The sequence below is a fragment of the Dendropsophus ebraccatus genome, chromosome 1 (genome assembly GCF_027789765.1).
Source record: "Dendropsophus ebraccatus isolate aDenEbr1 chromosome 1, aDenEbr1.pat, whole genome shotgun sequence".
NCBI lineage: Eukaryota > Metazoa > Chordata > Amphibia > Anura > Hylidae > Dendropsophus > Dendropsophus ebraccatus.
The window spans coordinates 229,634,684-229,690,335 of NC_091454.1; the positions used below are offsets into that span (position 1 = coordinate 229,634,684).

The following is a 55,652-nucleotide window of genomic DNA, read 5'->3' on the forward strand; positions in this document are numbered from 1 at the left end:
TGTGTGTACGCTCCAGCCGGGATCCCTTTGCACATAAGGCTGTGTTACACACCGCAAAACTACGGCCGTAGTTCGGCGGCGACAACTACGGCCGTAGTTTTACGTAGTGTGAACATAGCCTTACACTGAACGATTAATGAACGAATGCACAATTACAGCGAACAATTAGTGAACGAATGCGGAATTACACTGAACGATTAGTGAACGAATGCGGAATCATGCATGAGTCTTGCTGTGTTCATGGACCTAAAGGGCTTCAGGCCGGGCCTGGTCATCAAAAGTGGCTAAAGTAGCTACAACCGTCTGTCTGTACTCCCGCAGTCAGGTATTGTAGCGCATCTGGTGAACTATAAGTAACAGGAGGACCCACTGTGAGCCAATCAGAGCCCAGCCTGTGCCCCTTGGATAAGAATAACTTTTGAATCTACAGAACTTTTGACCCTTTGTGTGACAGAAGAGGAGAAACTTAGGGACCCCCTCCCCCCAACAAAGAAACCTCAGGGTATCCCCTTGCTAGCTTAGCAAATTGGGGATTGTGTTTGTCTCTCTAAAAGAAAGACTGTTTTTTAAGTTACCCCATGTGGGCGTTGTTATTACTATACTGGGGCAGAAAGGAGGTGTTTGTAAGAATAAAGCCCCAAACAATAATAACAACCCCAATAAAAATCCCCAATTTTATGTCCCATAACAGGTAATAAGGACCCTTTTTGACACACAAAAAACTTTACCTCCTCATTTTGAGGACAGAGGAAGCCGAGGCCACTTTCAGTCTGTGAAGTCAGCAGCTCCTTGAAGGCGGAACAAGGCAGTGATGTCATTGCCCCGCCCATGCTGAGCTGCTGAAGTCAATGCAGTGGCTTTATGTCCTGTAGCCCAAAGGTCCGTGGTCTTACAGAGATAGATTGGTCGTGCATAGAGCCTAAGGTTTTCTTGTCTATAATAGGTACCGGGCCAATGGCTTCCTTTTTGGCCACTATGGCAATAAATATGCGCAGACGGACAGATATTATATCTGTAAAAGTGGATTTTATTCTTTATTTCGATAACACATTCTTCTTTTTTTTTGCTCTTAACAGTACAATTATTTTCCTTCTAGAGAAACAGAAGATCATGAGAGAAAAAAATATACCGATAAAAAAAGAAAAATATTTCTGTTAAATTTACCAACAGAGTAATTTACCACAGACACAAATATATATATATTCAGCTCTAAGAATATAAAAAGTCAAAGAAACACAAACTTATATGGATAATACCCAAAGATTCATGAAAATGTAGAAAAAACAGGAAAAAGAAAAGGCAAATTACATTCAGAATTCAGGACTTTCTGCATTAATCCAAGGTGCTTAACCCGAAATACATTCAAGAAATAGAGAAACAGAAAAACACAAAAAAACTGGCATTTCTACAATTTTGTAAAACGTAAAATTTGGAGAAAAATAAATAAATAAAAACCAATAAAATACATAAAAATATTGATGAATAATAAATATTTCTACCAATTTGTCAAACATAAAATTAAAATAAAATGCAAAATTCTAAAAAGTTTTAAATAAATAAAATGAAAATAAATAAAAACAAAAATGTCTGTCTAATTTGATAAATATAAAATAAAATGACTGAAAAGAAATAATAAATAAAACGGACATTTCAGATAATCTGAAAAAACCACAAAAATGAATAAAAGTAAATAAAGATAAAAATGAGCCACGATTTTATATGGATATTTCCTCTAATTTGATAGTTGTAAGGCTACGTTCACACAGTTTTTATTGGACAGCCGCCATTTAACGCCCAATAATGGCCGTTATTTTATAACAACGGCTGCCAAATAAAAACAGTGTGTGAACATAAAATTGATACAATAGAAAATAATCCCCAAAAATGATGCCAATTTGTTAATTACAAAATAAAAATATAACTAAAATGAATATGTTTAAGGGGTATTCCACTCCAATAAAATACACGTTAAATCAACCCCCGTCCTGGAGACTAACACTTCCTTCCATACTTGTTATTATCTATTCAGTCTCCTTCCCCCAGTTCTCAGCTGCTGCTTTCTGCTGAAGACCCAGAAATCTGTGAGTTGTTCTCTCCATCTCAGCCTCCTCCCCCCTTCCTTCCCAGACGGCTGATGTAATCAGTGTCTCTGGCCGGCTGTCTCTGGCCGGCCAGGAAGGAGCTGTCTTGGAAGAGAGGAGGGAGGAGGTTGACATGGAGAGAACAGCTCACACACAGTATTCTGTGTCTTCAGCACAAATCAGCAACCTCAGAACTGAGGGAAGGAGGCAGAACAGATTATGACAAGTATGGAACGAACTGTAAGTCTCCAGCAGCGGGGATGATTTCATCCATATTTTACCTAAGGGAAAAACCCCTTTAAGGCGATCATTTCTGTAAACAAAGGAAGAAAAAAATAAATTAAAATATAAAATATATTATAAAATGTTCCGTAACAAATATTTGGTATAAATAAAAACAAATAAAATAAATAATTAAACAGCTGTTTCACTTACATTTCTAATGACTTAAAGTGGACATTTAAGTATTTCTTTTTAATGTACATATAATAAAATAAAACTCTTACACCAGAAGGTAGTCTAGAATATTCCGCCGGAAACGATAAAATAATCATGAAGGATAAATTAATTTCCAGCTATTTTAACCTCTGTTCACGAGAACAAATAAAAACATTTAAAATAATTGAAAAGAATTAAAAAAAAAAAATGTAAAAAAAATAATAATGTAGAAGAAATAATTTAGGAATAAAAATAAATAAATAAATAAATAATTTAACACTTTTTTAGTTAAATGAGAAGCAAACCATATTCTATAATGCACTTGATTTCCTTGTTCGGTAAAATGGCGCCTAAATCAATAAATCATGAAAATAATCCCCCCCCCCCCCCACGAGATGAAGTGTTAAATACGTGAATGACACCGAAGCTACAATCATTACGATCTCTTATGCCTTGCCATGTCCTCCTATATACAAAAAACTTTTATATACACGAATAAATATTTGAAATTTCATTATTACAGTTCAGAAAAATGACCCTAGAAAGTAACTGCGTTCGGCTTCTGCGGAGATTTCCGGTTCCTGTGGAGGATAAACTATTTCTATGACTGGATTTATGGACATTTCTCTGTGTCAGCTGCTCGGTTAGTACTGTGTGAACAAGAGGCGATTCCTCGTAATGCAGCCCGGTACATCAGACCTGTAACCGCACCACCCCTGCTGGATGAACTTAGGCTCATCCGCTTTGGGGAGCTGTCCATACACATTAGACTCTTTTTGGAAGATACCATTATTATTTGGGGGGGGATCTGTCACAGATTTATGCTACTCATACACATTGGATAAGCTGAACCCGATTTGGTGGGGCTGACTGACCATCTAATGTGACTGCCCCATGGTCGGTGAAGGATCGGACATGTTATATTTGACCTCACATGAGGGGGCGCGCGCACGGAAGGATTCCCCCCCCCCCTCGTATCGCACCTGTCTCATTTACATGGCCAGTTTGGACTGAGTCGTATCCATCATACGTCTTTGATGACATCATGTGATGTCATCGTGTGTGTAGCTCTGGAACATGGATGAGGTGAATACTGCATTCACCATTGAGGCGATGGTTCTCCACCATGGTGGCGGAGTGGTTCTTTATCCATAGAGGAACATTTGATATGGAGGCATGGATGGCGTCCATCGGTAAGCGGGCACCATATTTCACCTCTGGTGATCTGATGTGTACGGCCGGTTAGGAGTCACCCATATACCAGGACTTTAATGGCGTAACCTGAATCTCCTAGTGAACACTAATAAATAAAGTCGACTATAGACAGCACCAAGTTCCAAGAACACTTAAAGGGTGACTCCACCCACAAATGTCACCCCTCCCATCTACCATTAGTTTTCTCCGGGGCCACGTCCACCATGTTGACACGCTGCGATCACCTCTTCCATGTATGACTGGTGACAACCGCTCTGAGGGGGGAGGGGCATCCCCACCAGCAGCCCTTGGGCTACCGTGACTCCACTAGTGTTGAGTGGAGTTGCCGAACGGTCTCAGCAATGTCCTCCGAACATTCGTGATTTGACTTCCGCCATCTGGAGACTTTGGAGCCGCCATGGAGACAGCTTCCAATATCTCCGGACACCAAGAGTTGGGTGCTGAACATTCGGGTTTGGAGGACGTTGCGGAGCCCAGGTGCTGGCCACGCTGTGTGCTGGTGGCCCATAGATCAGCCCTCCGCAGCCGACTGCTCTTTGTCAGTTCTTGGGTTGGAGGATATTGTGCGGGACGTGTATGGGACGTGTGTGGGACATCTATAGGACGTGTATGGGACGTGTGTGGGACGTGTGTGGGACATGTATGGGACGTGTGCGGGCAGCTCTGCGCAGTTCTACCCGGTTAGCCCTTGACCTCGCTGGTGAACGGCCCTACTGCCCCAGGTGACCCTAATGCTTTGAGGGGGGGCTCCTTCTCACGGGTGGAAACTCAACCATCACCGTGAGAGGAACCCAGCTCCGGACTATCACTCCCATCATCTTTCTTTGCCCCCCACAGTGTCCACATGTAAACTACTTCTCTGCTCTTATAGCTACTCTGTCCCCCTCTGCCGCAGAAGATTGCCACCTCTTACTCTGCAGACTATCCCCTCCCCCGCCCACAGAGCTCCTCTCCTGCCCAGCTCCACCGCAGGGTTTCGGCCAGCGCCCCTGGGCATGGAGCGGGGGTGAGGATTCTCAGATGGCAGTGTCCCACAACACAGCCTGCTGCCGATGGCAAGGTGGAGTCCCCCCCTTCCGAACTTCAGACCCCCGCCTCCAGCTGGGCAGAATGGGCAGGCTTTCTTGCTTGCAGAGCCCCCTCTCCGCCCTCGGCTGCCGCGACTTGATCTCGTGGCACAGAAATCGCTTCCTCTCTATCACCTCCTGTAACTTGCCATCACGCTCCCGGCCACCAGAGGGCAATGTTGGGGTGGGGGACAAAACAGCCTGGTGGAAGGAGAGAGAGAAGATCAGGCGTGCTCAGGGTAATAAGCTGAGACGCATGCAGGAGGAATGCTCTGCAGAGTGGGGCAGCAGGTGACGTGCATGCAGGAGGAATGCTCTGCAGAGTGGGCAGCAGTTGACGTGCATGCAGGAGTAATGCTCTGCAGGATATGTGTGTAATCCTCTGCAGGGTGGTCCAGTGATATGCGTGCAGGATAAATGTTCTGCAGTGTGGTCAGCTGCTCTGCAGATCAGTAGAGAGGACATGCATGCAGTAATGCTCTGCAGACATGATAGGAGGGCAGGAGTTTTGCCCTGCAGAGTGCTGAGATAATCTGCATGCAGAAGTAACGTTCTGCAGAGACAAATAACGACCTGTGTGGGGCTGAGATTACGGCATGCAAGGGTCATGCTCTACGGAGTGGCGAGATAATCTGCACACGTGGGTGACGGTGATAACCAGCAGGCAAGACTCTGTAAGACTCGGAATGAGAATGGATCTGCAGGGACTAAGAGAATCTTAAAAGGAAATGAGGTCAGAAAACGGCATAAAACAATCGGCATGGTGGCGAATTGCTCTGCGGAGAAAGGAGATGATCACAATGCAGCAGTAATGCTCTGCAGAGAGGTGAGTGAGCTCCATTTGGGAATAATGTTCTGCAGAGAAAGAGAATGATAAAATGATGTGATGAGTTTTGCACAATGGAGAGCTGGGCACATCTGCTTGTAGTAGCAATGCTCTGCACAGAGGTGAGCTATCTGCATGCTGGAGTAATGCTCTGCAGCATCAGGATCTGACCAGCCCGCTGCAGTAATGCTCTGCAGGCTTCAGTGTCTGGGCAGAACATGCGCAGTACCTGATTCTGCCTGTGGACGGATGTCTGGCGCACCCCAGAGGTGGAGGCTGAGCGACCCAGGCGATATCCACCCCCGAAATCTGCACAAGGGAGAAAGTACAACCATTAGCCAAGAACTTCCGTCTACTGACCACCGGGGGGCAGCAGAGAGTGTTACTGATCAGACAAAAGCAGATCGATTGGCGCCATTTAATGCTGGCAGGGTTGGAGGTCGATCGGCCTCAGATTTATTGTCCTTTCTGACGGTCCAGAGAACTGGGGCAGAACCAGAGACGTCCCGGAGATGGGATTGCGGAGCGCAGGTTATGGGGAGGTGGTCCTAATGATCAGAGGATAGCCAAGGAGAAACGAGGGGGAGAGTGATCAGTGTAGTGACTGGTACAGGAGGAGGAGGAGACATCAGTGTAGTGACTGGTACAGGGGGAGGAGACATCAGTGTAGTGACTGGTACAGGAGGAGGAGACATCAGTGTAGTGACTGGTACAGGAGGAGGAGACATCAGTGTAGTGACTGGTACAGGAGGAGGAGGAGACATCAGTGTAGTGACTGGTACAGGGGGAGGAGACATCAGTGTAGTGACTGGTACAGGAGGAGGAGACATCAGTGTAGTGACTGGTACACGAGGAGTAGGAGACATCAGTGTAGTGACTGGTACAGGAGGAGGAGACATCAGTGTAGTGACTGGTACAGGGGGAGGAGACATCAGTGTAGTGACTGGTACAGGAGGAAGAGACATCAGTGTACTGACTGGTACAGGAGGAGGAGGAGACATCAGTGTTGTGACTGGTACAGGAAGAGGAGGAGACATCAGTGTAGTGACTGGTACAGAAGGAGGAGACATCAGTGTAGTGACTGGTACAGGAGGAGGAGGAGGAGACATCAGTGTAGTGACTGGTACAGGAGGAGGAGACATCAGTGTAGTGACTGGTACAGAAGGAGGAGACATCAGTGTAGTGACTGGTACAGGGGGGGGGAGACATCAGTGTAGTGACTGGTACAGGAGGAAGAGACATCAGTGTAGTGACTGGTACAGGAGGAGGAGGAGACATCAGTGTAGTGACTGGTACAGGAGGAGGAGACATCAGTGTAGTGACTGGTACAGGGGGAGGAGAAGACATCAGTGTAGTGACTGGTACAGGAGGAGGAGACATCAGTGTAGTGACTGGTACAGGGGGAGGAGGAGACATCAGTGTAGTGACTGGTACAGGAGGAGGAGACATCAGTGTAGTGACTGGTACAGGAGGAGGAGACATCAGTGTAGTGACTGGTACAGGAGGAGGAGACATCAGTGTAGTGACTGGTACAGGAGGAGGAGGAGACATCAGTGTAGTGACTGGTACAGGAGGAGTAGACATCAGTGTAGTGACTGGTACAGGGGGAGGAGGAGACATCAGTGTAGTGACTGGTACAGGGGGAGGAGGAGACATCAGTGTAGTGACTGGTACAGGAGGAGGAGACATCAGTGTAGTGACTGGTACAGGAGGAGGAGACATCAGTGTAGTGACTGGTACAGGAGGAGGAGACATCAGTGTAGTGACTGGTACAGGAGGAGGAGACATCAGTGTAGTGACTGGTACAGGAAGAGGAGACATCAGTGTAGTGACTGGTACAGGAGGAGGAGACATCAGTGTAGTGACTGGTACAGGGGGAGGAGGAGACATCAGTGTAGTGACTGGTACAGGAGGAGGAGACATCAGTGTAGTGACTGGTACAGGAAGAGGAGACATCAGTGTAGTGACTGGTACAGGAGGAGGAGACATCAGTGTAGTGACTGGTACAGGAGGAGGAGACATCAGTGTAGTGACTGGTACAGGGGGGAGACATCAGTGTAGTCACTGGTACAGGGGGGGGAGACATCAGTGTAGTGACTGGTACAGGAGGAGGAGGAGACATCAGTGTAGTCACTGGTACAGGAGGAGGAGACATCAGTGTGGTGAATGGTACAGGAGGAGGAGGAGACATCAGTGTAGTGACTGGTACAGGAGGAGGAGACATCAGTGTAGTGACTGGTACAGGAGGAGGAGGAGACATCAGTGTAGTGACTGGTACAGGAGGAGGAGACATCAGTGTAGTGACTATTACAGGAGGAGGAGACATCAGTGTAGTGACTGGTACAGGAGGAGGAGACATCAGTGTAGTGACTGGAACAGGAGGAGGAGACATCAGTGTAGTGACTGGTACAGGAGGAGGAGACATCAGTGTAGTGACTGGAACAGGAGGAGGAGGAGACATCAGTGTAGTGACTGGTACAGGAGGAGGAGGAGACATCAGTGTAGTGACTGGTACAGGAGGAGGAGACATCAGTGTAGTGATTGGTACAGGAGGAGGAGGAGACATCAGTGTAGTGACTGGTACAGGGGGAGGAGACATCAGTGTAGTGACTGGTACAGGAGGAGGAGAAGACATCAGTGTGGTGACTGGTACAGGAGGAGGAGGAGACATCAGTGTAGTGACTGGTACAGGGGGAGGAGACATCAGTGTAGTGACTGGTACAGGAGGAGGAGGAGACATCAGTGTAGTGACTGGTACAGGAGGAGACATCAGTGTAGTGACTGGTACAGGAGGAGGAGGAGACATCAGTGTAGTGACTGGTACAGGGGAAGACATCAGTGTAGTGACTGGTACAGGAGGAGGAGACATCAGTGTAGTCACTGGTACAGGAGGAGGAGACATCAGTGCAGTGACTGGTACAGGAGGAGGAGACATCAGTGTAGTGACTGGTACAGGAGGAGGAGACATCAGTGTAGTCACTGGTACAGGAGGAGGAGACATCAGTGCAGTGACTGGTACAGGAGGAGGAGACATCAGTGTAGTGACTGGTACAGGAGGAGGAGACATCAGTGTAGTGACTGGTACAGGAGGAGGAGACATCAGTGTAGTGACTGGTACAGGAGGAGGAGACCACAGTGTATTGACTGGTACAGGAGGAGGAGGAGACATCAGTGTAGTGAATGGTACAGGAGGAGGAGACATCAGTGTAGTGACTAGTACAGGAAGAGGAGGAGACATCAGTGTAGTGACTGGTACAGGAGGAGGAGACATCAGTGTAGTGACTGGTACAGGAAGAGACATCAGTGTAGTGACTGGTACAGGAGGAGGAGACATCAGTGTAGTGACTGGTACAGGAGGAGGAGACATCAGTGTATTGACTGGTACAGGAGGAGGAGGAGACATCTGTGTAGTGACTGGTACAGGAGGAGGAAGAGACATCAGTGTAGTGACTGGTACAGGAGGAGACATCAGTGTAGTGACTGGTACAGGGGGAGGAGACATCAGTGTAGTGACTGGTACAGGAGGAGGAGGAGACATCAGTGTAGTGACTGGTACAGGAGGAGACATCAGTGTAGTGACTGGTACAGGAGGAGGAGGAGACATCAGTGTAGTGACTGGTACAGGAGGAGGAGGAGACATCAGTGTAGTGACTGGTACAGGAGGAGGAGACATCAGTGTAGTGACTGGTACAGGAGGAGGAGACATCAGTGTAGTGACTGGTACAGGAGGAGGAGACATCAGTGTAGTGACTGGTACAGGAGGAGGAGACATCAGTGTAGTGACTGGTACAGGAGGAGGAGACATCAGTGTAGTGACTGGTACAGGAGGAGGAGACATCAGTGTAGTCACTGGTACAGGAGGAGACATCAGTGTAGTCACTGGTACAGGAGGAGACATCAGTTTAGTGACTGGTACAGGAGGAGGAGACATCAGTGTAATGACTGGTACAGGAGGAGGAGGAGACATCAGTGTAGTGACTGGTACAGGAGGAGGAGGAGACATCAGTGTAGTGACTGGTACAGGAGGAGGAGACATCAGTGTAGTGACTGGTACAGGAGGAGGAGACATCAGTGTAGTGACTGGTACAGGAGGAGGAGACATCAGTGTAGTGACTGGTACAGGAGGAGGAGGAGACATCAGTGTAGTGACTGGTACAGGAGGAGGAGGAGACATCAGTGTAGTGACTGGTACAGGAGGAGGAGGAGACATCAGTGTAGTGACTGGTACAGGAGGAGGAGGAGACATCAGTGTAGTGACTGGTACAGGAGGAGGAGACATCAGTGTAGTGACTGGTACAGGAGGAGGAGACATCAGTGTAGTGACTGGTACAGGAGGAGGAGACATCAGTGTAGTGACTGGTACAGGAGGAGGAGGAGACATCAGTGTAGTGACTGGTACAGGAGGAGGAGGAGACATCAGTGTAGTGACTGGTACAGGAGGAGGAGGAGACATCAGTGTAGTGACTGGTACAGGAGGAGGAGACATCAGTGTAGTGACTGGTACAGGAGGAGGAGGAGACATCAGTGTGGTGACTGGTACAGGAGGAGGAGGAGACATCAGTGTAGTGACTGGTACAGGAGGAGGAGGAGACATCAGTGTAGTGACTGGTACAGGAGGAGGAGGAGACATCAGTGTAGTGACTGGTACAGGAGGAGACATCAGTGTAGTGACTGGTACAGGAGGAGGAGACATCAGTGTAGTGACTGGTACAGGAGGAGGAGACATCAGTGTAGTGACTGGTACAGGAGGAGGAGACATCAGTGTAGTGACTGGTACAGGAGGAGGAGACATCAGTGTAGTGACTGGTACAGGAGAAGGAGACATCAGTGTAGTGACAGGTACAGGAGGGGGAGACATCAGTGTAGTGACTGGTACAGGAGGTATATGGTGTGCTATCCTGTGCGGTATATAGTGTGCTATCCTGGTATATGGTGTGCTATCCTGGTATATGGTGTGCTATCCTGTGTGGTATATAGTGTGCTATCCTGGTATATAGTGTGCTATCCTGTGTGGTATATAGTGTGCTATCCCGGTATATAGTGTGCTATCCTGGTATATAGTGTGCTATCCTGTGTGGTATATAGTGTGCTATCCTGGTATATGGTGTGCTATCCTGGTATATAGTGTGCTATCCTGTGTGGTATATGGTGTGGTATCCCGGTATATATGGCGTGCTATCCTGGTATATAGTGTGCTATCCTGTGCGGTATATAGTGTGCTATCCTGGTATATGGTGTGCTATCCTGGTATATGGTGTGCTATCCTGTGTGGTATATAGTGTGCTATCCTGGTATATAGTGTGCTATCCTGTGTGGTATATAGTGTGCTATCCCGGTATATAGTGTGCTATCCTGGTATATAGTGTGCTATCCTGTGTGGTATATAGTGTGCTATCCTGGTATATGGTGTGCTATCCTGGTATATAGTGTGCTATCCTGTGTGGTATATGGTGTGGTATCCCGGTATATATGGTGTGCTATCCCGGTATATGGTGTGCTATCCCGGTATATGGTGTGGTATATAGTGTGCTATCCCGGTATATGGTGTGGTATCCCGGTATATATGGTGTGCTATCCCGGTATATGGTGTGCTATCCCGGTATATGGTGTGCTATCCCTGTATATGGTGTGGTATATAGTGTGCTATCCCGGTATATGGTGTGCTATCCCGGTATATGGTGTGCTATCCTGGTATATGGTGTGATATCCTGTGTGGTATATGGTGTGGTATCCCGGTATATATGGTGTGCTATCCCGGTATATGGTGTGCTATCCCGGTATATGGTGTGCTATCCCGGTATATGGTGTGCTATCCCGGTATATGGTGTGCTATCCCGGTATATGGTGTGCTATCCCGGTATATGGTGTGCTATCCCGGTATATGGTGTGCTATCCCGGTATATGGTGTGCTATCCCGGTATATGGTGTGCTATCCCGGTATATGGTGTGGTATCCCGGTATATATGGTGTGCTATCCCGGTATATGGTGTGCTATCCCGGTATATGGTGTGCTATCCCTGTATATGGTGTGGTATATAGTGTGCTATCCCGGTATATGGTGTGCTATCCTGGTATATGGTGTGCTATCCCGGTATATGGTGTGCTATCCTGGTATATGGTGTGCTATCCTGTGTGGTATATAGTGTGCTATCCTGGTATATGGTGTGCTATCCTGTGTGGTATATGTTGTGCTATCCCGGTATATGGTGTGCTATCCCGGTATATGGTGTGGTATCCCGGTATATGGTGTGGTATCCCGGTATATGGTGTGCTATACTGTATGGTATATAGTGTGCTACCCTGGTATATGGTGTGCTATCCTGGTATAAGGTGTGCTATGCTGTGTGGTATATAGTGTGCTATCCTGGTATATGGTGTGCTATCCTGGTATATGGTGTGCTATACTGTATGGTATATAGTGTGCTATCCTGGTATATGGTATGCTACCCTGGTATAAGGTGTGCTATCCTGTGTGGTATATAGTGTGCTATCCTGGTATATGGTGTGCTATCCTGGTATATGGTGTGCTATCCTGGTATATGGTGTGCTATACTGTATGGTATATAGTGTGCTATCCTGGTATATGGTGTGCTATCCTGTGTGGTATATAGTTTGCTATCCTGGTATATAGTGTGCTATCCTGGTATATAGTGTGCTATCCTGGTATATAGTGTGCTATCCCGGTATATAGTGTGCTATCCCGGTATATAGTGTGCTATCCTGGTATATAGTGTGCTATTCCGGTATATAGTGTGCTATCCTGGTATATAGTGTGCTATCCTGTGTGGTATATAGTGTGCTATCCTGGTATATAGTGTGCTATCCTGGTATATAGTGTGCTATCCCGGTATATAGTGTGCTATCCTGGTATATAGTGTGCTATTCCGGTATATAGTGTGCTATCCTGGTATATAGTGTGCTATCCTGTGTGGTATATAGTGTGCTATCCTAGTATATAGTGTGCTATCCTAGTATATAGTGTGCTATCCCGGTATATAGTGTGCTATCCTGTGTGGTATATAGTGTGCTATCCTGGTATATAGTGTGCTATCCCGGTATATAGTGTGCTATCCCGGTATATAGTGTGCTATCCTATGTGGTATATAGTGTGCTATCCTGGTATATAGTGTGCTATCCCGGTATATAGTGTGCTATCCCGGTATATAGTGTGCTATCCTGGTATATAGTGTGCTATCCTGGTATATAGTGTGCTATCCTGGTATATAGTGTGCTATCCCGGTATATAGTGTGCTATCCCGGTATATGGTGTGCTATCCTGTGTGGTATATAGTGTGCTATCCTGGTATATAGTGTGCTATCCTGGTATATAGTGTGCTATCCTGGTATATAGTGTGCTATCCTGGTATATAGTGTGCTATCCTGGTATATAGTGTGCTATCCTGGTATATAGTGTGCTATCCTGGTATATAGTGTGCTATCCTGGTATATAGTGTGCTATCCCGGTATATAGTGTGCTATCCTGGTATATAGTGTGCTATCCCGGTATATAGTGTGCTATCCTGGTATATAGTGTGCTATCCTGGTATATAGTGTGCTATCCCGGTATATAGTGTGCTATCCCGGTATATAGTGTGCCATCCTGGTATATAGTGTGCCATCCTGGTATATAGTGTGCTATCCCGGTATATAGTGTGCTATCCTGGTATATAGTGTGCCATCCTGGTATATAGTGTGCTATCCCGGTATATAGTGTGCTATCCCGGTATATAGTGTGCTATCCCGGTATATAGTGTGCTATCCCGGTATATAGTGTGCTATCCCGGTATATAGTGTGCTATCCCGGTATATAGTGTGCTATCCTGGTATATAGTGTGCTATCCCGGTATATAGTGTGCTATCCTGGTATATAGTGTGCTATCCCGGTATATAGTGTGCTATTCCGGTATATAGTGTGCTATCCTGGTATATAGTGTGCTATCCCGGTATATAGTGTGCTATCCCGGTATATAGTGTGCTATCCTGGTATATAGTGTGCTATCCTGGTATATAGTGTGCTATCCTGGTATATAGTGTGCTATCCCGGTATATAGTGTGCTATCCCGGTATATGGTGTGCTATCCTGTGTGGTATATAGTGTGCTATCCTGGTATATAGTGTGCTATCCTGGTATATAGTGTGCTATCCTGGTATATAGTGTGCTATCCTGGTATATAGTGTGCTATCCTGGTATATAGTGTGCTATCCCGGTATATAGTGTGCTATCCTGGTATATAGTGTGCTATCCCGGTATATAGTGTGCTATCCTGGTATATAGTGTGCTATCCCGGTATATAGTGTGCTATCCTGGTATATAGTGTGCTATCCCGGTATATAGTGTGCTATCCTGGTATATAGTGTGCTATCCTGGTATATAGTGTGCTATCCTGGTATATAGTGTGCTATCCCGGTATATAGTGTGCTATCTTGGTATATGGTGTGCTATCCTATGTGGTATATAGTGTGCTATCCCGGTATATAGTGTGCTATCCTGGTATATGGTGTGCTATCCTGTGTGGTATATAGTGTGCTATCCTGGTATATAGTGTGCTATCCCGGTATATAGTGTGCTATCCTGGTATATAGTGTGCTGTCCTGTGTGGTATATAGTGTGCTATCCTGGTATATAGTGTGCTATCCTGGTATATAGTGTGCTATCCCGGTATATAGTGTGCTATCCCAGTATATAGTGTGCTATCCCGGTATATAGTGTGCTATCCCGGTATATAGTGTGCTATCCTGGTATATAGTGTGCTGTCCTGTGTGGTATATAGTGTGCTATCCTGGTATATAGTGTGCTATCCTGGTATATAGTGTGCTATCCCGGTATATAGTGTGCTATCCCAGTATATAGTGTGCTATCCCGGTATATAGTGTGCTATCCCGGTATATAGTGTGCTATCCTGGTATATAGTGTGCTATCCTGTGTGGTGTAATACCTGAGGCTGCTTGTGGATTACTATAGTCATAGAGTGCAGTGATATCACGCTGGGGCTGTACCTGTACTCCTATGACATGCTGGAAAGGTTTGACATGGCACTGGAAGACCGCTGCGTGCCCCCCCACGGGCGAGTGCACTGTCCAAGCTTTGTTGGCTGCGAACAGGGATCCCAGATACAGCTGTTCCATGACTGGTCTTCTCTGGTTTTCCTGGATTCCCATTCCAAACCCGGGGCGCGTCTGTCAATGCTGGGAAGGAACAGTTAGACTTACACTACGTGCCTGTATGATGGCGATGCCAGTCATACCATGCATCTAGAAGGCGTAATGGTTCACTTACGTTCTCCAAGTTGGCTCCGTCGCCCACACGACATCCTTCTCTGTAATTCCCACACAGAGCCGGGCCTCTCCTCCTCTGCCGCTCCTGCCCCTCCCCCTACACCTGCTTCATGTGCCTGAATGACTGGTGTTCTCGAGCCCTTTAAGCTGGTCTCGTATGCTGGTGGTCTCTTGCCCGTAGGGTATGTCCAGACAGCGGGAGAAGCCTGCTCCCCTTGGGCCTGATGGAGGTGTGCTGAAGGAGGTCGACTTGGGAGTTGGGTGCCCGCCGCTCGGGATGCTGGACAGATAAGTCCAGCCAAGACTGAGATTTCCCTCTCGGTTTTTTCCTCAACCTGTGAGGCTGGTAATAGGGAATGGGTGACTTTGACGGAAGAATACACCATGGTATAAGAAAGGGCCTTGTCCCGATTATGTCCATGTGGAATGGGTAACATCGATGCCCCTTTTTCCTGTGAGCATGCTGACCCTCGTGGGGTTTCAGACTCTGGTCTGCGCTGGGAAGAGGCCTGAGGGGGCAATGGTGTGGAGTGACTGCGGGCACGACCAGATGGAGGGAGATGGACGGATGATGAGGAAGCTGCACTTGGCAGCTCCTTATGAGGAACCGGCAGCTTAGAAGACGAGGCTGGTTGTGAAGGCTTTGTGACTTTTTGGCCCTTTCCAGATGGTGCCCCAAGAAGAGGAGGTCGATGCTGTAGGAGGTTAGGAAAAGGTGGAGGGATGTCAACCTCTGGAGTTCTAGGTGGTGGAAGTCGGTGACGTTGAGGATGTCGTAAATGGGATGGCTGCTCCTCATGAAGAGGGTATTTCATTTCCTCATAAATTGCCTCTTCTTCCCCATCTGACTCCTCTTCTGGCGGTGCTGGGGTGGGTGGGGGAGGAGGCCTTCGGGAGGCGTTGCCTACCATCTCTATGTACACAGGTTCTTCTGGAGAGGGGGAGGAGGCTCGGGTGCTGGAAGTGAGAATGGCAGATGTTGAGGCAGGCCGGTTCGCATAGGCCTCATCAAAGGAGGCAGAAAGATGAGTATGGGGGCTCCTCTGTGGCTTCTGTGGGGGCATCCGGCGAGTGTCAGAGGCACTTTTTAGGGACCCTGTAAAACAAAGATTAAGTTTAAAAAAGAAAAAAATTGGGGTACCTAGACTCTCTATGCCACCAAGCAGTTCCCCCCTAATGGTGGCCTTGCTCTTACCTTCCTTCCTGATCCTACGTTCCTCTGCTGTCCTTCCCTCTCCACCAAGGCTGAGTTTTGTGCTGGGGTTTCTCTTAGGCTTCGCAGGAGGTCTCCTTCCCGGGGGACCCCCTTCACCTCCACCATCCTCTGGCGCACTTCCCACTGAGTGACAGGAAAGAGACCTAGGGGCCATGGCACTGGCACATGGGAGAGGGGCCCGCTCCTGTGAGGCTGGCATTGTCATGAAGCCCATACGGAAATGGCGACGGAATGAAGCCATGTCCCGAACCTTTCCAGAGCTACAGAAAGACATACAGCATACAGAATTGTCATTGACGCCATATCAGAGAACAGGATTGTACCTGGACTATGTAGATTGTGGGGGTGCTAGGTGAATGCTGGCACCATGTTAGGTAAGACACGAGCCCGGCCTGGTATAGTTCTCCTTGGCTTCTTCAATGACTGCAGTTGTCAAACAAGTCAACTCCATCGCCATTAAGTTATAGGTAAAGAATGGGTGAAAGAATCCAACATGTCTGACCTTGTGTCTAGCCGAGATCTGGCTGATAATATTAGATTAGCCAGCAGCTCTAATGTCTATGGTAGTCTAGTGTCCTAAACTGGTAGCCATTTCCCCAGCTCCCTCCACCCCATGGGTTCACCTTTTCTTAGGTTCCTCCTCCTTCTGTCTCCACTCCACCCGACTCTTTCTGTACAGCAGATTCATGGCTCCAGCCTTGTCTATCCCAGGAAATGTCACAGTGTCAGAAGAGCTAGGGGTCATCTTCTGGAGACCAACCTGTAGACCCCACTGCGGGTGGAGACTGTAAGACAAAGGGGACCACGATAAAGAGCAGAACCGAGAGGAGGGGGCCATGTGCTCGTCTGTGGACCCTGTGGGGTTATATGGGATTTAAAGCTAAAAGTTATCATTGTGGGTCATGCTGGCTACAGACTAAGGCTACGTTCACACAGAGCAAAAGGGGCGGATTACGCGAGGAAATATTTCCGCCTGAAATCAACTGACGCTGAATTCCGAGCAGAATATAAGCAGAATGTAAGCAGAATCCCTGCGTATTCCGCTAGGAAAGTGTTCAGCTCGTAATCAGCTCTTGACAAATTCAGCGCGGAATACTCGAGGAATCCGCGCTGAATCCGCATGCATGCAGCGAGTATTTGGCGAGTAAACTAGACTATACCAGAATATATACTAGAATCCTCCTCCCCCCTTTTTCCCCCATTTGCGCACTGATTCAGCGCGTAATTTCCGCTTGTATTACAGTTGTATTCCGCGCTGAAACAGAAAATCAGAGCCCCATTGATTTGTATAGGATTCCGCTAGCGGATTAGTTCAGTGCGGAAATTCCACCGTGTGAACTGCAGAGCAGAAATTCCATTCAACACAATGGAAATTAGCTCTGCACCTATTTTATCAGCTGAAATTTCAGCGCTGATTCAGCTCAGAAATTCAGCTGCTTTTGCTCTGTGTGAACGAGCCCTAAAGGGGTGGGCCACTTTATAATAAAATTGCTCAGTGTACAGTATTAGTAAGTGTACTCACTGTATATACTGACAGCAGCTCCCTGTGTACTCACTGTATATACTGACAGCAGCTCCCTGTGTACTCACTGTATATACTGACAGCAGCTCCCTGTGTACTCACCGTATATACTGACAGCAGCTCCCTGTGTACTCACCGTATATACTGGCAACAGTTCCCTGTATACTCACCGTATATACTAACAGCAGCTCCCTGTGTACTCGCTGTATATACTGACAGCAGTTCCCTGTGTACTCACTGTATATACTGACAGCAGCTCCCCGTGTACTCACTGTATATACTGACAGCAGCTCCCTGTACTCACTGTATATACTGACAGCAGCTCTCTGTGTACTCACTGTATATACTGACAGTAGCTTCCTGTGTACTCACTGTATATACTGACAGCAGCTCCCTGTGTACTCACTGTATATACTGACAGCAGCACCCTGTGTACTCACTGTATATACTGACAGCAACTTCCTGTGTAATCACTGTATATACTGACAGCAGCTCCCTGTACTCACTGTATAAACTGACAGCAGCTCCCTGTACTCACTGTATATACTGACAGCAGCTCCCTGTGTACTCACCGTATATACTGGCAACAGTTCCCTGTACTCACTGTATAAACTGACAGCAGCTCCCTGTGTACTCACTGTATATACTGACAGCAGCTCCCTGTGTACTCACTGTATATACTGACAGCAGCTCCCTGTACTCACTGTATATACTGACAGCAGCTCCCTGTGTACTCACTGTATATACTGACAGCAGCTTCCTGTGTACTCACTGTATATACTGACAGCAGCTCACTGTACTCACTGTATATACTGACAGCAGCTCCCTGTGTACTCACTGTATATACTGACAGCAGCTCCCTGTGTACTCACTGTATATACTGACAGCAGCTCCCTGTGTACTCACTGTATATACTGACAGCAGCTCCCTGTACTCACTGTATATGCTGACAGCAGCTCCCTGTACTCACCATATATACTGACAGCAGCTCCCTGTGTGCTCACTGTATATACTGACAGCAGCTCCCTGTACTCACTGTATATACTGACAGCAGCTCCCTGTGTACTCACTGTATATACTGACAGCAGCTCCCTGTGTACTCACTGTATATACTGACAGCAGCTCCCTGTGTACTCACCGTATATACTGACAGCAGCTCCCTGTACTCACCGTATATACTGACAGCAGCTCCCTGTGTACTCACTGTATATACTGACAGCAGCTCCCTGTGTACTCACTGTATATACTGGCAGCAGCTCCCTGTGTACCCACTGTATATACTGACAGCAGCTCCCTGTGTACTCACTGTATATACTGACAGCATCTCCCTGTACTCACTGTATATACTGACAGCAGCTTCGTGTGTACTTACTGTATATACTGACAGCAGCTCCCTGTGTACTCACTGTATATACTGACAGCAGCACCCTGTATACTCACTGTATATACTAACAGCAGCTCCCTGTACTCACCGTATATACTGACAGCAGCTCCCTGTACTCACTGTATATACTGACAGCAGCTCCCTGTGTACTCACTGTATATAGTGAAAGCAGCTCCCTGTGTACTCACTGTATATACTGACAGCAGCTCCCTGTATACTCACTTTATATACTGACAGCAGCTCCCTGTACTCACTGTATATACTGACAGCAGCTCCCTGTGTACTCACTGTATATACTGACAGCAGCTCCCTGTATACTCACTGTATATACTGACAGCAGCTCCCTGTGCACTCACTGTATATACTGACAGCAGTTCCCTGGGTACTCACTGTATATACTGACAGCAGTTCCCTGTGTACTCACTGTATATACTGACAGCAGCTCCCTGTGTACTCACTGTATATACTGAAAGCAGCTCCCTGTGTACTCACTGTATATACTGACAGCAGCTCCCTCTACTCACTGTATATACTGACAGCAGTTCCCTGTGTACTCACTGTATATACTGACAGCAGCTCCCTGTGTACTCACTGTATATACTGAAAGCAGCTCCCTGTGTACTCACTGTATATACTGACAGCAGCTCCCTCTACTCACTGTATATACTGACAGCAGCTCCCTGTGTACTCACTGTATATACTGGCAGCAGCTCCCTGTGTACCCACTGTATATACTGACAGCAGCTCCCTGTGTACTCACTGTATATACTGACAGGGGCTCCCTGTGTACTCACTGTATATACTGACAGCAGCTCCCTGTACTCACTATATATACTGACAGCAGCTCCCTGTGTACTCACTGTATATACTGACAGCAGCTACCTGTGTACTCACTGTATATACTGACAGCAGCTCCCTGTGTACTCACTGTATATACTGACAGCAGCTCTCTGTACTCACTGTATATACTGACAGCAGCTCCCTGTGTACTCACTGTATATACTGACAGCAGATCCCTGTGTACTCACTGTATATACTGACAGCAGCTCCCTGTGTACTCACTGTATATACTGACAGCAGCTCCCTGTGTAATCACTGTATATACTGACAGCGGCTCCCTGTGTACTCACTGTATATACTGACAGCAGCTTCCTGTACTCACTGTATATACTGACAGCATCTCCCTGTACTCACTGTATATACTGACAGCAGCTTCCTGTGTACTTACTGTATATACTGACAGCAGCTCCCTGTGTACTCACTGTATATACTGGCAGGGGCTCCCTGTGTACTCACTGTATATACTGACAGCAGCTTCCTGTACTCACTGTATATACTGACAGCAGCTCCCTGTACTCACTGTATATACTGACAGCAGCTCCCTGTGTACTCACTGTATATACTGACAGCAGCACCCTGTATACTCACTGTATATACTGACAGCAGCACCCTGTGTACTCACCGTATATACTGACAGCAGCTCCCTGTGTACTCACTGTATATACTGACAGCAGCTCCCTGTGTACTCACTGTATATACTGACAGCAGCTCCCTGTGTACTCACTGTATATACTGACAGCAGCTCCCTGTGTACTCACTGTATATACTGACAGCCGCTCCCTGTACTCACTGTATATACTGACAGCAGCTCCCTGTACTCACTGTATATACTGACAGCAGCTCCCTGTTTACTCACTGTATATACTGACAGCAGCTCCCTGTGTACTCACTGTATATACTGACAGCAGCTCCCTGTACTCACTGTATATACTGACAGCAGCTCCCTGTGTACTCACTGTATATACTGACATCAGCTCCCTGTGTACTCACTGTATATACTGACAGCGGCTCCCTGTGTACTCACTGTATATACTGACAGCAGTTCCCTGTGTACTCACTGTATATACTGACAGCAGCTTCCTGTGTACTCACTGTATATACTGACAGCAGCACCCTGTGTACTCACTGTATATACTGACAGCAGTTCCCTGTGTACTCACTGTATATACTGACAGCAGCTTCCTGTGTACTCACTGTATATACTGACAGCAGCTTCCTGTGTACTCACTGTATATACTGACAGCAGCACCCTGTGTACTCACTGTATATACTGACAGCAGTTCCCTGTGTACTCACTGTATATACTGACAGCAGCTCCCTGTGGACCTCATAGAGCTAATATCAGACTCCTCCCCCTCCTCCAGGCTGTGCTGCCCTGCTCTGTGGTGTTTTGGTCCATAAGATTAATGACATGGAGGAGCATGTGACCAGGCCCCGCCCCCCAGTGTCCATCACTGAGCCTGTATGTGTCTATGGAGGACACAGGGGGCGGGGCATGGACTGAAACAAAACAGAGCAGCCCAGCCTGGTGAAGGGGAGTCTGGATTTTAGCTCTATGAGGTACACAGGGAGCTGCTGTCAGTATATACAGTGAGTACACAGGGAGCTGCTGTCAGTATATACAGTGAGTACAGGGAGCTGCTGTCAGTATATACAGTGAGTACACAGGGAGCTGCTGTCAGTATATACAGTGAGTACAGGGAGCTGCTGTGAGTATATACAGTGAGTACACAGGGAGCTGCTGTCAGTATATACAGTGAGTATACAGGGAGCTGCTGTCAGTATATACAGTGAGTACACAGGGAGCTGCTGTCAGTATATACAGTGAGTACACAGGGAGCTGCTGTCAGTATATACAGTGAATACACAGGGAGCTGCTGTCAGTATATACAGTGAATACACAGGGAGCTGCTGTCAGTATATACAGTGAGTACACAGGGAGCTGCTGTCAGTATATACAGTGAGTACACAGGGAGCTGCTGTCAGTATATACAGTGAGTACACAGGGAGCTGCTGTCAGTATATACAGTGAGTACACAGGGAGCTGCTGTCAGTATATACAGTCAGTACAGGGAGCTGCTGTCAGTATATACAGTGAGTACACAGGGTGCTGCAGTCAGTATATACAGTGATTACACAGGGAGCTGCTGTCAGTATATACAGTGAGTATACAGGGAGCTGCTGTCAGTATATACAGTGAGTACACTTACTAATACTTTGTACTGACCTATTTTACTATAAAGTTGCCAACCCCGTTAATCCGTTCACCACTTTCCTATAAAAGGGTTGACTGAGGTTGATACAGCTCAGGCCAAGGGCCTTGTTCAGACCACAGGCCTATGCTTTCTACTTTCTGAGAACTGTAATAGAGACATGGCCTGTCTCTATGGTCAACAGAGCTCGGACATCAACATGAAGCCAGGATATAAGTGCAGAGCCAGGACATCAACCTGAGGCCAGGGCATCAACATGAAGCCAGGACCTCAACATGAAGCCAGGACATCAACATGAAGCCAGGACATCAACATAAGGCTAGAACATCAACATGAGGCTAGAACATCAACATGAAGCCAGGATATAAACGCAGAGCAAGGATATCAACATGAAGCCAGGACATCAACATGAAGCCAGGACATCAACATGAAGCCAGGACACCAACATGAGGCTTGAACATCAACCTGAGGCTAGAACATCAACATGAAGCCATTGCATCAACATAAGGCTAGAACATCAACATGAAGCCAGGACATGAACATGAAGCCAGGACATCAACATGAAGCTAGAACATCCACATGAGGCCAGTACATCAACATGAATCCAGGACATCAACATGAGGCCAGTACATCAACATGAGGCTAGAACATCAACATGAAGCCATGACATCAACATAAGGCTAGAACATCAACATGAGGCCAGTACATCAACATGAGGCTAGAACATCAACATGAGGCTAGAACATCAACATGAAGCCATGACATCAACATAAGGCTAGAACATCAACATGAGGCCAGAACATCAACATGAGGCCAAGACACGAATATGAGGGCAGGACATGAACATGAAGCAAGGACATCAACATGAAGCCAGGATATGAACATGAAGCCAGGAGATGAACATGAAGCTAGAACATCAGCATCAAGCTAGGACATCAACATGAGATCAGGACCTGAAGATGAAGCCAGGACATCAACATGAAGCTAGAACATCCACATGAGGCCAGTACATCAACATGAGGCTGGAACATCAACCGCAACATTAATTGATCCCCTTTTTGCAGATCAGCATGGTGACACTTTGCTCCATTTTCTCCTTGGTTTTCCAACAGGTTACACTTTTTCAGCGATGTGGGAAAACTTAACATATATGCAAATTGTGTAGCTTGCTCGGTGCATTAGAGGCGGACCAAGCTGTCCAATTGCACCACTTTTCCAGCCTGTTAATGACACTGCCTCATAAATATTCATGAGGATTAGGCTGATTATGTGATATTGTTTCCAGTCTGATTCATTATGAATATTGATGAAGCTATGTTGTTGTTGTTGGGGAGATGGGCTTTGGGGTCACTGGACACGCACATTACACCTTTGTCCTATATCTTCAGAATTGGGGAAACAAGTTTTAAGACGGAGGACATTGTTGAGCTCAGCCTCACTGCACCGGTCCGCTCATACTAAGTGGTTAGTGTGCACTTTGTTAATGCTACATATGATTGCTATAGCTTACCTTGGGGTGTCTCACTTCGGTAAGTTCATCCCACAGCCATATCTTCCGATCTTGCATGTGGGTCACGTTGAATAAACTGACCTCACGTCCTCTACAGTGACTGTCTGGAGACGTTCATGCAGGACTCTGTTCCTGTCCCTAGTTGGGAATCAATCCATAAAGTCTGTTCTGAAAAACCTCCTTACAAAGGTTTCAAACCTCTGTCCTACATTTCCCAGTTAGTGGGGGAAGCTTCTTCCTCCTATAAAGACTTTGCCAGTTTCACATGGATCCAATACGAATGCCAACCATGACCATACAAAGACTTTATTTGGCATGCATCTCCTCTATTCAAATGTTTACGTAAAGGATGGAGACAAAATAGAAATCTGGAGACACTGAATAATCTATCCTGAAAGATGGCCCATCAGCAGAAGTCACCTAGAAGAACTCCAACCTCATCCGACAACAGAACTGGTAGGTTCCCAGTTATCATACATGAAAGACAAGATCAGTATGTACAGAATATAAGTGTTAACAGGTCAGTGTCGATGCTTCATCTGTGGAGTAAGGAAGATTCTGACTCAAGTCAGTGGTGGATGATATCTTGGCTGCAGGAGGTATCCTGATGAGAAGCACATAGGTGGATCAGACAAATGGCTTCAACAGAGATATGAAGTACAGCACTGGGGGCTGCCTCTCTTTCTCTGCTTTCCCATAGCAAGGTCTTCACAAAAACAAAACTTGGAGTCAAGATTTTTGGTAGAAATATAAGAAGGGGTCATAAGACAGGGAGACTGGAAGACATCTTCAAAGACTGTTCTCTAGAAGAAAACCAAGAAGGAACCATGAAACAGTGACATCTTTACAGCTTTGGATGCCCCAAGTGTATAGCTGACCTGACCTATAGTGAACCTCTGCCTCCCATAATGCATCATATCAAGGTTAAACCAGTATTTTCTGATATGAGAAGAGGTAGTAATAAGGGGGAAAGTAACGGAGGAGAGGATGTAACAAAGAGAAAAGGTAATAACAAACAGAGGAGAGGAAGTAACAAGGAGGAGAGGAAGTAACAAAGAGAAGAGGAAGTAACAAAGAGAAAAGGTGATAACTAACAGAGGAAAGGAAGTAACAAAGAGGAGAGGAAGTAACAAAGAGAAAAGGTGATAAACAGAGGAGAGGAAGTAAAAAGGAGGAGAGGAAGTAACAAAGAGAAGAGGAAGTAACAAGGAGAAAAGGTGATAACTAACAGAGGAAAGGAAGTAACAAAGAGGAGAGGAAGTAACAAAGAGAAAAGGTGATAACATAGAGGAGAGGAAGTAACAAAGAGAAAAGGTGATAACAAACAGAGGAGAGGAAGTAAAAAGGAGGAGAGGAAGTAACAAAGAGAAAAGGTGATAACATAGAGGAGAGGAAGTAAAAAGGAGGAGAGGAAGTAACAAAGAGAAGAGGAAGTAACAAAGAGAAAAGGTGATAACAAACAGAGGAGAGGAAGTAAAAAGGAGGAGAGGAAGTAACAAAGAGAAGAGGAAGTAACAAAGAGAAAAGGTGATAACATAGAGGAGAGGAAGTAACAAAGAGGAGAGGAAGTAACAAAGAGAAAAGGTGATAACATAGAGGAGAGGAAGTAACAAAGAGGAGAGGAAGTAACAAAGAGAAAAGGTGATAACAAACAGATGAGAGGAAGTAACAAAGAGAAAAGATGATAACAAACAGGAGGAAGTAACAAAGAGGAGAGGAAGTAACAAAGAGAAAAGGTGATAACAAACAGAGGAGAGGAAGTAACAAAGAGGAGAGGAAGTAACAAAGAGAAAAGGTGATAACAAACAGATGAGAGGAAGTAACAAAGAGAAAAGATGATAACAAACAGGAGGAAGTAACAAAGAGGAGAGGAAGTAACAAAGAGAAAAGGTGATAACAAACAGAGGAGAGGAAGTAAAAAAGAGAAAAGGTGATAACTAACAGAGGAGAGGAAGTAACAAAGAGGAGAGGGAGTAACAAGGAGGAGAGGAAGTAACAAAGAGGAGAGAGGAGGAAGAGGAAGTAACAAGGAGGAGAGGAAGTAACTTCCTCTCCTCCTTGTTACTTCCTCTCCTCCTTGTTACTTCCTCTCCTTTTTGTTACTTTGTAACTCTTTGCTAACAAAGAGGAGAGGAAGTAACAAAGAGGAGAGGGAGTAACAAAGAGGAGAGGAAGTAACAAGGAGGAGAGGAAGTAACAAAGAGGAGAGGGAGTAACAATGAGAAAAGGTGATAACAAACCGAGGAGGAAGTAACAAAGAGGAGAGGGAGTAACAAGGAGGAGAGGAAGTAACAAAGAGGAGAGGGAGTAACAAGGAGGAGAGGAAGTAACAAAGAGAAAAGGTGATAACAAACAGAGGAGAGGAAGTAACAAAGAGGAGAGGAAGTAACAAAGAGAAAAGGTGATAACTAACAGAGGAGAGGAAGTAACAAAGAGGAGAGGAAGTAACAAAGAGGAAAGGAAGTAACAAGGAGGAGAGGAAGTAACAAAGAGTAGAGGGAGTAACAAAGAGGAGAGGGAGTAACAAAGAGAAAAGGTGATAACAAACAGAGGAGAGGAAGTAACAAAGAGAAAAGGTGATAAACAGAGGAGGAAGTAACAAAGAGGAGAGGGAGTAACAAGGAGGAGAGAAAGTAACAAGGAGGAGAGGGGGTAACAAAGAGGAGAGGGAGTAACAAAGAGGAAAGGAAGTAACAATGAGAAAAGGTAATAACAAACAAAGGAGAGGAAGTAACAAGGAAGTAACAAAGATAAGAGGCGAAAGTGATAACAGAGGAGAGGAAGTAACAAGAGAAGAGGAAGTAACAAAGAGGAGAGGAAGTAACAAAGAGAAGAGGGAGTAACAAAGAGAAAAAGTGATAACAGAGAAGATAGGAAGTAACTGAGAGGAGAGGAAATACAAAAGAGAAAAGGTGATAACAGAGGAGAGGAAGTAACAAAGAGGGGAGAAAGCAACAGAGGATAGAAAATAACAGAGAAGAAGACTTAAAGGAGAAGTCCAGCCAAAAGTATTTTTTATTATGTTATTACTTATGGAAAGTTAGACAAATTCCTAATGTACATTAAAGGACAAATGCCATGAAAAACTTTTTCCCAGTAATTGAAGCACATTACAAAGTTATAACTCTGTAATATGCTTCAATCACCTATCTGCCTCCCTTCCCTGTCTTTTCCCCCCTCCACCCCCCATCAGGAAGTGTCCTAACTCACACAGACCTAATGACTGCCGTCACCGTCACCAGGCAGCTCCTTCTTGTGAGGATGAGTCATCAGCAGGAGGGCGGGGCTAGGTCCTGTTACAGCAGCCCCCCCTCCCCAGTCCAAGTGATGGCTTGCAGTTGTTCAGCCAATGGGAGCTGAGCAAGCTGAGTCACCTGACAAGGCAGAGGAGGGGGGGGGGCTGCTGTAACAGGAGAAGGAGCTGAGAGAAGAGCTTGGTGACAGTGGCGACAGTAATCAGGTCTGTGTGAGTTAGGACACTTCCTGGTGGGGGGTGGAGGGGGGAAAAGACAGGGAAGGGAGGCAGATAGGTGATTGAAGCATATTACAGAGTTATATAACTTTGTAATGTGCTTCAATTACTGGGAAAAAGTTTTTCATGGCACTTGTCCTTTAATTATGGGAAATGCACATATAGTGCTATATATATATATATATATATATATATATATAGTGTCCTACCACAGGTGTTGCGTATATACACACCCCTCACAAAAGTCTGTACTTATTGTATTATTGTGGTGATAAAAGCAGTACTATGTTTTGCCACTAGATGTCGCTATATTGTGTATGTGTATTTGGAAGCCGCACAGCTGAAGGACGTAAAGGGTTAATATTTCCTTGTTTGTCACCAGAATCTGTAGACCAGTAGGATTCTTGTTTTCTTCTCTCCTATCGTTCCTTCTGTTGCACTCTTCACCCACTCACAGCGCACCTTACATGCTGAGAGGAAGTAAGTCACATGGGTGTTTCTTCATATTACTCAGCACTACTCAGTCAACACGACTATATCCTACCCTGCACTTTCACTACAGATCTGGTTATTGTATTGTCAAGTATTTATTTGGAACGATTGTCAAGTGTGTTTTCAAGTGCTTAATCCAGAAAAACCTCATATCATTGACTCTGTATTACCTACTGCACATTTGCAAATAGTAAACCGGCTTAACTATACTCAAAAGATTCTGTGATTTCTCGCAGTCCACCTATACAGCACACACCACAACCTTGGGCCATTTCCCCTTTCTGTGGGTAGCGGTTCTTATAGTCCGGGAGGGTCACTACACTATTCTGGCCATCCGTGATTATTCTAACCCAAGGGACCCAGTAGCAACCACAGGCAAAAAGGGTACAACCGGCCTCATAAAATGAAAGCAGGCGAGCCATCACACATGTGTGCCCACCAGGCACTGGCGTCACAAATTAATACCTCGAGGTCCGGCTGTATCTCGGCCAACCACCACAGAAGTGGCGTCACACCTCAACATCTAGCAAGTGACAGTCCGCTCCTCCGATGTCACATCACCCCGGGGGTACACTATATATATATATATATATATATATATATATATAAAACATATAGTGCTATTTCCCTTAATTTAGTAGATCAGGCAGGCTTCAAATTCTCTCAAAAACTGTGACGTCACAAATCAGGTGTAATTCCTGTGGAGTGTCCAGCAGGGGGCGCACTATATGTAGAGGTTTATGGCACTGTATTGAAGTCTTTGTAATGTAATGTGGTCTAATGCTTTATTGATGCAGTATGTTTATGGAATAATTTGTGGAGCAAGAACACTTGCTCCCCAAATGGAGGGCACCGAGCAGGAAGGGAGAGAGGTATCTAACTAGCTCCCCCCTCCCTCCCTGATTGGTGCAGTGGGACAGATACACACTACTCCTCCCATCATCTGCTCATACTATGAGCAGATGATGGGGGAGTGGTATCAGGGAGATCCCCATCACTAAGACCCCCTCCAGCTGACATCCCCCATCTCCCAACCAGCAACCCCCCCCCCACGCAGCACACACCCCACCCGGCTGATTGGTGAGATAACCATTTATTTCCTCCATACCTATTGTGTTGTACATATTGGAGTATACGGGACCTGTGGAGTCCGGTTGTGTGGAGGCTGCTTCAAGTACTTGTTTATGCGGGACTATTCTTTGTATGTGTGAACTGCTAAATTTACCCATCACACCTGTGTAGAGAAGTCAGAATTCAAAAAGAGGGGGACACAGTCACTTTAAAAAATATGTTTTGACTGGATTTGTCCAGGAAGAAGGAACAGGAGAGGAAGTAGTAACAGGAGAGGAAGAAGTAACAGGAGAGGAAGAAGTAACATTAGAGGAAGTAGTAACAGGAGAGGAAGAAGTAACAGGACAGGAAGTAGTAACAGGAGAGGAAGAAGTAACATTAGAGGAAGTAGTAACAGGAGAGGAAGAAGTAACAGGACAGGAAGTAGTAACAGGAGAGGAAGAAGTAACATTAGAGGAAGTAGTAACAGGAGAGGAACAAGTAACATTAGAGGAAGTAGTAACAGGAGAGGAAGAAGTAACAGGACAGAAAGTAGTAACAGGAGAGGAAGACGTAACAGGAGAGGAAGAAGTAACATTAGAGGAAGAAGTAACAGGAGAGGAAGAAGTAACAGGAGAGGAAGTAGTAACAGGAGAGGAAGTAGTAACAGGAGAGGAAGTAGTAACAGGAGAGGAAGTAGTATCAGGAGAGGAAGAAGTAACAGAGAAGAAGTAACAGGAGAGGAAGAAGTAACAGGAGAGGAAGAACTAACAGGAGAGGAAGTAGTAACAGGAGAGGAAGAAGTAACAGGAGAGGAAGTAGTTACAGGAGAGGAAGAAGTAACAGGAGAGGAAGTAGTAACAGGAGAGGAAGAAGTAACAGGAGAGGAAGAAGTAACAGGAGAGTAAGTAGTTACAGGAGAGGAAGTAGTAACATTAGAGGAAGTAGTAACAGGAGAGGAAGAAGTAACAAGAGAGGAAGTAGCAACAGAGAAGAAGAAGTAAAAGGAGAGGAAGAAGTAACAGGAGAGGAAGTAGTAACAGGAGAGGAAGTAGTTACAGGAGAGGAAGTAGTAACAGGAGAGGAAGTAGTAACAGGAGAGGAAGAAGTAACAGGAGAGGAAGTAGTTACAGGAGAGGAAGAAGTAACAGGAGAGGAAGTAGTAACAGGAGAGGAAGTAGTAACAGGAGAGGAAGAAGTAACAAGAGAGGAAGTAGCAACAGAGAAGAAGAAGTAAAAGGAGAGGAAGAAGTAACAGGAGAGGAAGTAGTAACAGGAGAGGGAGAAGCAACAGGAGAGGAAGTAGTAACAGGAGAGGAAGAAGTAACAAGAGAGGAAAAAGTAACAGAAGAGGAAGAAGTAACAGAAGAAGAAGTAGTTACAGGTGAGGAAGAAGTAACAGGAGACGAAGTAGTAACAAGACAAGAAGTAGTTACAGGTGAGGAAGAAGTAACAGGAGAGGAAGAAGTAACAGAGAAGAAGGAACAGGAGAGGAAGAAGTAACAGGAGAGGAAGAAGTAACAGGAGAGGAAGTAGTAACAGGAGAGGAAGAAGTAACAGGAGAGGAAGTAGTAACAGGAGAGGAAGAAGTAACAGGAGAGGAAGAAGTAACAGGAGAGGAAGTAGTAACAGGAGAGGAAGAAGTAACAGAGAAGAAGTAACAGGAGAGGAAGAAGTAACATTAGAGGAAGAAGTAACAGGAGAGGAAGTAGTAACAGGAGAGGAAGAAGTAAAGGGAGAGGAAGAAGTAACAGGAGAGGAAGTAGTAACAGGAGAGGAAGAAGTAACAGAGAAGAAGTAACAGGAGAGGAAGAAGTAACATTAGAGGAAGTAGTAACACGAGAGGAAGTAGTAACAGAGAAGAAGTAGTAACAGAGAAGAAGTAGTAACAGGAGAGGAAGAAGTAACAGGAGAGGAAGTAGTAACAGGAGAGGAAGAAGTAACAGGAGAGGAAGTAGTAACAGGAGAGGAAGTAGTAACAGGAGAGGAAGTAGTTACAGGAGAGGAAGTAGTAAGAAGAGAGGAAGTAGTAACAGGAGAGGAAGAAGTAACAGGAGAGGAAGAAGTAACATTAGAGGAAGTAGTAACAGGAGAGGAAGAAGTAACAGGACAGGAAGTAGTAACAGGAGAGGAAGAAGTAACATTAGAGGAAGTAGTAACAGGAGAGGAACAAGTAACATTAGAGGAAGTAGTAACAGGAGAGGAAGAAGTAACAGGACAGAAAGTAGTAACAGGAGAGGAAGACGTAACAGGAGAGGAAGAAGTAACATTAGAGGAAGAAGTAACAGGAGAGGAAGAAGTAACAGGAGAGGAAGTAGTAACAGGAGAGGAAGTAGTAACAGGAGAGGAAGTAGTAACAGGAGAGGAAGTAGTATCAGGAGAGGAAGAAGTAACAGAGAAGAAGTAACAGGAGAGGAAGAAGTAACAGGAGAGGAAGAAGTAACAGGAGAGGAAGTAGTAACAGGAGAGGAAGAAGTAACAGGAGAGGAAGTAGTTACAGGAGAGGAAGAAGTAACAGGAGAAGAAGTAGTAACAGGAGAGGAAGAAGTAACAGGAGAGGAAGAAGTAACAGGAGAGTAAGTAGTTACAGGAGAGGAAGTAGTAACAGGAGAGGAAGTAGTAACAGGAGAGGAAGAAGTAACAGGAGAGGAAGTAGTAACAGGAGAGGAAGAAGTAACAGGAGAGGAAGAAGTAACAGGAGAGGAAGAACTAACAGGAGGGAAATGTATCTGTAAAGTCTGTAGCAGACGTGTCAAACTCAGGCCCTCCAGCTGTCCCAAAACTACAATTCCCGTCATGCCTGGACAGCTAAAACTAAAGCGCTGGCTGTCCAGGCATGATGGGAATTGTAGTTTTGCAACAGCTGGAGTGCCTGAGTTTGACACCTATGGTCTGGAGAATAGAAGGGAACAGGGAGACATGATGGAAACCTTTCTATATATGTTACAGGAGGAAGAAGGGAAAGAGGGGACATGATGGAAACCTTTATACATACCTCCCAACCGTCCCAGATTTCGCGGGACAGTCCCGTTTTCGGGGTGCTGTCCCGCGGTCCCAGAACGGCCCCCAGTGTCCCGCATTATATGTGGCCCCAGCGAAAAAAAACAATTAACTAGTAACTCACCTGTCCTCCGGTCCCAGCAGCTCCTCTCCCGGCAGAGCACGCACTCCAGTCATCCTCCAGGGCGGGCAGCGGGGTATACAGACACTGACTGTACCGGAAGTGACCTGCAGCCTCTGTCATTAATCACTTCCGGTACAGTCAGTGACTCTGTACCCCGCTGCCCGCCCCGGAGGATGACGGGAGTGCGTGCTCTGCCGGGAGAGGAGCTGCTGGGACCGGAGGACAGGTGAGTTACTGGTTTATTGTTTTTTTCCGCTGGGGCCACAGAAATGGGGGGTATTGGCTACTCTGTGGGGCACTATATGGGGGATTGGCTACTATGTGGGGCACTATCTGGGGGCATTGGCTACTATGTGGGGCGCTATATGGGGGATTGGCTACTATATGGGGGATTGGCTACTATATGGGGGATTGGCTACTATATGGGGGATTGGATAATATGTGGGGCACTATATTGGGGATTGGCTACTATGTGGGGCATATATGGGGGCATTGGCTACTATAAGGGGCATATATGGGGGATTGGCTACTATGTGGGGCATATATGGGGGCATTGGCTACTATGTGGGGCATATATGGAGGATTGGCTACTATGTGGGGCATATATGGGGGATTGGCTACTATGTGGGGCATATATGGGGGCATTGGCTACTATGTGGGCACTCTATGGGGGTTTGGCTTCTATGTGGGGCATATATGGAGGGATTGGCTACTATGTGGGGCACTATATGGGGATTGGCTACTATGTGGGGCACTATATGGGGATTGGTTACTATGTGGGCCACTATATGGGGGATTGGCTACTATGTGGGGCACTATATGGGGGCATTGGCTACTATGTGGGGCATATATGAGGGGATTGGCTACTATGTGGGGCACTATATGGGGGATTGGCTACTATGTGGGGCACTATATGAGGATTGGCTACTATGTGGGCACTATATGGGGGGATTGGCTACTATGTGGGGTACTACATGGGGATTGGATTCTATGTGGGGCACTATATGGGGGCATTGGATTCTATGTGGGGCACTATAATGGGGGATTGGATACTGTATAGGGCACTATTCAGTCAGCAGCATGTGGTGACTGTAGGGGAGTGGCTATGGAGGGTTGCTATGGGGGTGTGGCTATGGAGGGTTGCTATGGGGGCGTGGCTATGGAGGTCGCTATGGGGGTGTGGCTATGGGGACCGCAGCGCACATGTCCCTCTATGCTCTTTGCAAAAGTTGGGAGGTATGCTTTATATATGTTACAGGAGGAAGAAGGGAAAGGGGGTACATGATGGAAACCTTTATATATGTTACAGGAGGAAGAAGGGAAAGGGGGGACATGATGGAAACCTTTATATATGTTACAGGAGGAAGAAGGGAAAGGGAGGACATGATGGAAACCTTTATATATGTTACAGGAGGGAAGAAGGGAAAGGGAGAACATGATGGAAACCTTTATATATGTTACAGGAGGAAGAAGGGAAAGGAGGACAAGATGGAAACCTTTATATATGTTACAGGAGGAAGAAGGGAAAGGGAGGACATGATGGAAACCTTTATATATGTTACAGGAGGAAGAAGGGAAAGGGGAGACATAATGGAAACTTATATATATGTTACAGGAGGAAGAAGGGAAAGGAAGGACATGATGGAAACCTTTATATATGTTACAGGAGGAAGAAGGGAAAGGAAGACATGATGGAAACCTTTATATATGTTACAGGAGGAAGAAGGGAAAGGGAGGACATGATGGAAACCTTTATATATGTTACAGGAGGAAGAAGGGAAAGGGGAGACATAATGGAAACATATATATGTTACAGGAGGAAGAAGGGAAAGGAAGGACATGATGGAAACCTTTATATATGTTACAGGAGGAAGGGAAAGGGAGACATGATGGAAACCTTTATATATGTTACAGGGGGGAAGAAGGGAAAGGGAGGACATGATGGAAACCTTTATATATGTTACAGGAGGAAGAAGGGAAAGGGGGACATGATGGAAACCTTTATATATGTTACAGGAGGAAGAAGGGAAAGGGGGGACATGATGGAAACCTTTATATATATTACAGGAGGGAAGAAGGGAAAGGGAGGACATGATGGAAACTTTTATATATGTTACAGGAGGAAGAAGGGAAAGGGAGGACATGATGGAAACCTTTATATATATTACAGGAGGAAGAAGGGAAAGGGAGGACATGATGGAAACCTTTATATTTGTTACAGGAGGAAGAAGGAAAAAAGAGGACATGATGGAAACCTTTATATATGTTACAGGAGGAAGAAGGGAAAGAGGGGACATGATGGAAACCTTTATATATGTTACAGGAGGGAGGAAGGGAAAGGAGGAACATGATGGAAACCTTTATATATGTTACAGGAGGAAGAAGGGAAAAAGGACATGATGGAAACTATATATATATATATATATATATATATATATATATATATATATATATGTTACAGGAGGAAGACGGGAAAGGGAGGACATGATAGGATAGATGTGTATATATAGGTGTTTGTGTATAATAGGATAGATGTGTATATATAGGTGTTTGTGTATATACTTGTGTGTGTATTATAGGATGGATGTGTATATACGTGTGTGTGTATTATAGGATGGATGTGTATATACGTGTGTGTGTGTGTATTATAGGATGGATGTGTATATACGTGTGTGTGTGTGTATTATAGGATTGATGTGTATATACGTGTGTGTGTGTATTATAGGATGGATGTGTATATACGTGTGTGTGTGTGTGTGTGTGTGTATTATAGGATGGATGTGTATATGTGTGTGTGTGTGTATTATAGGATGGATGTGTATATGTGTGTGTGTGTGTGTGTATTATAGGATGGATGTGTATATATAGGTGTTTGTGTATATACGTGTGAGTATGTATAATAGGATGGATGTGTATATATGTGAGTGTGTGTGTATTATAGGATGGATGTGTGTATATATAGGTGTTTGTGTATTATAGGATGGATGTGTATATATGTGTGTGTGTGTGTGTTTGTATAATAGGATGGATGTGTATATACGTGTGTGTGTGTGTGTGTGTGTGTATTATAGGATGGATGTGTATATGTGTGTGTGTGTGTGTATAATAGGATGGATGTGTATTATAGGATGGATGTGTAAATACATGTGTGTGTATATAATAGGATGGATGTGTAAATACATGTGTGTGTATATAATAGGATGGATGTGTAAATACATGTGTGTGTATATAATAGGATGGATGTGTATATGCATGTGTGTGTATTATAGTATGGATGTGTATATACGTGTGTGTGTATTATAGGATGGATGTGTATATACGTGTGTGTGTGTATTATAGGATGGAAGTGTATATACGTGTGTGTGTGTGTATTATAGGATGGATGTGTATATGTGTGTGTGTGTGTGTGTGTGTGTGTGTGTATTATAGGATGGATGTGTATATGTGTGTGTGTGTGTGTGTATTATAGGATGGATGTGTATATGTGTGTGTGTGTGTGTATTATAGGATGGATGAGTATATGCATGTGTGTGTGTGTGTGTATTATAGAATGGATGTGTATATATAGGTGTTTGTGTATATACGTGTGAGTATGTATAATAGGATGGATGTTTATATATGTGAGTGTGTGTGTATTATAGGATGGATGTGTGTATATATAGGTGTTTGTGTATATACGTGTGTGTGTGTGTGTATAATAGGATGGATGTGTATATATGTGAGTCTGTGTGTATTATAGCATGGATGTGTGTATATATAGGTGTGTGTGTATTATAGGATGGATGTGTATATACGTGTGTGTGTGTGTATTATAGGAAGGATGTGTATATACGTGTGTGTGTGTATTATAGGATGGATGTGTATATACATGTGTGTGTGTATTATAGGATGGATGTGTATATACATGTGTGTGTGTATTATAGGATGGATGTGTAAATACATGTGTGTATTATAGGATGGATGTGTAAATACATGTGTGTGTGTGTATTATAGTATGGATGTGTATATGCATGTGTGTGTGTGTGTGTGTGTGTGTGTGTATTATAGTATGGATGTGTATATACGTGTGTGTGTATTATAGGATGGATGTGTATATACGTGTGTGTGTGTATTATAGGATGGATGTGTAAATACATGTGTGTGTGTGTATTATAGTATGGATGTGTATATGCATGTGTGTGTGTGTATTATAGTATGGATGTGTATATGCATGTGTGTGTGTGTGTGTGTGTATTATAGTATGGATGTGTATATAAGTGTGTGTGTATTATAGGATGGATGTGTATATACGTGTGTGTGTGTGTATTATAGTATGGATGTGTGTGTGTGTGTGTATAATAGGATGGATGTGTATATGCACGTGTGTGTGTGTGTATTATAGGATGGATGTGTATATGTGTGTGTATTTTAGGATGGATGTGTATATGTGTGTGTATTTTAGGATGGATGTGTATATGCATGTGTGTATTATAGGATGGATGTGTATATACGTGTGAGTATGTATAATAGGATGGATGTGTATATATGTGAGTGTGTGTGTATTATAGGATGGATGTGTGTATATATAGGTGTTTGTGTATTATAGGATGGATGTGTATATACGTGTGTGTGTGTATAATAGGATGGATGTGTAAATACATGTGTGTGTATATAATAGGATGGATGTGTATATGCATGTGTGTGTATTATAGGATGGATGTGTATATACGTGTGTGTGTGTGTGTGTGTATAATAGGATGGATGTGTATATACGTGTGTGTATAATAGGATGGATATGTATATACGTGTGTGTGTGTGTGTGTGTGTGTGTGTGTATAATAGGATGGATGTGTATATATGTGTGTGTGTGTGTGTGTGTGTGTATAATAGGATGGATGTGTATATATACGTATGTGTATAGGTGTTTGTGTATATACGTGTATGTGTATAATAGGATGGATGTTTATATATGTGTGTGTGTATAATAGGATGGATGTGTATATATGTGTGTGTGTGTGTGTATAATAGGATGGATGTGTATATACGTGTGTGTGTGTGTATAATAGGATGGATGTGTATATACGTGTGTGTGTTTGTATAATAGGATGGATGTGTATATACGTGTGTGTGTGTGTGTGAGTGTATAATAGGATGGATGTGTATATATGTGTGTGTGTGTGTGTATAATAGGATGGATGTGTATATACTTGTGTGTGTGTGTATAATAGGATGGATGTGTATATACGTGTGTGTGTGTGTGTATAATAGGATGGATGTGTATATACTTGTGTATGTGTGTGTGTGTATAATAGGATGGATGTGTATATATGTGTGTGTATAATAGGATGGATGTGTATATACGTGTGTGTGTGTGTGTGTGTGTGTGTATAATAGGATGGATGTGTATATACGTGTGTGTGTGTGTGTGTGTGTAAAATAGGATGGATGTGTATATACTTGTGTGTGTGTGTGTATAATAGGATGGATGTGTATATACTTGTGTGTGTGTGTGTGTATAATAGGATGGATGTGTATATACGTGTGTGTATAGGTGTTTGTGTATATTATAGGATGGATATATAGGTGTTTGTGTATATGCGTGTGTTTACGTCTGTGTAGGTGTCTATGCTAATGAATGTGTAATATACAGATATACACACACAAACACATATGACATATAATAATAGACACTAATCCATCATACATACAGACCTATCACCCAGTAAGCCATACGCACACGGAGACGGGCACATGTCTATACTACGCACATGATTGTTCTAATGATCGGGCAGCATTATTAGGACCCACACAGCGTCCAGTATAGATGTATACAGCAGGTGCTGTGACCTCTCCTCCATCCTCACAATCTGTATACACGCATGGATGCTAGTATATACTGATATATAATGGAGTGGTGTGATGACAGCCCAGGCCTGACACCGGTGCCTACACCTAGACGTGTGTGTACACAGCCCTGCTAGAATATAGGGTCCCCATTCACGCACCTCTCTCTGTGTCCCTGCTGTCTCCTCCTCCTCCCCTGCCGTTCCTCTCCCCCATTTTGCTGGTCTTCTCCCCCCTCCCTCTTACCTCCGTTACCGGCAGGCGGAGAGATGGAAGCAGGGCTGAGGGGATGGGAGGGGGTCTGTGTGCTGGTGAAGGAGGGGTGGTGAGAGGAGCCGAGAGGGAGGAGAGACAACAGCACACTGCGGCTGTCTGATCTCCACGCGTGCTGTGTGCCTGTCACAGTGTGTGTGTGTGTGTGTGTGCAGGTGCGAGCGAGGATGTGTGTGTGCAGGTGCCGGGATATGTGTAATATCACACATGTAATACAGACCCCTCCATGTAATATCACACATGTAATACAGACACTATCCATGTAATATCACACGTGTAATACAGACACTATCCATGTAATATCACACATGTAATACAGACACTATCCATGTAATATCACACATGTAATACAGACCCCTCCATGTAATATCACACATGTAATACAGACCCCTCCATGTAATATCACACATGTAATACAGACCCCTCCATGTAATATCACACATGTAATACAGACACTATCCATGTAATATCACACGTGTAATACAGACACTATCCATGTAATATCACACATGTAATACAGACACTATCCATGTAATATCACACATGTAATACAGACCCCTCCATGTAATATCACACATGTAATACAGACCCCTCCATGTAATATCACACATGTAATACAGACCCCTCCATGTAATATCACACATGTAATACAGACCCCTCCATGTAATATCACAAATGTAATACAGACCCCTCCATGTAATATCACACATGTAATACAGACACTATTCATGTAATATCACACGTGTAATACAGACCCCTCCATGTAATATCACACGTGTAATACAGACACTATCCATGTAATATCACACATGTAATACAGACACTATCCATGTAATATCACACATGTAATACAGACACTATCCATGTAATATCACACATGTAATACAGACACTATCCATGTAATATCACACATATAATACAGACACTATCCATGTAATATCACACATGTAATACAGACCCCTCCATGTAATATCACACATGTAATACAGACCCCTCCATGTAATATCACACATGTAATACAGACCCCTCCATGTAATATCACACATGTAATACAGACCCCTCCATGTAATATCACACATGTAATACAGACACTATCCATGTAATATCACACATGTAATACAGACACTATCCATGTAATATCACACATGTAATACAGACACTATCTATGTAATATCACACATGTAATACAGACCCCTCCATGTAATATCACACGTGTAATACAGACACTATCCATGTAATATCACACATGTAATACAGACACTATCCATGTAATATCACACATGTAATACAGACACTATCCATGTAATATCACACATGTAATACAGACACTATCCATGTAATATCACACATGTAATACAGACACTATCCATGTAATATCACACATGTAATACAGACCCCTCCATGTAATATCACACATGTAATACAGACTCCTCCATGTAATATCACACATGTAATACAGACACTATCCATGTAATATCACACATGTAATACAGACCCCTCCATGTAATATCACACATGTGTAATACAGACACTATCCATGTAATATCACACATGTAATACAGACCGCTCCATGTAATATCACACATGTAATACAGACACTATCCGTGTAATATCACACATGTAATACAGACACTATCCATGTTATATCACACATGTAATACAGACCCCTCCATGTAATATCACACATGTAATACAGACCCCTCCATGTAATATCACACATGTAATACAGACACTATCCATGTAATATCACACATGTAATACAGACACAATCCATGTAATATCACACATGTAATACAGACACTATCCATGTAATATCACACATGTAATACAGACACTATCATGTAATATCACACATGTAATACAGACCCCTCCATGTAATATCACACATGTAATACAGACCCCCTCGATGTAATATCACACATGTAATACAGACCCCTCCATGTAATATCACACATGTAATACAGACACTATCCATGTAATACCACACATGTAATACAGACCCCTCCAGGTAATATCACACATGTAATACAGACCCCTCCATGTAATATCACACATGTAATACAGACACTATCCGTGTAATATCACACATGTAATACAGACACTATCCATGTAATATCACATATGTAATACAGACACTATCCATGTAATATCACACATGTAATACAGACCCCTCCATGTAATATCACACATGTAATACAGACCCCTCCATGTAATATCACACATGTAATACAGACCCCTCCATGTAATATCACACATGTAATACAGACCCCTCCATGTAATATTACACATGTAATACAGACACTATCCATGTAATATCACACATGTAATACAGACCCCTCCATGTAATATCACACATGTAATACAGACACTATCCATGTAATATCACACATGTAATACAGACCCCTCCATGTAATATCACACGTGTAATACAGACACTATCCGTGTAATATCACACATGTAATACAGACACTATCCATGTAATATCACACATGTAATACAGACCCCTCCATGTAATATCACACATGTAATACAGACACTATCCATGTAATATCACACATGTAATACAGACCCCTCCATGTAATATCACACATGTAATACAGACCCCTCCATGTAATATCACACATGTAATACAGACCCCTCCATGTAATATCACACATGTAATACAGACACTATCCATTTAATATCACACATGTAATACAGACACTATCCATGTAATATCACACATGTAATACAGACACTATCCATGTAATATTACACATGTAATACAGACCCCTCCATGTAATATCACACATGTAATACAGACCCCTCCATGTAATATCACACATGTAATACAGACCCCTCCATGTAATATCACACATGTAATACAGACCGCTCCATGTAATATCACACATGTAATACAGACACTATCCATGTAATATCACACATGTAATACAGACCCCTCCATGTAATATCACACATGTAATACAGACCCTTCCATGTAATATCACACATGTAATACAGACCTCTCCATGTAATATCACACATGTAATACAGACCCCTCAATGCAATATCACACATGTAATACAGACCCCTCCATGTAATATCACACATGTAATACAGACACTATCCATGTAATATCACACATGTAATACAGACCCCTCCATGTAATATCACACATGTAATACAGACACTATCCATGTTATATCACACATGTAATACAGACACTATCCATGTAATATCACACATGTAATACAGACACTATCCATGTAATATTACACATGTAATACAGACCCCTCCATGTAATATCACACATGTAATACAGACCCCTCCATGTAATATCACACATGTAATACAGACCCCTCCATGTAATATCACACATGTAATACAGACCCCTCCATGTAATATCACACATGTAATACAGACCCCTCCATGTAATATCACACATGTAATACAGACCCCTCCATGTAATATCACACATGTAATACAGACACTATCCATGTAATATCACACATGTAATACAGACACTATCCATGTAATATCACACATGTAATACAGACACTATCCATGTAATATCACACATGTAACACAGACACTATCCATGTAATATCACACATGTAATACAGACCCCTCCATGTAATATCACACATGTAATACAGACCCCTTCATGTAATATCACACATGTAATAGAGACGCTATCCATGTAATACCACACATGTAATACAGACCCCTCCATGTAATATCACACATGTAATACAGACACTATCCATGTAATATCACACATGTAATACAGACACTATCCATGTAATATCACACATGTAATACAGACACTATCCATGTAATATCACACATGTAATACAGACACTATCCATTTTATATCACACATGTAATACAGACCCCTCCATGTAATATCACACATGTAATACAGACACTATCCGTGTAATATCACACATGTAATACAGACACTATCCATGTAATATCACACATGTAATACAGACACTATCCATGTAATATCACACATGTAATACAGACACTATCCATGTAATATCACACATGTAATACAGACCCCTCCATGTAATATCACACGTGTAATACAGACCCCTCCATGTAATATCACACATGTAATACAGACACTATCCATGTAATATCACACATGTAATACAGACACTATCCATGTAATATCACACATGTAATACAGACCCCTCCATGTAATATCACACATGTAATACAGACACTATCCATGTAATATCACACATGTAATACAGACCCCTCCATGTAATATCACACATGTAATACAGACACTATCCATGTAATATCACACATGTAATACAGACCCCTCCATGTAATATCACACATGTAATACAGACCCCTCCATGTAATATCACACATGTAATACAGACCCCTCCATGTAATATCACACATGTAATACAGACACTATCCATGTAATATCACACATGTAATACAGACACTATCCATGTAATATCACACATGTAATACAGACACTATCCATGTAATATCACACATGTAATACAGACACTATCCATGTAATATCACACATGTAACACAGACACTATCCATGTAATATCACACATGTAATACAGACCCCTCCATGTAATATCACACATGTAATACAGACCCCTTCATGTAATATCACACATGTAATAGAGACACTATCCATGTAATATCACACATTTAATACAGACACTATCCATGTAATATCACACATGTAATACAGACCCCTCCATGTAATATCACACATGTAATACAGACACTATCCATGTAATACCACACATGTAATACAGACCCCTCCATGTAATATCACACATGTAATACAGACCCCTCCATGTAATATCACACATGTAATACAGACACTATCCATGTAATATCACACATGTAATACAGACACTATCCATTTGATATCACACATGTAATACAGACCCCTCCATGTAATATCACACATGTAATACAGACACTATCCATGTAATATCACACATGTAATACAGACACTATCCATGTAATATCACACATGTAATACAGACCCCTCCATGTAATATCACACATGTAATACAGACACTATCCATGTAATATCACACATGTAATACAGACCCCTCCATGTAATATCACACATGTAATACAGACACTATCCATGTAATATCACACATGTAATACAGACCCCTCCATGTAATATCACACATGTAATACAGACCCCTCCATGTAATATCACACATGTAATACAGACACTATCCATGTAATATCACACATGTAATACAGACACTATCCATGTAATATCACACATGTAATACAGACACTATCCATGTAATATCACACATGTAACACAGACACTATCCATGTAATATCACACATGTAATACAGACCCCTCTATGTAATATCACACATGTAATACAGACCCCTTCATGTAATATCACATGTAATAGAGACACTATCCATGTAATATCACACATGTAATACAGACACTATCCATGTAATATCACACATGTAATACAGACCCCTCCATGTAATATCACACATGTAATACAGACACTATCCATGTAATACCACACATGTAATACAGACCCCTCCATGTAATATCACACATGTAATACAGACACTATCCATGTAATATCACACATGTAATACAGACCCCCTCCATGTAATATCACACATGTAATATAGACCCCTCCATGTAATATCACACATGTAATACAGACACTACCCATGCAATCATATTTGGAGTAACAAAAGTTTATACTGACAGTTAGACTGAGTTACTGCAGCAGGTCTATAATATTTGCAGTGTTGCGGCTTCTTCTTCAGGACCTCTGCAATTCTCCCCGGCTGCTCTCATCACCTTCTGGACCAAATCCTGACTGATAGCCGTCCATTCTTGCACAATCAATGCTTGCATTTTGTCAGAATTTGTTGGTTTTTGTTTGTCCACCCGTCTCTTGATGATTGACCACAAGTTCTCAATGGGATTAAGATCTGAGGAGTTTCCAGGTCATGGACCCAAAATCTCTATGTTTTGTTCCCTGAGCCATTTAGTTATCACCTTTGCTTTATGGCAAGGTGCTCCATCATGCTGGAAAAGGCATTGTTGATCGCTAAACTGCTCTTGGACGGTTGGGAGAAGTTGCTCTTGGAGGACATTCTGGTCCCATTGTTTATTCATGGCCGTGTTTTTAGGCTGTGAGACTGTGAGAGAGCTGATTCCCTTGGCTGAGAAGCGACCCCACACATGAATGGTTTCAGGATGCCGGTTACAGTTGGCATGAGACAAGACTGGTGGTAGCGCTCACCTCGTCTTCTCCCAATAAGCTGTTTTCCAGATGTCCCAAACAATCGGAAAGGGGATTTATCAGAAACAATGACTTTCCCCCATTCCGCAGCAGTCCACTCCCTGGACCTTTCCCCCAGTCCTCAGCAGTCCACTCCCTGGACCTTTCCCCCAGTCCTCAACAGTCCGCTCCCTGGACCTTTCCCCCAGTCCTCAGCAGTCCCCTCCCTGGACCTTTCCCCCAGTCCTCAGCAGTCCACTCCCTGGACCTTTCCCCCAGTCCTCAGCAGTCCACTCCCTGGACCTTCCCCCAGTCCTCAGCAGTCCACTCCCTGGACCTTTCCCCCCATGTCCTCAGCAGTCCACTCCCTGGACCTTTCCCCTAGTCCTCAGCAGTCCACTCCCTGGACCTTTCCCCCAGTCCTCAGCAGTCCACTCCCTGGACCTTTCCCCCAGTCCTCAGCAGTGCACTCCCTGGACCTTTCCCCCAGTCCTCAGCAGTCCACTCCCTGGACCTTTCCCTCAGTCCTCAGCAGTGCACTCCCTGGACCTTTCCCCCAGTCCTCAGCAGTCCCCTCCCTGGACCTTTCCCCCAGTCCTCAGCAGTCCACTCCCTGGACCTTTTGCAGAATATCAGTCTGTCCCTGATGTTTTTTTCTGGAGAAAAGTGTCTTCTTTGCTGCCCTCCTTGAGACCAGGCCTTGCTCCAAGAGTCTCCGCAGTCTCACAGTGCACAGTGCAGATGCCCTCACACCTGCCTGCTGCCATTCCTGACCAAGCTCTGCACTGCTGGTAGCCCCATCCCGCAGCTGACCACAGTTTTAAGAGACGGTCCTGGCGCTTGCTGGTCTTTCTTGGGCGCCCTGGAGCCTTTTTGGCAACAATGGAACCTCTCTCCTTGAAGTTCTTGATGGTGCGATAGATTGTTGACTGAGGTGCAATCTTTCTATCTGCGATACTCTTCCCTGTTCGGCCATTTTTGTGCAGTGCAATGATGACTGCACGTGTTTCTGCTTGTGAGATAACCATGGTTAACAGAAGAGAAACAATGATGCCAAGCACCAGCCTCCTTTTAACCTCTTAAGGACCCATGACGTAGCGGTACGTCATGGATCACTGTCACTTAAGGACCCATGACGTACCGGTACGCCGGCCCTTTAAACGGGCGCCCGCGAAATCGTGCGGCGCTCCGATGAAGATGGCTGCTGATTCTATCAGCAGGCATCTTCCTGTGTCACGTAGGGGGCAGTTTCCCTGCCCCCCTTGACGACGATCGCTGCAATCTCCTCTATTTCCGGGACCCGGGCCCCGGCACTGAGCTGTGATTGCTGCTGTCCGAGACAGCACCAATCACACCTGTGCCTGGACATCATCTGCCCGTGGGTGCCGGCCCCGATCGCCCGTGATTGGCCGGTAATCACCAGCCGGCCAATTACGGGCGATCTATACGACTACTCTCATCATCACCTTCTCTGCTAGCTGAGAATCAGCGGCAGAGAAGGTGATGATGGGAGTGATGACCTCTGTGCCGGGCGCCTCCTCCCGCTGTGCTGCCTGTGCGGTCCCCCTTCTCCTCCGGTCTCTGGTGACAGGGAAATCAGCTAGCAGCTGCTAGCTGATTTCCCTGTGCTCTCTCCTCTTCCCCGCGTGCCCGCCTCTCCCTCCCCAGTACCTCCTCCTCCTTGCCGCCGCTTCCTCCTCCTCTCCACCGCCGCTCCATGCTGCTGCCGCCGCTTCCTCCTCCTCCCCACCGCCGCTCGATGCTGCCGCCGCCGCTTACTCCTCCTCCCCACCGCCGCTCCATGCTGCTGCCGCCGCCGCCGCTGCTCCGTGCTCCCATCCACCCTCCAGGCACCCATCTCTCCCTCCAGGCACCCTCCCACCCATCAGGCACCCATCCGGCACCCATCCATCCCTCCCTCCCACTCACCCTCCCATCCATCCGGCACCCATCCATCCCTCCCTCCCACCCACCCATCCCTCCCTCCCACCCACCCATCCATTCATCCATCCATCCATCCCTCCCACCCATCAGGCACCCATCCCTCCCTCCCACCCATCAGGCACCCATCCCTCCCTCCCACCCATCAGGCACCCATCCCTCCCTCCCACCCACCCATCAGGCACCCATCCCTCCCTCCCATCAGGCACCCATCCCTCCCACCCATCAGGCACCCATCAGGCACCCATCCCTCTCTCCCACCCATCAGGCACCCATCCCTCTCTCCCATCCATCAGGCACCCATCCCTCTCTCCCACCCATCAGGCACCCATCCCTCTCTCCCACCCATCAGGCACCCATCCCTCCATCCCTCCCTCCCTCCCTCTTACCCATCAGGCACCCATCCCTCCCTCCCTCTCACCCATCAGGCACCCATCCCTCCCTCCCTCTCACCCATCAGGCACCCATCCCTCCCTCTCACCCATCAGGCACCCATCCCTCCCACCCATCAGGCACCCATCCCTCCCACCCATCAGGCACCCATCCCTCCCTCCCACCCTTTCACGCTGTGGATTCGCAGTGGATCCCGTGTCAGTGCATCCATATGAGAATACATACATGCAGCGGGAATGACATCCCGCTGTGTGTATGTAAATTAACCCCCCGTCGGCCAGAGCATACATCCGCTGCTCCCCACTCCGGTTTGCTTCGGGGGTTCTCGGCAGGATGTCCCGCTCAGCCAATCAGTGGCTGCGTGGGATGAGCAGACGCTGGAAACCCCCGAAGCAAGCTGGAACGGGGATGTATGCTCCGGCTGGTGGGGGGGTTAACTTACATATACACAGCGTGATGTCATTCCCGCTGCGTGTATGTATTCTCATAGGGATGAACTGACGCTGTATTTCGCTGCAAATCCACAGCGTGAAATCAACTGCGGATCCCGTGTGTGAAGGCACCCAAATGAAAAAAAATGGCCCATAGGTTGTTCTCTGCTGAGGAGGCATTCGCCTGGATTGCCTCCGATACTGAGACAACCAGTGAGGGAGAAGAGGAAGATCCCTTGTTACTTCTGCCTTCCTCTTCCTCATTGTCATCATCATTTAGTGATGATAAGCCCCCAAGGCGCCGCCCCAGGAAGCCCCACAAGCCCCCCCAAGTGACCCCACCTTGTACGAGCCACAGATTCCTGAGTTCGTTGGGGTCACTTGTGGGGGTTTCCTCTGTTTTGGCAGCACGGGGGCTCTGAGAGCCCTTCGTCCTCCATTCTGGGCAAATCCAGCTTCCAAAATCCAAATTGCGCTCCTTCCCTTTGGAGGCTTTCCGTGCGCCGGATTTGCAATTTGTGTCCACATGTGGGGTACTCTTGTAATCGGGGGAAATTGCTCTACATGACTAGGGGTTCATTTTTTCTTTTAACCCCTTGTGAACATGAAAAATTCAAAGTTACACCAACGTTTTAGTGTAAAAAATAAAGTTTTTCATTTTCACAGCACATTGTGCCCGTCACCAGTGGGGTCCATATGGCCACTATACCCCTTGTTACATTCCTTGAAGGGTGTAGTTTCCATAATGGGGTCACTTGTGGGAGGTTTCCAATGTTTTGGCAGCACGGGGGCTCTGCGAACCCGACATGGCCTAATCGGGGTAAATTGCGCTACGTGATTAGTGGTTTATTTTTTCTTTTAACCCCTTGTAAACATGAAAAATTCAAGGTTACACCAACATTTTAGTGTAAAAAATTTATCTTTTCATTTTCACGGCACATTGTTCCACATTTGTGTCTGTCACCAGTGGGGTCCATATGCCCAATATACTTCTTGTTACATTCCTTGAGGGGTGTAGTTTCCATAATGGGGTCACTTGTGGGGGGTTTCCAGTGTTTTGACAGCACAGGGGCTCTGCAAACCCGACATGGCCTTCGTCCTCCATTCTGGCCAAATTCAGCTTCCAAAAGCCAAATGGGGCTCCTTCCTTTTTGAGGTGTGTCCTGCGCCCGCATGATACACTATGTCCCCATATGGGGTATTTTTGTACTCGGGGGAAATTTCTCTACAAGTTGTATGTTTTTTTTTTCCTTTTAACCCCTTATCAACCTGAAAAATTTAAGGCTAGACCAAGTTTTAGTGTAAAAATTTTTTTTTTCCAATTTCCCGGCACATTGTGTCTGTCACACGTGGGGTCCATATGCTCACTATACCCCTTTTTACATTCCTTAAGGGGTGTAGTTTCCTAAATGGTATCCCTTTAGGGGTGTTTGTTAGGTTTTGGCACCCCTGAGCCTCTGCTAACCAGAAGTGGTACTTTGAAAATTGGCCAATTGTAAGGAGGCTTCAAAATTCACTAGGCGCTCCTTTACATCTGAGGCTTGTGGTTGCGTCAAATAGCGCAATAGGGCCACATATCGTATATTTCTATAAACTGCAGAAACGGGGCAATAAAAATTGGGGAGCATTTCTCTAGAAATAGGTTTTCTATTATGAGACAGATTGGATCACAGTATCATTTCTACAAAGAAAATTGAAATTTTCAATTTTCTCACACTCTTAGCTTTTATTTCTGTGGCTCACCTAAAGGGTTAAAAAACTTTCTGGAATTGATTTTGAACAGTTTGGGGGATGCAGTTTCTGAAGTGGGGTGTTTTGTGGGGCTTCATAATATGCAGCCCCCTCAAATACACTTCAAACGTGAACTGGTCCCTTGAAAAATCAGATTTTGAAATTCTTATGAAAATTTGAAAAAATGCTGCTAAACTTTGAAGCTTTCTACTGTCTTAAACAGTTGAACGAGTTTAATAAATGCTGTCAGCATAAAGTAGACATATTACTAATGCTATTTCATATCTAATTTATGTGGCATAACCATTTTCCTTACAAGCACAAAATTTCAAAGTTAGAAAAATGCAATTTTTCTCAATTTTTCACGTTATTTTGGGGTTTTTCATAAAGATAGGCTGTAAGTATCGACTCAATTTTACCAGAAATATAAAGTATAACATGTCACGAGAAAACAATCTCAGAATCAGCCAGATAGGTAAAGGCATCCCAAAGTTATTAATGGATAAAGTGACACAGGTCATATTGCTGAAATTTGCTCCGGTCCTTAAGGCCATTTTGGGCTCCGTCCTTAAGGGGTTAAAGTGTCCAGTGGTGTCATTCTTACTTAATCATGACAGATTGATCTCCAGCCCTGTCCTCATCCCACACCTGGGTTACTGGAGCAATCACTGAAACAATGTTAGCTGGTCCTTGTAAGGCCGGGCTGCAAAAACTGAAGCAGTATACTTTGTAAAAATTAACATTTGTATCATTCTCAAAACTTTTGGCCATGACTGTAGTTTCCAGAATGGGGTCACTTGTGGGGGGTTTCCAGTGTCTTGGCAGCACGAGGGCTCTGTAAATGCCACATGGCCCTTGAAATCCTTTCCAGTGAAATCCAGCTTGCAAAGGCCAATTGGCGCTCCTTCCCTTTGGAGGCTCGTCCTGCGCCCGCTTGGCACTTTATGTCCACATGTGGGGTATTTCCGTACTCGGGAGAAACTGTGCTACACGTTTCGTGTTTTTTTTTTTTCTTTTATCCCCTTGTAAAAATGAAAATTGAAGGCTAGAACGTTTTAGTGTAAAAATTTTAACTTTTCCTTTTTTTACACCACATTGTTCTGAAAATCTGTGAAACACCTGTGGGGTCTAAATGCTCACTGCACCCCTTGTTACATTACTTGAGGGGTGTAGTTTTGTAAATGGTGTCCCTTTAGGGGTGTTTTTAGGTTTTGGGACCCCAGAGCCTCTGCCAACCTGAAGTGGTACAGTCAGAAATGACCAAATATAACGGAGGTGTTAAAATTCACTAGGCGCTCCCTTATAGCTGAGGCTTGTGGTTGCGTCAAATAGCGCAATAGGGCCACATATGGGGTATTTCTATAAACTGCAGAAATGGGGCAATCAATATTGGGGTGCATTTCTCTGCTAATAGGTTTATAATTATGGAAAATATTGGATTACAATAAAATCTCTGTGCAGAAAATTAAAATTTTCACAAATCTTACACACTTAGCTTTAATTTCTGTGACTCCCCTAAAGGGTTAAAACACTTTCTGGATGTGTTTTTGCAGAGTGTGGGGGGTGCAGTTTCTGAAATGGGGTGCTTTGTGGGGCTTCATAACATACAGGCCCCTCAAATACACTTCAAACGTGAACAAGTCCCTAAAAACATCTAATTTTGAAATGTTACAGAAAATTTGGAATTTTGCTGCTAATGTATTAAGCTTTCTATAAAATTGTCTATAAAAAATGAGAGACAGTTTAATAAATGCCGCCAACATAAAGTAGACATGTTGCTAATGCTATTTAATTCATAATTTATGTGGCATAACCATTTTCTGTATAAGCAGAAAGGTTCCAAAGTTGGAAAAATGCATTGATCCACAATTTTTCACGTTATTTTGGTTTTTTTCATAAAGATTCGTTACAAGTATCGACTCCAATTTACTAGAAATGTGAAGTACAATATGTCGAGAAAACAATCTCAGAATCAGCCGGATAGGTAAAAGCATCCCAAGTTATTAATGAATAAAGTGACACAGGTCATATTCCTAAAATTTGTCTCTGTCCTTAACCCCTTAAAGTCAAAGCCAATTTTCGTTTTTGCACTTTAGCTTTTTCCACTTTATGTTTAAAAGGCCATAGCGCTTGCATTTTCTCACTTAGAGACCCACATGAGCCCTTATTTTTTGTGAAACCAATTGTACTTTGCAATGACAGACTTTATTTTCCTATAAAATATGCTGCGAAACCGGGAAAAAATCATTTGCGCTGTCAAATTGAAAAAAAAGGAATTTGTTTTTATTTCAGGGAGTTTCATGTTTACGCCGTTCGCCCTGGGGTAAAACTGACTTGTTATATATGTTCCTCAAGTCGTTATGATTACAACGATATATAACATGTATAACTTTTCTTTTATCTGATGGCCTGTAAAAAATATAAACCATTGTAAACAAATATACGTTCCTGAAAATCGCTCCATTCCCGGCTTATAGCGCTTTTATCCTTTGGTCTATGGGGCTGTGTCAGGTGTCATTTGATTAAATAATAGTTCGGGCGATTACGTGCGCAGCGATACCAAATATGTTTATTTATTTATATTTATAAAATGGGAAAAGGGGGGTGATTTGGACTTTTATTAGGGGAGGGGGCTTTTTATTAATAAAAAAACATTACTACTTTTATTTTTACATTAACTAGAAGTCCCCCTGGGGGACTTGTATATACACAGCACTGATCCCCCTGGGGTACTTGTATATACACAGCACTGATCACCCCTGGGGGACTTGTATATACACAGCACTGATCCCCCTGGAGGACTTGTATATACACAGCACTGATCCCCCTGGAGGACTTGTATATACACAGCACTGATCCCCCTGGAGGACTTGTATATACACAGCACTGATCCCCCTGGGGGACTTGTATATACACAGCACTGATCCCCCTGGGGTACTTGTATATACACAGCACTGATCCCCCTGGGGGACTTGTATAAACACAGCACTGATCCCCCTGGGGGACTTGTATATACACAGCACTGATCCCCCTGGAGGACTTGTATATACACAGCACTGATCCCCCTGGAGGACTTGTATATACACAGCACTGATCCCCCTGGAGGACTTGTATATACACAGCACTGATCCCCCTGGGGGACTTGTATATACACAGCACTGATCCCCCTGGGGTACTTGTATATACACAGCACTGATCCCCCTGCGGGACTTGTATATACACAGCACTGATCCCCCTGGGGGACTTGTATATACACAGCACTGATCCCCCTGGGGGACTTGTATATACACAGCACTGATCCCCCTGGGGGACTTGTATATGCACAGCACTGATCCCCCTGGAGGACTTGTATATACACAGCACTGATCCCCCTGGGGTACTTGTATATACACAGCACTGATCCCCCTGGGGGACTTGTATAAAGACAGCACTGATCCCCCTGGGGGACTTGTATATACACAGCACTGATCCCCCTGGGGGACTTGTATATACACAGCACTGATCCCCCTGGGGGACTTGTATATACACAGCACTGATCCCCCTGGGGGACTTGTATATACACAGCACTGATCCCCCTGGAGGACTTGTATATACACAGCACTGATCCCCCTGGGGGACTTGTATATGCACAGCACTGATCCCCCTGGAGGACTTGTATATACACAGCACTGATCCCCCTGGGGGACTTGTATATACACAGCACTGATCCCCCTGGAGGACTTGTATATACACAGCACTGATCCCCCTGGAGGACTTGTATATACACAGCACTGATCCCCCTGGAGGACTTGTATATACACAGCACTGATCCCCCTGGGGGACTTGTATATACACAGCACTGATCCCCCTGGGGTACTTGTATATACACAGCACTGATCCCCCTGGGGGACTTGTATAAACACAGCACTGATCCCCCTGGGGGACTTGTATATACACAGCACTGATCCCCCTGGAGGACTTGTATATACACAGCACTGATCCCCCTGGAGGACTTGTATATACACAGCACTGATCCCCCTGGAGGACTTGTATATACACAGCACTGATCCCCCTGGGGGACTTGTATATACACAGCACTGATCCCCCTGGGGTACTTGTATATACACAGCACTGATCCCCCTGGGGGACTTGTATATACACAGCACTGATCCCCCTGGGGGACTTGTATATACACAGCACTGATCCCCCTGGGGGACTTGTATATACACAGCACTGATCCCCCTGGGGGACTTGTATATGCACAGCACTGATCCCCCTGGAGGACTTGTATATACACAGCACTGATCCCCCTGGGGGACTTGTATATACACAGCACTGATCCCCCTGGAGGACTTGTATATACACAGCACTGATCCCCCTGGGGGACTTGTATATGCACAGCACTGATCCCCCTGGGGGACTTATATATGCACAGCACTGATCCCCCTGGGGGACTTGTATATACACAGCACTGATCCCCCCTGGTGGACTTGTATATACACAGCACTGATCCCCCTGGGGGATTCCTATATACACAGCACTGATCCCCCTGGGGTCTCCTATATACACAGCACTGATCCCCCTGGGGGACTTGTATATACACAGCACTGATCCCCCTGGGGTCTCCTATATACACAGCACTGATCCCCCTGGGGGACTTGTATATACACAGCACTGATCCCCCTGGGGCCCCCTATATACACAGCACTGATCCCCCTGGGGCCCCCTATATACACAGCACTCATCCCCCTGGGGGACTTCTATGTACATAGCACTGATCTCTCATAGAGATAAAAGCTGTGTATATACAGTGCAGCACAATGTATTGCCGAGGCGGGATCAGCGTCATTGCGACGCTGAGTCCCGGCCCGGCCAGAAGAATGGACGTCCCTGGTGTCTAGCGGGACAGATCCGTCCCACTAGACACCAGGGACATGCTAGCAAAGCCTCTAAATGCAGCTGTCAGGTTTGACAGCTGCATTTAGAGGCTTAATTAGCTGGCGCGGCAACAGGACCCGCGCCGGCTAATAGAGGCACTCCCCGGCTGCAGCCGGGAGCAGCGCCGTTCAGAGCGGGGTCCCGGCGCGGCACCATGACGTACCAGGTACATCATGGGTTGCTAAGGGGTATAAGCGACACTGTCACCACATCATTAAAAACCTTTAAATGACTAATGTAGCTGTCTCCATACCTTATTTCAGATTATTAATCATGGTGCTTGTTCTTGTGAAAAGTGCTTTTATCCGCTTGTTACTGTGCCAAAGGGGAGTGGCTTAGTCTCTAATGTGCCACATTGCCCCGCCCCCATCCGTGATGTCATCTCCGCATATGCCCCGCCCCCTTAGCGCCCATTGGTGTGGGTCAATCTAGGGGGTGGGGCCTAGATCTTTAGGCTGGCCCTATGGCTGCTGAGGGGGCAGGGCCTATGTGGTGATGACGCCACAGATGGGGGCGGTGCTAAGTGACGCTTAGCCCGCGAAGCCTCGCCCACATATCCCAATCCACATATAATAAAAACACTTTTTACCAGAACAAGCACCATGACGAATAATATAAAAGAAGTAATGAAAGCTGCAACATTTACCCTTTACACCTGTGGAGAGCAGTCAGACTGCAAAAAGGGGGGTTACAGTGTCACTTTAAGGCCATTTCAGGCCCGGTCCTTAAGGGGTTAAATGGGCATCTAGTTGCCATTCTCATCGGAGCATTGTACAGACCTTAGAATGTACCGCTGATTCTGGGTCTGTTCCTGATTTCATAGCTGACTTCTGAGATGTCTTTGATGAAGTCAGCTCGGACCATCTTCATGACTATATTCAGGAAAGCCTCCGCAAGGGTCACATCCGGCCCTCAGTATCGCCTAGGGGGGCAGGTTTCTTTTTTGTCAGCAAGAAAGATGGAGGTCTGAGACCATGTATAGACTACCGAGAGTTAAATAAAATCCCGGTTAAGGACCAGCATCCTCTTCCTCTGATCCCGGATTTGTTCAGTCAGGTTGAGGGTGCCCACTGGTACTCCAAAATAAATCTCCGGGGAGCCTACATGTTGCTGCTGCTGCTGGCTGTTGCTGCTGGCTGTTGTTGTTGCTGGCTGTTGCTGCTGCTCTTGTGGTTGCTGTTGCTGCTGGTTGTTGCTGTTGTTTCTGCTGCTGCTGCTGCTGTTGTTGCTTCTGCTGGTTGTTGCTGCTGCTGTGGGCTGTTGCTTCTGGCTGTTGTTGCTGCTGCTGGCTGTTGTTGCTGCTCTTGTTGATGCTGCTGTGGTTGCTGTTGCTGGTTGTTGCTGCTGCTGTTGTTGCTTCTGATGGTTGTTGCTGCTGCTGGTTGTTGCTGTTGTTGCTGCTGGTTGTTGTTATTGCTGCTGCTGGCTGTTGTGGCTGTTGCTGCTGCTGGCTGTTGCTGCTGCTGGCTGTTGCTGCTGCTGCTGGCTGTTGTTGCTGCTGCTGGCTGTTGCTGCTGTTGGTGTTGTTGCTGTTGCTGCTGCGGTTGCTGTTGCTTCTGCTGGTTGTTGCTGCTGCTGCTGGTTGTTGCTGCTGCTGCTGGCTGTTGTTGCTGCTGCTGGCTGTTGCTGCTGTTGGTGTTGTTGCTGTTGCTGTTGCGGTTGCTGTTGCTTCTGCTGGTTGTTGTTGCTGCTGGTGGTTGTTGCTGCTGCTGCTGGTTGTTGCTGTTGCTGCTGGTTGTTGTTGCTGCTGCTGGTTGTTGCTGCTGCTGCTGGTTGTTGTTATTGCTGCTGCTGGTTGTTGCTGTTGTTGTTGTTGCTGCTGCTGGTTGTTGTTGTTGTTGCTGGTTGTTGTTATTGCTGCTGTTGGTTGTTGCTGCTGGTTTTTGCTGTTGCTGCTCCCCATTAGACACCAGGGAAGTGCTGCAATAAGTAATCGGATGCAGTTGTCCACTTTGACAGCTGCATCCGATTACTGTATTAGCGGTCCCGGCGATCGGACCGTGCCCGCTAATAGCCGCGGTCCCGGGCTAAAAGCGGCACCCGAGACCGCGGCGGTTCAGAACGTGTGGAGGCGGCCCTGGACGTACGGGTACGTCCAGGGTCGTCTAGGGGTTAGTTTCTCCTAGTCCTCATGGTTTATCATTCCAGCCATCGGGTCCTGGCATG

At 45.2% G+C, this 55,652-nt stretch overlaps 1 protein-coding gene across 3 annotated transcripts; it reads right to left on the minus strand.

Moving 5' to 3' along the window:
- Positions 1-4,318: 4,318 nt before the first annotated feature.
- On the minus strand, positions 4,319-37,860 carry NYAP1 (neuronal tyrosine phosphorylated phosphoinositide-3-kinase adaptor 1). Of its 3 annotated transcripts, XM_069949934.1 has the most exons (9): positions 37,711-37,757; positions 28,661-28,786; positions 23,589-24,391; positions 16,743-16,904; positions 16,099-16,379; positions 14,905-15,999; positions 14,625-14,813; positions 5,857-5,936; positions 4,319-5,002 (listed from the first exon to the last, which is right to left on the minus strand). In XM_069949934.1, the coding sequence occupies exons 4-9, from the start codon at positions 16,862-16,864 to the stop codon at positions 4,751-4,753; spliced, it is 2,019 nt and encodes a 672-aa protein (XP_069806035.1). In that variant the 5' UTR covers positions 16,865-16,904; positions 23,589-24,391; positions 28,661-28,786; positions 37,711-37,757; the 3' UTR covers positions 4,319-4,750. The 3 variants fall into 3 exon arrangements, with proteins under 3 accessions (XP_069806035.1, XP_069806052.1, XP_069806045.1); XM_069949951.1 differs by lacking the exons at positions 28,661-28,786; positions 37,711-37,757 and adding an exon at positions 37,796-37,860; XM_069949944.1 differs by lacking the exon at positions 28,661-28,786 and having other exon boundaries at positions 37,711-37,764.
- Between the last annotated feature and the right edge of the window lie 17,792 nt (positions 37,861-55,652).

Bases quoted from the DNA above. Each gene is read 5' to 3' on its own strand.
- NYAP1 (XM_069949951.1), bottom strand. From the start codon at position 16,864: ATGACCCCTAGCTCTTCTGACACTGTGACATTTCCTGGGATAGACAAG. The intron at 5,937-14,624 runs GTACAGCCCCAG...TCCCTTGTGCAG, and splicing joins AGCATGTCATAGGAGTACAG to ATTTCGGGGGTGGATATCGC. The intron at 5,003-5,856 runs GTACTGCGCATG...TCCTTCCACCAG, and splicing joins CCGTCCACAGGCAGAATCAG to GCTGTTTTGTCCCCCACCCC.